At 58.1% G+C, this 69,456-nt stretch overlaps 2 protein-coding genes and 1 long non-coding RNA gene across 6 annotated transcripts in view; 2 read left to right on the top strand and 1 right to left on the bottom strand.

Moving 5' to 3' along the window:
- Positions 1–17,374: 17,374 nt before the first annotated feature.
- Positions 17,375–47,542, bottom strand: Ctbp1 (C-terminal binding protein 1). 4 transcript variants are annotated; one of them, XM_048364006.1, is made up of 10 exons: positions 47,344–47,539; positions 38,047–38,239; positions 30,655–30,809; positions 26,920–27,064; positions 25,113–25,319; positions 19,942–20,156; positions 19,513–19,643; positions 19,005–19,132; positions 18,662–18,779; positions 17,375–18,289 (listed from the first exon to the last, which is right to left on the bottom strand). In XM_048364006.1, the coding sequence occupies exons 2-10, from the start codon at positions 38,051–38,053 to the stop codon at positions 18,103–18,105; spliced, it is 1,293 nt and encodes a 430-aa protein (XP_048219963.1). In that variant the 5' UTR covers positions 38,054–38,239; positions 47,344–47,539; the 3' UTR covers positions 17,375–18,102. The 4 variants fall into 4 exon arrangements, with proteins under 4 accessions (XP_048219963.1, XP_048219960.1, XP_048219961.1 ...); XM_048364003.1 differs by lacking the exon at positions 38,047–38,239 and having other exon boundaries at positions 47,344–47,542; XM_048364004.1 differs by lacking the exon at positions 38,047–38,239 and having other exon boundaries at positions 17,375–18,286; positions 47,344–47,542.
- Positions 32,420–34,321, top strand: LOC125364440. Its single transcript, XR_007213523.1, has 3 exons — positions 32,420–32,496; positions 33,484–33,513; positions 33,894–34,321. It is a non-coding gene; the product is annotated as an uncharacterized LOC125364440 (long non-coding RNA).
- Positions 47,543–63,923: 16,381 nt separating the features above from the next.
- The window catches only part of Maea (macrophage erythroblast attacher, E3 ubiquitin ligase), a 22,764-nt gene continuing 17,231 nt past the window's right edge, over positions 63,924–69,456 (top strand). The window contains exon 1 of the mRNA XM_048364821.1: positions 63,924–64,034. Coding sequence (XP_048220778.1) covers positions 63,966–64,034 — 69 coding nt within the window. The 5' untranslated portion in view covers positions 63,924–63,965. The remainder of the gene's footprint in view (positions 64,035–69,456) is intronic.

The following is a 69,456-nucleotide window of genomic DNA, read 5'->3' as shown; positions in this document are numbered from 1 at the left end:
CTGGCTGTGTTTGACCCTGGGTAGCTTGGGTGATGCTGGCCAAGCTGAGGCTCCTCCAGAGCAGAGACCAGGCTTCTCTTTGTAATCTTCTGCAACAGATTAACAGCCAGACTACAGCAGAGCCCAGCAGCACAGAACCCAACTGGAAGTTGCTGCTCCCTCCGTCACAGTGCCTGGCTTGTTGTGTCTAGCACGCGCTGGGCTGTACTTCACCAGCAGCATGGGTTGCGAGGCTGGACAAGGCCATGGCCCAGGTCCTCCCAGCACCCAGGACAAGTACAGGGAGAGGGAGGCTCCAGGCCAGGTACCTGTGTCCAAGTGCAGAGGTTGTGGTACCTACACAGGAAGATACCCAGCTTGGTTCTAGTGACCGACACACATGTACACATACTCAACATGTATGTATTTACCCACGTGGGTGTATACACCTAGGCCCTGTGCACAGGGCCGTGCATAAGTCCCCTCCCTGGTCTACATCTGAGGCTTACCCTACCACTATTCTTGGGTCACTTAGTCATGAAGGCTCTGGGTTCTGTTGAAGGTGCATTTCCTGTGGGCTCTGAGAATCTAGTACCCCTGCCTGCCCAGTTGCTGCCCAGTTGCATCCTGGACCTCCACTCCACGTGTCCACTGCACCCATCATCTCCACTCTGCATGTTCCACTCTACTGATCACCTCTACTCCATGTGTCCACTTCACCAGTCACTTCTGCTTCACGCATCCATTCCACTGATTGTCTCCACTCCATGCATCTACTCCACTGACTGCCTCCATGTCACATGTCCACTCCACTGGTCGCCTCCACTCCATGTGTCCACTTCACCCATCTCTCCACTCCACCAATTGTTTCTACTCCACACATCCACTCCACCATCTCCCTCCTCTCTACATGTCCACTCCACCGGTCGCCTCCACTCCATGTGTCCACTTCACTCGTCACCCCCACTCTATGTGTCTGCTCCACCAATCTTCTCCACTCCACATGTCCACTCCACCAATTGTCTGTACACCACGTGTCCACTCCACTGATCACCTCCACTCCATGCAGTCCACTTCACGGATCAGTTTGTCCCCAGTAGCTCTTCTGAGGGAGAGGGGCCTCCCCTGCAGGCTGAGGGCTTAGAGCCTCCTGAGAGCCCTCCACAGCCCGAGTGACCCCCATTTGGAGAAGGACCTAAAGGGGAGGCTGGCCCTAAATGGTAGGAGAATCTGGGAGGCTGAGCCCTCCCAAGGAGAAAGAGCTGTGTGTCCCTCCCAGCCCTCGTGACCCTCCAGAGCAGTGGAGACTCCTGGGACCTGCTCCACTCAGGGTAAGCAGAAGGAAGGGGTGTCCAGTGTGGGTCACATCTCCTCCTTCAGGGAGTGGTAGAGCCAGGCAGCACCTTGAGTCCCTATAGCTGTGCCCACATCTCAGTCACGTTCTAAGCCCTCCTGCAAGCTTTGAGAGTGAGGAATAGCCAGAGCAGTCATGGGGGCCTCAAGTGGGAAGACAAAACCCTGGCTTTGAGCACAGCAGCAGGATGTGTGAGGGCAAAGAACCCTACCACTGGCCATTACCCCCTTCACCCCAGCTGGGCCGATGGCCCCTCCTGGATTCATCAGGGTGGGGAGGTGGAGGACAGTCGTATGGAGCCACAGCCTCTATGCTCAGCCCCTCTGGCTCTCTGCCCCTGCACCCTCCCTCCCCTTCCTGACCCACTTCCCAGCCTGGAAAGTTTGAAGGGCCTGTGGCGCGCCTCCTGGACGCCCTGGCTCCCACCTCACTGGTGGATGACTTCCCGCCCTCCACAGTGGAAATGTGGGTCAGCATTTGTTCACCCTGCCTGGGGCCAGAGCCAGTGGAAAGACAAACACCAGGCCTAGACTGCTTGGCCTGGCCCCAGCCCCACAGCTGCAGCCCTGCCCAGCTCCACAGCTTAAGGCTGTAGGGAGCCCCCCACGCACCCCAACTCCTGCCCTGAATGCCTGCAAGGAAGCCCTGAACACAGTGCTGCTTCCCGAGCCCATTGTGGCCTTCTGTGAGGTTGTGTGGACCTCTGTGGTGTGGGCCTCTGTGGTGTGGATCTCTGTGGTGTGGATCTCTGTGGTGTGGATCTCTGTGGTGTGGGCCTCTGTGGTGTGGACCTCTGTGGTGTGGATCTCTGTGATGTGGATCTCTGTGGTGTGGATCTCTGGATCTCTGTGGTGTGGATCTCTGTGGTGTGGATCTCTGTGGTGTGGATCTCTGTGGTGTGGGCCTCTGTGGTGTGGATCTCTGTGGTGTGGGCCTCTGTGGTGTGGGCCTCTGTGGTGTGGGCCTCTGTGGTGTGGATCTCTGTGGTGTGGATCTCTGTGGTGTGGATCTCTGTGGTGTGGGCCTCTGTGGTGTGGGCCTCTGTGGTGTGGATCTCTGTGGTGTGGATCTCTGTGGTGTGGATCTCTGTGGTGTGGATCTCTGGATCTCTGTGGTGTGGATCTCTGTGGTGTGGATCTCTGTGGTGTGGGCCTCTGTGGTGTGGATCTCTGTGGTGTGGCCTCTGTGGTGTGGATCTCTGTGGTGTGGATCTCTGTGGTGTGGGCCTCTGTGGTGTGGATCTCTGTGGTGTGGGCCTCTGTGGTGTGGATCTCTGTGGTGTGGATCTCTGTGGTGTGGGCCTCTGTGGTGTGGACCTCTGTGGTGTGGATCTCTGTGGTGTGGATCTCTGTGGTGTGGATCTCTGTGGTGTGGATCTCTGTGGTGTGGATCTCTGTGGTGTGGATCTCTGTGGTGTGGGCCTCTGTGATGTGGGCCTCTGTGAGGTCACTGGTTCCTGCTGCAGTGTCCAGAGCAGGTCTTCCCTAGGAAGCCAATGTACCCATGTCCAGTTCTCTCCAGAGGCTAGCCATAGGAGGCCCCTGACAGCAGATACCTGGCTGTCTGCCTGCCAACCTCCAGGCAGCGGGTGAGGGGACTCTGTCTTCAACTCCTTGTATCTGTTGCGGTTTGAACCCCTCCAGCCTCAAGATAGCCCGGATAGAGGCCTTATCCCAGTTGGAGATGGCAACCCTGGAGCCAAAGCCAAGGCAGCACCCACTGCAAGCCTCTCCTGATTATCCAGCAGGGTGGAGTTGGGCAGAGCTGTCCCACAGCTGCTGGTGGCCAAGGAGTCAGGGCCAGGATATGATCCCAGCCCAGGGACTGTGTGGGAAGCTGCTGGCGCCCACTATAGGACTTTCCTGATTATCCAGGGGGTGGTTTGGGTTTGCTGCCTTCTCATGACTGGAACATGGTGCAAGTTTGCCCCTCCTGGGTGTCTGGGGAAACAGCCTAAAGGCTGGGTGCCTGGGCCCAGGGCCCAGTGAGCAATGCCTCGCTTCCATGGCTCCTTCACAAAGTGATTGTCCCTGTCCTTGTCTCACTCCTCCAGGGGAGAAGTGACACCAGGACTGCCAATTCCCCTACATCCAGAATGTGGGCCACACTAGCATTGTCCCTACCTCTCTGAAGGCCACTTTCTGCAACAGTGCTGTGTCCTGCTGGGCCTGGCCCTGGTGCTGCCCTACTCTTGAGGCAAAAATCAGTAACACTCCCTCTTGCTGTGATGGTCTGAGTGGGAACCTGTGACTAACACAAAAGTAAGTGAATGTTGGGAAGTCCAGAGTTCCCGAGAAGGGCCATGGAGACTGGAGGCTGATGCCTTCCACTGCCCACCCCATGACCGGCAGGAGGTGAGAGGAGCGGGACTCCCAAGTTAGACCCAAAGCCAGGTGGCCAGGTGGGGCCCCGGAGCAGCGCAGCTCACGCTGAGCCACCCTGACTGTGCCTGGCGAAGGCAGAAACACCACAGGACCACACGAGTGGCGGCCACTCCCTCCTCACAGAGAAGACAGGGTGCTTTGTCTGCCATACATTTGGCAGCAAAGAAAATCTCCATGAACCAAAAGTAAATTGATGTAAGTGATCTTACAGCAAAATTGAAAATAAACAGCGCAAGTGTCATTTCTCTCTCAAAACTTAAACCACTCCGAATGTGAGCCTATCAGTGGAAATGCAGCGTCTTTGTAGCGCAGAGAGCTCTGCTGTGTTCTCTGGAGGAAGGAACTCACACCAAAACAGATTTGTGTCCATTTTACGAATATCGAGTAGAAACGAACAACATTATGGAAAGTAGACAGATGGATTTCCAAAGATAAACCAAGAAATTTATGAAGTACAAAAACAAGTGAAAAGGAGAAATGATTGTTTCTTCCTGAAATAACCCATTGTCCTGCCTAAAAGCCTGATAGAGGAATGACTGTCTCTATTTAGAACACATGTCCCTTGAAATTTAGGAAGGGAATATGTATGGGAGAAATGGGAAGATGACACAAACCACGGCTCTTAAATCTGGGGCAGTTGTTGGAAGCTGATTGTCAATGGACATAAACGGCCAAAGTGAGTCTGAGTCGGGGAAAAGCATGACGAAGTGAACACAGGAAGCGGGGAAGGGGATTACAATGACAGCCCAGGAAAGCTCTGGGAGAGCACAGATGCTCACTGCGGTCTAACCTGGAGTCGGAGGGTCAGTCCAGTGTCACTTCAGCCCTTCCAAGCCATGGAATGATGGAAAATCTGTAATTCATTTCATGAAAACACTATAATACGAAAACCTGATGTAGGACCAAAAGGATACAAAAACAAGTCTAGAAGAATACAGAGCCCAATAAAATACCTGTAGAATTGGGTGTTGTGACCCTGTAGACCAGGCCAGGCTTCTGAGGGCTCTGTGATTGTTCCTTTTTTTTTTTTTTTTTTAAGTTTTGTTGCATTATAAGGAGAGGTACGGAGAGTTTACAGTTTCATAAGTCAGGTAACAAGTACATTTCTTTCTAGCAACGTCACCTCTTGCCCAGCTCTCTTCCAGTTTCCCCCTCCTATCCCTACCTAATTATATAGTTCATTTTCAACATAGTGATCTATTCTTCTTTTAAACTGTTTCTCTCAGATGTTTTTACTGTATTTGTGCAGTGGCCAGATTCCTTCTATGTGGAAAACCCAGCCTATTTCAGAAAACACAGCATGACCAGTGGTGCCCGTGCTACCCTTACTGGTCAACATTTTCTTGGAGGTGCCACAAAAGGCAAGAACATAAAAAAAAAAAGTATCATAAACACCAAAAAAAAAAACGTGAAGTGACTTACGTTTCATTAATAGCATGATTATTAGCCTAGGGTCGCCCCCAAACTTTGGTTGAAAATGTAAAACTCAAGAAGAAAAGTGAATACAGAAGGTGGGACACTGCCCTGACCCCTAAGCCTCTCTGCCTGAGACGGCAGGACTCGGCCGTGGTGCGCGCGCAGTGCTGAGGGAGACTGAGGCGAGATGCAGGGACAGGCAAGGCTGGCGCTGCCCTCCCCGCAGATGGGGCCCCAATCTCCTCAGAGGCGGGCGGGCCTCGGGGCCCACCGGCTTCGGTGGCGTCCCGCCCAGGTGCTCCGCCTGCCTGGAACCTCCGAGTCCAGTCCCTGCGTGGTGGCCCATCGCCTCACGCTCGCAAAAGCCCGGTCTCACGAGAAGCTTGTGGGTGAGGAGGGTGAAGTTAAATCCCTGGAGAAAGGGCTGATGGGACCATACATACTTTGCAGCTTAGGGGATGGAGCAAGGGGGAGCCACGGGGAGGTTTCTTGGCTGCAGGCCCAGAAGGGCGGGGGGTAAAGTGGGAAGCCCTCCACCGGGAGGACAGGCCATGCGGCACAGCGGGAGGCCGCCCCAGAGTCCAGGGCTGGGCGACCCCACGGGCCCGTGTGGGTGGGGTTGGCTCTGCAGAGCAGCCATCAGCTCCAAGCTCTCTCCTTTCGTGACCTTATCAGTCCACTGGGCTGAGTAAACCATGAGCTAACTGTGTGGGAATGTGCCTCCCACTGGCTCCGCTCACCACGGTTGTTCCCCCTCGACGCAGTGCAGTTGGAAGCCAGGGGGCCCGGCTGCTTCCTGCCACGCTCTGCCCTGCGTCTGTGGCACCCTCCCCACAGGCCCCGGGCTCCTCCTCGGGCCATCCCTGAGCCCCACCCCCACCCCAGGCAGGATAGAGCCGGTGCCCCATGCCTGCAGCCATGGCCATGGCCAGGGTCAGCTTGTCCAGTGCCACCCTGTGTGCTCCGCGCAGGCTCCCGCCCCCTGGCTCTCTTACACATGGCCACGGATCTGTAGGTGGAACATGCTGGGCAGTCCCCATCTCTGTAGGGCTTACTCAGCCCTGCTGGGTCCTGGGCTGGGCTTCTTGTCTTTTATAGTCCCGTGAGGGTCTACCTGGAACAGAGTTCCCAGCCCACACCTCTCAGGATAAGGCAGTGACTAAGGACAGCACCTACCTAGCTGGGACCCACCGGGTAGACACCTTCTACCCCAGCCAGGCCTGTATCCTTTGTCTGTGGGGCACTCGGCTCTGCGGCCCACAGTGAGACCCACCCTTTCCTGCCCAGAGTAGGATAGTCTGAGGGCAAGGCCTGGCGGCTCCCACCCCTAAACCATCCTGAACAGGTCAATCTGTGCGCAGCATTGGGGCCGGCACTCAAGGCCAAGGTCATTGGGACAACCCTCAAACCGCACAGGAAGGGAGGTGGTGGCCCTAAAAGAGAAAAGGTGCTGTTGAGGAAGGCAGGGCTACCACAGAGGCCACACAACGTGTCTTTCACTTGGACACTAAACAGGGTTTTTGGAAAATCCATTGTTCTGAGGCGTAATTCTGCGAAACAGCAGTACTGATGTGTAATTCACAGATGTGACGCTGACCACCACACTGAGCAGTACAGAGCCAATTTCCACACGCAGCGTGGACAGCAATCAAAACATTTGCTTTGCCCAGAAGTTGCCCCAGAGCCCCTGCAGCCTGCCGGGGTCTGCTGTGTGCTTCAGCCCATTGGTGCTGTTACAGCACCAGAGTGGGAAACATAGAAGCAGAAATCTGTTTCTCACAGTGCTGGAGGCTTGGGAGTCCTGGTCAAGGCACCAGCAGGTGCTGGGTCTGGTGATGACACCGTAAAGCTGTGCCTTCAAACAGCAGGAGGTCCAGTACAGCCCTATATGTGCATCTGTGTACTTAGGGTGTGTGTGTGTGTGCGTGTGTGTGTGCATGCGCGTGCCCCAAATCTCATGTCCTTTCCACATTCAAATAAATTGCACCTGGAAGTCATGATTCGGCCCAGCACCAACCCAAAAGCTCAGTGTCTCTGCACCAGCTGTGAGACTCAGAGCTGGGTTCATCTCAAGGCAGATACTTTTCTTTTCACCTGCTGTCTGTAAGGTTCAGATATGCTCTCCTTCCAAGAGAAGACAAGCAAGAGAGAAGGTACAGGGGCCCAAGGTCAGTCCAGAACTCCACAGCTCCAAGGCTGGAAGTTTTCTCCATTGGTTCCAGATGCTGAGTCCTGCCCGCACCCCTGGGGTGCCTGGGGCATGGGATGCAGAGCGCTGGGCCAGGCTCGGTAGCACCCCTCAGCGGACACGGGCCTGTGGCTCTCCCAGCTGGGGCTGCACACAACGGCTCTGTGGCGGTCGCCAACGGCTTCACAAGGCCCTATTCCTGTGACGAGTCTCCACCCCCGGCCCACTCTCTGGAACCTGGGTGGGTGGAGGCCACCAGGACCAGCAGCTTGTGTTTTTGTGGGACTTGGGGTTGGCACCTGGGGAGGCCCACCCCAGCGTGCAGCAGCTGGAGAACGCAGTGCAGAACTTGGAACCAAGTCCTGAGGAACCCAGGCTTGTCCCTTGGGGCACAGGGCTCTCAAGGTCCTCATGAAAGCACCAGAGGAAACTAGCGAGACCGAGCACCCTGCCATTTGAGCACAAAGAAAGGCCATCCGTGAAGAGCCTCCCAGCTAAGAGGCAGATTTCTGTAGTTCTAGCATCTTCTGTTATAGCAGCCCAGAACGAAGGAGACACCAGCTCCTACAAATGCTGGCCCCCCTTCCCCCAAGCCCCACAGATCTGCTGTGTCTTGGTGGTGGATCTGCCCATTCTGGACATTTGATACAAGTGGAGTCACACAGCACGTGGTCCTCAGGGCCCGACTTCTGAGGTGTGTGAGGTTTATCTGCCTTGTGGAATGAGCTAGGACTTCGTTCTTTTTATGGTTGAATACTGTTCCACAGTACAGCTAGACCACAGTGGTTCATCTGTCCAGCAGCCGATGTTATTCCTACTCTTTTTTCTCAGTTATTCCTACTTTTTGGCCACTGGGTAATGCTCCTGCAAACATTTGTGATAAGCCTTGGTGCAGATTTTCCACGCTTGGGCAGAGACCTGGTGGATTTGCTGGGAAACGTGGTGATTCTTCCACGTTGAAGGGTCGGGTGCCGTTCGCTCCAGCGGCGTGCTCGGGGGGGTCCGAGTTCTCCTGGCTTCCGTCCACTCCTCCCGCGTGCCTGCAGTAGGGAATCTTGCCTGCAAGCTCGGTGCTCTGCTCTTTGGGATTCCTGGAAATTGTCCATCCAAGTCCTTGGCCCATTTAGTCGTTCGTTTCGTTGGTGTTTACAGCTGGGTTTTCAGCAGTGCTCATCACTCACCGGGGCCAGAGGCAGACCCCCCGCCCTTGCACCCCAGGGAGCCTGACCAGCTGATGGTACAGATGAAAACGCACCAGCAGACAGCCTGGCTCTACTCAGCTACCTGCCGAGCACCCTCCTACCCGCGGGCCGGAGCCACGGCTCATCACAGGTCGAGTTGGAGTCCCTCACGGCGCCTTTATTTCAGAATCTCCATAGCTTTTCCAACGGTATTTCCACACTAACCTGAGAATCCGTTTGTCTAGTTGTAGAGGACGTCTGGGTTGTTTTTTGTTTGGGTTGTCTTGTGTCGGAGCCCTGGGCTCCCTCAGGGTGGGGTGATGCCCGCGACCTCCGTTTCCACCTGCACGGTCAGTCGGCCTTTCCACCCCGCCCCGCGTCCCCGCTCAGGGCACCGTGGAGCGCTGAGCCTGCTCAGAGTCACGCCTGGTGCTCATGGCTCAGTCGCGGCCTTCTCGTCACGGCCTTGCCTCCTCCGCCTGGCGGCATGCTCTGCCCACGCGAGGTCTCCTGAGCTTCGTGGGCCGTGGCTGAGCCTGCTTCGGCGTGTGCTGAGCCCTGCGGCACTCGAGTCAGGTGAGGCGGGGAGCCCGGCCCCTCCTCGGCATTCCTGTTCCCCCAGGACCATCCCCGCTGGGATCCAGCTGTCCCTTGGGGTCTGTAGAGAATGTACCAGAGGTGGGAGGCCCGGGGAAGAGGCCTTGCGCCCATCTCCTGGACAGAGGGTCCCCTGGAGGACACTTTGGCCTGCTGAGCCCTGTGGGTCCCCTCAGCCGCTGGACCTGAGCCTACACTCCTGTCTCAATGGCCCACGTCACTGGGCCACCAAAGGACAGTGTCCCGTACCGGGCGCGCACAGTGGGGGCTAGGGCTTGTCCAGCCTTGTGTGCGCACAGTGGTGTTGGGGATTCAGCTTGGCATGGAGGGGGAGAGGGCGGTCCTGAGACGCTGCCTTCCCTCCCACCCTGGGGCAGTGTGAGAGCTAGCCACTCCCATCTTCCGGGTTCTGCCGGAAGAGAAGCAAACCAGCCCCACCTTCCGTCTCAGCCACGTGTGTAATGGCACCGGAGACCCCAGAGACCCGGTCCTTGGGGGGGCTGTGGTCTCCGCCCATAGAGGAAGTGCTGTGACATCACCGTGATGGACAGTTCACTAGCCAATCATTAATACCCAGTTAGTCCCTCCTCTTCCTGCCGCCATTACTGTTATATAAACCCCTCCCTTGAATAAAACCCTTTGGAAGCCGGTAGGCCATCGGACGGCTCCCCGGGATCTCCGTGTGAGTGTCGTCTCTGGAGCTTGAGGGAGGCTGGGGACGCGCGGGGATTTTCGGCAGCCCTAACTCAGCTCGGCTTAGCCCGACAGGAGCACGCTCTGCCCTCCCGCCGGCGGGAGAAGCCCACAGAGCCCAGTGCTCCTTTCACAATTTGGGGCTGGGCGTCTCCCCGGGGAAAAGGGGGGGGACATGGAATTTAGGCCCCACACAGTGGGGCTAGGACTTGTCCAGCCTTGTGTGCGCACAGTGGGGGGGGGGACTTGGGGTCCTAAGCACAAGCCCAGCCCTCAGCGCCCACCGTCTGGTACCACTGTCCTCCCACAGCCTGGCCCGGCGTCCCAAGGTGTTTGCCAGGAGTGCAGCTGGGGATGGTGGCCTCAGACAGGCAGGCTGGCAGGGAGGGTCCTCACGTCATCTGGTGTTGATTGCGGGGAATGCCGGTGCCTCTGCTAGCACAGGCCCTCCCCGTGAGCCTGTCCTCAATCACCCGATGCCTCGCCCACTAGCAGGGACCCGGGCCCTGCCCAGCCCCCGCCAGGGGTGCCTCCCAGCCCCCGTGGGGACAACTGGAAAGCCTCAGCTCGGACAGGAGGGGCGGCTTGGGCTTGGTGGGCCGTGCCCATTGGCATCTGCCCCCCAGGCCCCGCCCCTGCTGGGAGGTGGCCAGGGTGAAGGGGAGAGCCATGGCCTGTGGGTGCAGAGCCAGGCCAGCATGTGGTTCTCGTTTAGGGCATGGCAGCTTCTCCCGTCTGAACTGCTCCTCCACCCTGCGCGATGGGCCTCCCAGGCGACCTGGCCCCATGGGGCCAGCACGGGCAGTGAGCGGGAAGCCAGTCACCCCTTACTTTCCCCACCAGGCCTTGGCCGCTTCACAGCTGAGACTGTCCTGGTCCAGTCTCCAGGACTCTCCATGGAAAGCCCCCCCTCCCCGGGCTGACCCCTGAGCGGATCCCTCCGCCTGCAGAGCTCATGGGGCAGGGAGGAGAGATGCCAGCCCTTGGCCTTGCCCTGCTCACAGCTCTGCCCAAAGCCAAGGTCATGGTGACCTTGGTGGGTGACCCTGGAACTGGTGAACCAAGCACAGCGATGTCCGTCACTGCTGGCACCCAGGTGGGTAGCATAGTGGGCACACCGCTACGAGCATAGAAATAAGGGCACCTTCCTGTAGGGAGCGGGTCCTGGGGGATGGGTCAGAGTCCTGTAGAGAAGGGACAAGGAGGAGAAATGAGGGAGAGGTGGCCAGTCCCAAGGGCAGAGACCCACAGAGATAGCCACAAAAAAAAAACATGTTTTGATACGCTGGGGACGCCAGGGGCTGGTGGCTCACACCTGTCATCCTAGCTACTCCGAGGATCTTGGTTTGAAGCCAGTCTAGGCAGGAAAGTCCCTGAGACTCTTGTCTCCAATAAACTACTCAGGAAAAGCTGGAAGTGGCGCTGTGGTACAGCCTCACCTTGAGAAGAAGAATCAGGGACAGCGCGGATCCCAAGTCCGAGCCCCAGGGTCAGCACACGCACACACACACACACACACACGCACACACACGCACGCACGCGCGCGCGCACACACACACACACACACTCCTGTGGAGAACAGGTGTGCCCTGCAGAGGCAGCCTGCTCCCTCCCTCCCGCCGCGGGCAGGCTGGGTTCCCTGCGTGGGCCCTGCCTCACCAGGAGCCAGAGAACCAGGTGCACCCAAGGGGCTGTAGCCGGTGCTCAGAGGGCAGACACGGGGCCGGGCTAGACCCCGACAAGGGGTGGCTGTGTGGGCAGGGGACCAGGCCTGGGGGACACACGGGTGGGAGTGAGGGGCAGGGGGCTGGTGGTGGGCGTCTGGAAAGAGGTTCAAGCAGCATGCACGGGGGGAGCAGAGTGGGGAACAGAGGCCCGGCCCGGCAAGGTGTCGCTGAGCTCTTCCTGGGCCGTGTTCGGCCAGCAGCCACTGTTCCTCTACTTCAGGATCCAGCTGCTGCTGCTCCCCTGTGTCATTCTTGGCCAAGCTCATGAACTTCTTTTTTTCCTGAGCAATTTCCAGGATTCTGCATTTGCTGAAACACTCACCACTTTTATTGGAAAGCTGGCTCTCGGACCTGGGCCTTAGCCACCCTGGTCCCTGGCTCCCACCCCCTACACTACACAGACGGCCATGAGACTGGAAGCCCAGCTACCAGGAAGAGTTGGGCAGGGATGTGGCTGGCCTGGTTCCTTGAGGCCTTCTGTGTCCCAGCAGGATGGACATGGCCACCTCCTGGCCTTGGCCTTCCCAGCCTCTTGTGCCACCAGGCTAGACCCTGGCTCACGAGCACGGGCCTTCCCTGTGCATGCCCACTCCCCGGCCCGGCCTCCGGTCCTGCACATTCTGAGCCGGGAGCCAGCGCCTGTGACCGCCCTTCCCTTCCCCTGGCCATGTCCCTGGGCCTGTGGGGCCAGCTCCAGCTTGCCTCATCACTGAGAAGCACCCAGAGGTCAGAAGCCCAGCTCACCCACGTCAGAACCAGGGCGAGGGGGAACACAGTCCCCCCCCCCGGTGTGGCCATGAAGACACTCCGCCCCAGGGGTGCACAGAGCCAAGGAGAGCGAGCCCTGGGGAGAGCCAGGGCTTCCCAGATGCAGGGGCAGGTTGCACAGATGAGGGGGTGCTGCCAGGAGGCCCCAGTGTCTCCCAGCAGGGGTAGCAGGGAACAAATCAGGCACGACCTGTTCTTGGTTCAGATCATCCTGGTTCCTGGGGGGCAAGGAGCAGGGTTGTTGGGACTCCCCCAGCCCCTCCAAGACCGGGGTCTCCGAGCCTGGCAGGCTGGGTGTGGACCGGCGTCCAGGGCCACGCTTGCCCTTCCCGGGCCTCCCCGGTGTGTGGGATCGACGTCGAGGGCCCGGAGGCAGAAGTCTGCCTGCCAAGCCGACCCCAGGAAGCAGGGCAAGGGGGGTCTGCCTGGCGCAGTGTCACAGGCAGCCACAGAGGGCCCCGGGAGGGGAGGGCCCCGGGCTGGGTGCGGAGGGCGCAAAGCACTTCACCAAGGATGGGAACCGGTGGGCCCCAGGCCCTCGCAACCCCGCCGCACCCTCTGCTGCCCGTGGCCCGGTGGGCAGGCTGTCCCACGTCCCCAGGGCCTGGCTGCCCTGCCCCCGCCCCCGCCCCGGGAACATCGGCCCTCCTTCAGCTGCCACCACCTCCTGAGCTGGGACGGGGGCTTGGAGTAGCACTGGGACGGGGCCCCTAGAGGGGTTGAGGGCCCCACCCAGGGGAGGGAGCTTTTTTCTCTGCCAGCCTCGCGCTCTGCCTGCCATCCGTGGAGCCATGTAAGAGAGGCCCTTCTGGACAATGGGTCCCTCTCCTGCCTTGCCTTAGGGTTGGTGGGAGGCTGCGCGGCCCCCATCAAGCGAGGGATCGGGGCCACCTTGGGTAGAGCTTCCCGGGGGAGGACCTGGCATTAGTCCTCTGTGCTGAGGCTGTGGGGAGCGGGGTGGCTTCTGGAGGGGGGTCTATCTGGCTGAATAGGGGGAGCCACTGGGCCCCTTTGGGTGCTGACCAGCCTCAGGCCTTCATGAACAGAGCCAGTGCTGCCCCAGCAGAGCTGCCCTGGTGCCTCTGGGCTCTGGGCACCGCACGTGTGCCAGGTGCCCGGCCCTTAGTAGACACCAGCCCTGCTGCGTTTGCAGTGTTCTGTGGGAAATCTTAACCTCTGGGCAGTCATCTCGGTCTGGACATTACCTCCCTTGGGCCAAAGCTCCTTGTCACTCAACAAAGCAAGCAGGAAGCAAGCTGCCTGCCTGGTTGTGGTCATTGCCACTGCTCCCTGCTCCCAGACAGACATCACAGACATCCTGGTCTCTTCCTGTGATCCCCTCCCCGCCTCGCTCCCCGGTTCTGAGTAGTGGTTCCTCTTAGGGAAAGAGGCACTCTTATGCCTGCACAATGCAGGGGCAGGCCCCGCGTCTGAGACCTGTGCGGTAGCATCTACTTTGCCCCTCTCCTGGGGACGGGGCTGGTCACCCAAGCCACCAGCCTGACTGAGAGCTCGCCGACTCGATGGTCTCAAAATTTTGGAACACCCACTGTGAATGAGGAGCAGAGACCCCTGACTGGCACTCGAGTGGCAGAGATAGATGATCAACTACCACAGGTACAACGGCAAAGGATGACTGAGTCTGTAACTCCTAAGATGGGTAAACGTCTGATTGCTTTAATACAAAGGGCTCTCAAGTCAACAGGAAAAGGGACCAGCTAGAATTCTCCATATACAAAATGAGCAGAGATTGAACAATGAGTTAGTTGGGACAGAAGAGTGGTGTGTGATTACACTGGCAATTGGAGACAAGCAAGCCCAGTGCCATGTCAGGTCCTGGGCAGTGAAGGCTCAGAATCCCAGGGACGGCGGTGCTGCTGGGAGCCTGAGCCCGTCGTGCGGGGCTGTCTCTGCAGACCACACGTGCACACACGCACACGCGCACGCGCACGCACGCACACACGCGCACACGCGCCCTCCTCACAGGCCTGGCCGGAACAGTCTCTTCACCAGGGGCAAGCTACCCATTGGGGAGTGGTTGGGTGAGCACAGCTCCTCCGCAGTGGAGACCCACAGACAGCCCAGGGCCGGTAACACCGAGGTGACGCGTTAAACGCTGGAATGGCATATGCAGAGAGGAGCAAACCAGGATGCTTCCACACTCACTTGTAACCTTTCCCAGGCCTGGGCGGGGCCGTGTGACCTTCTGTCCTTTTGTTCTCCGTCTCCCACATGTGACCTGTTAGAGACATTTCCGGATCCTGAGCGTGAAGCCCCTCTGGCCACTGATGAAGGGTGGACCGAGGGGGTAGGCGGTGGATCCCGCCCCCCAGAGGAGCTGGAGGCGTAGGCCTACATGGTGTCCAGAAGTGGGGATAGCAGAGATGGACTCTCCAGATGGGGAGGCTTGGATGGGTCGGGGTCCCTGACTCGGGCCAGGCCATCCCTGCCTGGGCCACTGCCAAGATGGCCGGGGCTCCGGGCCAGCAGGAGCAGGCCAGGCAGGAAGAGGCCTTTGGGGCCAGCTGGACAGTGGAGCTGGTCGGAGGGCCAGAGGCGCTCCTCGGGTCCTGGGCTCCAGCCCAGGGGCCCAGATGGTTTTGCTCACAGTGGGGCGTAGGGTGTCTGGGGGAGGGCTGGCAGCTGGTCCCTGCTGCCTCCTCCACTTTGATGCAATTGTTGTTCTTTGCTGGAAAAGCAATTTTCAAGTCCTGCTGGGCTCCGGCTGGGAGCAGCAAGGGACAGAGGGCCCTTCCTGGCCTCCTTGCTGCTGCCCAGGGCAGAGGCTAGGCCCGGAGAGGGGGTGAGAGAAGGTGGGCCCCGTCCTGCCCAGGCAGGCTGCTCTGAGCACGTACCCCCGCGCCAGGCCCTTCAAAGGCCCAGGCCGCTCGGCAGGCCTGGAGTGGCTACGCCGCTGCTCCAGGGACCTCAGCTCTGCTCCTGCGAACGTGGACCCTTCACGTCCTAGCGCTCGTGACATGCTTCTCCCGCCAGCCATCTCCGGAATAGGAGCCACCACGGGCCCACACACACGTCACCCAAATCCCTGCTTCATGGTTTGTGCGTTGGCTGTTCTGTTTAAAAAACACTCCTCATCTCTTCCAGCCGCCCAGGTCTACACTTTTACCCACTAAACTATACACTTTTCTGATCGAGACTCCAGTTGTGGGCATGGGCACACACATGTACAAGGACTCACGTGTGTAAGCACTCTTGCACACACGCATGTACACTTGTGGTGTACAATCACCCATGTGCACATGAATGCATGTACACTTGCCTCTGCACACACACATGTCCAAGCAAATTGGGCATTTATACTACGGAATAATGGAGGCCTGTAAGTTTGGGGTTCTAGAAAGCAAGCAGTACTAAGAATCTGATTCTGACACGGATGAAATGGAGCAAGTTGGAGGAGTGCGCACAGGCGAGTGCTTGTGTGTGTGTGTGTGTGTGTGTGTGTGCCCAGGTGAGTACAAATCCGGCAGTGCACTTTGGAGTTCACTACAGACAGACATCCTGAACGGGGCGCGTCTGGGGCCACGGGAGGGAGCGTGTGCGGCCGCTTGGCTCTTCTTCACTTGACGTCCGCGTGGCGAGCTCACCGCGGAGCCCCGGAGGGTCGTGGCAGGCGAAGCGCGGAGCAGCGGCTCCGTGTCGCACGGGGTGGGGTCCCCTGCGCTTCCAGTGGCGCAGCTGACAGACGCGCAGAGCAGAAGCCACTTCCACTCAGGACACCGAGTGGGGCACGGGGCGGCGGTGCTTGGTTCATTCTTTTCCTCGCAGCACTATCCGACGTCCATTGTATTCAGGCTGCCTCTCAGCATAGCTGAAAGTTTCTCTTTATCATCACTTAGGTCACATTTATCTTGCTTTGGGAGCACTGTGTGCTTTGAGGGAGGCAGACTTTCATACAAGAGCAAGGAAACAGCAAATCACACGGGGATTTACACACTACTACTACTAATGATAGTAATAATACAGAGCCCAGCTTCCGTGGATCCACTGAACTGAGGAATGTGTGCTGGAGTTTAAACTTTCTGTCTTTGACATTTCTTTTGGTTTTTAAAAATTATTTTAAACCATCTTGGTCAAACCTGTATGCACTGAGCCCACAAATAAATGTACCGGGCTTTGTTTCCACTGGCGTCTCTTTCACTCCGTTGAAAAAGGCAGAGAGCTGCCCGCCTGGGGCTTGTGGGAACAACCCCGCCAACCCCCGGTCTTCAGGGCTCGGGCCTGGGTCCCCTCAGCCCTCCGGGGCACCTCGGCACCCCAAGGCCCACCTGCAGACCCGTGCTGGGAAGCCTCATGTCCACTCGGGACTTTTTCCTCAGGCTGTGCCCGAAGCGACCTCCATCGGCTGACCGGGCTGCAGCCCAGGCCTGGCCCTGTGCTGCGGGCCAGAGCTGTTTCTAACGGTAACTCTTGTTTCGCTCGCGTGCATTCCTTTTTGAGGGCAGTGGGGACTGAAGCCATGTCCTGAGGTTGCCTTCTCCCTTTCGTCTGCGCGGCGTCCAAGACGCGGTATCCCTGACGGAGCCAGGTTGGTCTCTAACTCGGGGTCCTCCAGGGTCCTCCTCGAGTGGCCGGGATGGTAAGCGTGTGTCGTGCCCAGTCGGGAGCTCCAGGACCTCGCCACGCGTAGGCGCCTTGGAGCAGACGGTCTTCTTTCCCGTGGATCTCATTTTGCTGACCACGGGCAGGTGGACTTCCTCCTCTTCACCCCGGCCTTGCTGCTTCCCATCCGCCAGGACAGAGTCTGAGCGATTTTACGTTTTTCAAAGAACTAAATGTTATTTTTCTTAATCCTGCGTAGTTCTTGATTTACATTTTTAGTTTTGCTTAACAGGTACCCAGATCTGCCTTCCTCTCGCCCTTCAGTACTCTAACATCTGCACATGGGCCTACGCTGAGGGCTGTGGAGCTAATCCCAGGGCCGCACCCACAGCGATTGCCCCCGGGGCGCAGAGGGGGGTGCGGGGGTGGGGGGGTGGGGGTGGGGGAACGGGGGGGGGGGGGCCCGCAGGTCCTCCGAGGCTGTGCCCAAATGGTGAACACAGGACGACAGACGTGGACATGCCGGCTCTTTCTGGGATTTTTATTTCTTTAAAATAATTCATACAAATGGTTACAGTCACAAACATGATTTTAACCAAAATATTGCTAGCCTACCACATGAGCAGGACGGCACCGGCGTGGCGGGCGGCGGCAGGGCTGGGCGGCGGGCGCGCACCACGCGCCTCCCAGCCCGTCGAGATGCCGTCTTCGTTCGGAACAAGGGGGTTCATGCCAAAATTAGGAAAACAGCCTTTGTTTTGTCTGTCTAAATTATTCTAAAAATAAGAGAAGCGGGTAGAAAAACAATGCACGTGTGGCGTAAAGGAAAGCGGGAAGGATTCGTTGTCCTGAGAAGTTCGCCAGCGGCCTCGTTCCGGGGCTCGCTCCAACGTAGAAAGGAAAAATAATCTCAAACTGACTTGCTGAATATGCTCCCTCAGGTTTTCTTTTTGTTGACAGCTAAGCAAACAAATCCTCTGTAATGTTCTAAGGACTGTACACAGACAAGAACATTCATGATAGAATTAACTACTAACTTCTTCTGCTTAACGAGGAACGCAAAGGACACGGGACAGGAGGCAGCCCTCGGGACGGGACAGGGCCACGGCGCCGGGGCCCCGCGGCCTCCTGCCCCTCGCGCGCGCGCGGGGCAGTCTCTGGAGTGCTGGGCTGCTGCGGGCACCACCACTGCGAGCTGCGCCGAGGGCACGGGGCGCCCACCACGGGGCGCTGAGCCTGCAAAGCCCCTCCTGGGCTACAACTGGTCGCTCGTGTGGTCTCTGTCTGCCTCGGGCTTGACAGCTTGGCCAGGAGACGGGGCGTGGGGCGGGTGGGCCACGGGGGGCAGGCCGTGGGACAGGGACATGGCGCTGGGGACGATGCCTTCCACGGCGGCCGGGATGCCCGTGGGGGCCACGCCCACCACGCCCGGGGGGTACCTGCTGGAAGAGGAGGGGGACATGAGGTCACGGCCCAGGGCGCCCTTGGCCCTTGGCCGGGCCGCCCCCGGCCTTCCCCGGGGCCCCAGACGCCGCCGGCCTCGGCAGGGAGGTGGGGCGCCGCCCTTCCCCGGGTGGCTGCCCGGGCTCTGCTCCCCACAGCCCCTGCCCACACCCCACTGTGAGGACGGCCGCGGCCCACCTCCGGTCCCAGAGGCCGGGGCTGGCCCCCACGACCCCTGCCGACGCTCAGGAAGCGGGCTGAGTCGTGTAGGTCCGTCGGGGCCCCGGCCCCCCGGGGGGCCGCCCGGCAGGACACGCGCCTGCTGGCCTGGGGCTGCGCTGGGGTCCTCGCCCTCCGTCCTGCCCGCTCACCTGTACGCGGCCCCGTTGAGCTCGGGGTGCACCACCGCGGGGTCCATGCTGGCCCAGTGGGTGGCGGCCGTCAGGTGGTCCTTATTGACACAGTTCTTCAGGCTGTCGGGAATCCTGCCTGAGAGGAGCAGCAGCACCCAGTCGGACGCGGCGTTTAACCGGGCCGGGGCGCCGGGGCGGGCGGCAGGGGTGCCCTCGTGGGCACCTCGCCTCCGGGGGACCCCCAGCCACGGCCCCCTCCCCCGCCCACGGGAGAAGCGGACGCAGGTGTTCCACGCGATCCTGCCCGAGGTCTGTGCCGCGTCAGCACCCAGCGGGCTTTGGGGTGCACCGGGGGGCCCACCTGTGATGGCCCGCCGGATCTCCCGGGCCGCCTCCTCACGCATCTCGATGGACGCCTGTTCGCTGTACCACGCGGCGTGGGGTGTGCAGATGAGGTTGGGGGCGTCCTTCAGAGGGCCCTGGCTGAAGCTGAGGACGGGCGGGAGAGGCCTGGAGCCCGCGCCGGCTGCTCCCCACGCGGGGCCATCAAGATCACCCCCAGCCCCGAGGGCCTCCGGGAGGGCCTCACGCCGACGCCCCCCGCCCCGCCCCCCGCCCCCCGGACGGGTGGGAGCGCAGGCAATGCGGGCACCCCAGGCAGTGGACTTGGGGGGCCTGGGCCACAGGCTGAGGGCCGGGGCAGGGCAGGCGGGCGGGCTCCCTTCCGCTGGCCCCGAGGGGTGGGCAGCCGGGCCAGTCCCCCGGAGACGGGGCCTGGGGACTCTGCCCTCTCCGGGCGGTAGACGGCGGGCCCGAGGACGGCGGGGGCGGGCGCCCGGTGCGGGGGGAGCGGGGTGGGGGCGCGGTACCTGAAGGGCTCGGACTCGTGCACGTCCAGGGCCGCGCCGCGGATCCGCCCCTCCTTGAGCGCCTGGGCCAGCGCCTTCTCGTCCACCAGCCCGCCACGTGCCGTGTTCACCAGGAAGGCCCCTTGTCTCATCTGCAAGACAGCACACAGGGCGCCATGCGCACGCCCGCTCCGCCCCGAGGGGGGGCCCGACGGCGGGCGCGCGGTCCCGGGCCCGGCCCGTGTGAGCGGCGGGGGCCTGCGGGCCCCGGGGCCCCCCCCCCCTTCGCAGAGGCGCAGAGCCGTCGGGGCCCCCCCCTTCGCAGAGGCGCAGAGCCGTCGGGGCCCCCCCCTTCGCAGAGGCGCAGAGCCGTCGGGGCCCCCCCCCCTTCGCGGAGGCGCAGAGCCGTCGGGGTCTCAATGGGGCCCACGCGCACCCCCCCCCCCGCACCTGCTTGACGGTGAAGTCGTTGATGAGGTGGTGGTTGTGCTCGTTGAGGCCGCAGTGCAGCGTCACGCAGTCGCTGTGGAAGAGCAGGTCCTGCAGCGTGCTCACCCGCTGCAGCCCCAGCGCCCGCTCGATGCCGTCCGACAGGTACGGGTCGTAGAAGAGGACGTTGAAGCCGAAGGCCTTCGCCCGCAGCGCCACCGCCTGCCCCACGCGACCTGGGAGACGGGGGCGAGAGCCGCGCCCCGGGGTGAGCGGCCGCCCCCCGCTCCACGAGGGCCCCGCGGCGCGCCCGCTCGCCGAGCCCCCGGGCCGAGCGTCCACCGGGGCGGGCGAGCGCGCCCCGCGCCCCCTCCCGGCCCTCGCCGCACGCGCGCACGCGCGCCAGCCTCCACGGCGGAGCCGCCGCCAGCGGCCATGTGTGAGCCCCCCCCCCCCCCAGGCTCGTGGAAGGGACACAGGCCGGCGAGGGGCCGGGGACACTCGTGGGGAGTGAAAACAACGTTAAAGATGTCAGAGCAGCCACCGGAAAGGCGGTTTGTGGGAGACAACGAACGTGGCCTAGGGAGCCAGGCAGGCGGTCAGCGCGCACAGCTGGGCCGGGCAGTGGGGCGACGCGCATGCGCAGAGGGATAGCGCACAACTGTGCAGGACAGTGGGACAGCACGCATGTGCAGAGCTGAGGCACGGACAACGCGCATGCGCAGCGGAACAGCGCACAACTGAGTAGGACAGAGACAACTGCGTATTCGAAAAGCTGAGGCACAGCGCGCGCGCAACTGCAGTGGGACAACACACATGCACAGTGCTGAGGGCCAGCGCACAACTGTGCGGGGCAGGACAGAATGCACACACACTATGCAGGGTTTAGGGACAGCGTGGACACATGCAGCGCAGGGCGGAGGGGCAGCGGCGCACACAGTGTGCAGGCTGAGGGGCAGTGATGCACATGCAGTGCAAGGCACTGGGGCAGAATGTACATGCAGTGCAGGGGAGTGGAACCGAATGTGCCACACCACGCGGGACACTGAGATGGAGCAGAGTGCACACACCCCCAACAGGGCAGCAGGGCCACAGCCAGCACAGCAGGACGGGAGGCAGGACCCCAGGAACCCCAGTGACTCTGCAGGGAGCAGGTCCAGAGGGCAGGAGGCCTCCACCTACACAACGGGGCCAACACCAGGGACTGGAGCAGACCCGCCGTGGAGCCACAGACTGAGGTCTGCAGTGGGGCAGAGTCCCAGGGCTGCCTGCGGGGGCTGCCGTTGCTGGAGTACAGGAGACGCCACGAGTAGCTCTCCTGGCCGACCGCCGAGGGCCAAGCCCAAGGTGGAAGGGAACCTCAGGGACACCTGAAGCCAAGAACTCTTAAGTCTGAGCATTTGCACATGGCGAAGCCTGATGCTTCCTGAAATACTGTATGTGTGGAAAGTAACTACAGCTGCCTAGAGCTGGTCAGCAATCCCCCCACCCTGCTCACCCCTCACCTGGGCTGCCCATGCCAATTGCTTACGTCTCCACTGTTTTTTCTTCTACACAAGGTCTTGCACACCACAAAAAAATGGAAGACGCATGCAAAGTAGGAAAATAGTAGTAGTTTCTGATTAAAAGAAAAACACAGAAGCCGACAGGGTGGTGGAAGTAGCTGACAAGAGTGGGAAGGAGGCCTGACCTCTGCAGAGACAGGAGCAGGCCCAAGTGGTGAAGCAGGGGTGAGACTCCTGAGGAGGAGCAAGGGGGGACCCGGGCCTGGAAAAGGCTGTAGGAGGCCTCAACCACAGCAGGAGGCCTAGCAGCAGAAGAGGCTCAGAGAACAAAGACACAAGTTCAGATCCCCAGAAAAGACCCACACTAAAGCAGAAAGAAAAAAGGATAAAAATCTTTTGAAAGAACAAACGACAAGCTGAGCCTGAAAGGATAAGGAACAATACAGGCGGGAGGGATGGTCACAGTGCAGGCCACAGCACACCAAATGCTACAGTTAGCAGTGAAATCCAGGTGCCGGCTCCCAGGTCAGCACTAAGACACGTGCAGCTTCTGCACAACATGGTTCTGGCTACCACAAAACTATAGGCACAAAAAGAAGCATAATGTAAAAGAAGCTAGGGACTGGAGCAGGAAAAGTGCATCACCCACACTTGCAGGTGGTGGAGCAGTGTGCGTGGAAAACCTGGGGAACCAACACTAAAGCTTCACGAGGCGTCTCCACTAGCATGGGCAAGTAAGTCCTCGGTTCCATCCTCAGCATTGGGAAAAAACAAAACGAAAACCTAACACCCTCTCAAAGAGCAAAGTAGCATATTTCTAAACACTAATACCCAATAGCCAGCTATTAGAAAATAAGATTATTTGTAACCACTATGAAATATACAAGCTACCTGTTTGGTTGAGGTGTGGTTCAGTGGTAGAGTGCTTGAACAGATTGGGAGGGGGGGGAAACCTCACAGTAAATTTAACCAACTGTGGTTCCTGAACTATTTTTCTTTGGTAATTATAAAACCTGGAGTAGAGGCATGGCTCAAATGGTGGAGCACCAGCCATGAGCAAGAAAGCCAAGCAAGAGAACCAGGATGTAAATTGAAGCCCTAGTTACAACACAAACCAGCCACTGCTATGTGAAATGAAAATATGAAAGGGCTCTATACATAAGCCTGGAGATGCTGCCCTCAGAAGCCGCCTTCCCAGACCCCAAAGGGCTCTGCAGAACACAGGGCGAGTCCACGCCAAGACGGAGCAGCTGGGATCACGGAAGGGAGCTGGAAAAGGGAGCAGCCAGTGGGCAGGGCTCTAGGACAGACCCTCAGACGTGGCAGCCGGTTTCCAGAGGCTACCATGCCAGACAGGGAGGGCTCCAAAGGGTGCAGGCAGTGGCCCCAGCCTCAGGGGAAGTGGAGGCTTCTAGAAAGAAGCATTGTCTTTATGACTCTGGGATAGGCAGACTCCTGAGGACACAAAAGGCACCGTGCTAGACATGAGGGAGCAGCTGGACTTGGATTTAAGGGTGTCTCACCACCACCAGGAGACACACACACACAGAACAGGGCCCACGGAACACACGGCTCGAGGGAACCAGAGCCCCCTGGAACAGCATTCCTGACAGGTGTGGATAGGCGGAGCACACACCGCCCCCCCCCCCCCCGCCTGTGTGCTGTGACTCATTCCACACAGAAGCTTGCAGGGAAGGTGACTCCGTGGGCACTCTCGAGGTCGGAGCTCCCAGGACAGGCCGGGGAGCCAGGCCTCTGCTTCAAGCACAGCTTGGCAGCTCCCTTCCTGTTCTGCCTTGGCACTGCCCTACGAGACATGTGTGCCAGGGGCCACAGGCATGTCCGTCCGAGTTACCTAGCAAGGCTCGCTAAATGGTCCCTGCTTTACTCCTACACCACGGCTAAGGCAGACAAGGACACATCCACCGGCCCACGCACGCAGGACTCCTGCTCTGAGCTCCCTCTCCCCGGGTCCCGGAACCTCACCTGTGCTTCAAACTGAGTGCTGGGAACCAGCGGGCAGGGCGGGGCTGTGGCCCATGGGGGAGCACTGTGGGGGCCTGGGGCTGACAGGGCACGGGGGATGATGCTTTCCTGTGTGTACTTAGTGTAGGGGAAAAACAAGGCAGACAGGAACAAGGGGTAAGCTATGCGCGCTGGAGGTCAACACCAACGCCAACAGGGCTCAGCCACAGTACACCTTACCAAAGCAGGGTGCGGAGCATGACAGGAAGCAGGGGCAAGCAAGGGCCACTCTCAGGGCCCTGGTGGCTGGCCCCCAGCCCACCCAGTCCTCCTCCGCAAGCCAGAGCACGTGCACCGGCCTCACGGGGGAGGGGGGACAGGAAGTCCCACGAGCAGCTGGGACATGGGGGACGGGGAGTCCCGCGGGCAGGGAGGGCGCGGGGGACGGGGAGTCCTGCAGACAGGGGGGGTAGAAGCTGGGACATGGGGGACGGGGAGTCCCGTGGGCAGGGAGGGCGCGGGGGGCGGGGAGTCCCACAGGGGTGACTGTGCCATACAAGGTAGAAGGTGCTCTCAACCCCCCCCCCCCAGTGGAGCTCTGAGCAGAGTAGCAGGGCTACAGCTGGTGTGATAAAGCAGTGACCCCCACCTGGCAGGCTTGGAGGTGAGGAAGGGCACCCGAGGGGGCACACTGCACCCATCCTCGGGGGGATGAAGCGCAGAGACAGGGAGGGCCGGAAATGTACCGAGACGGCCTTGGGAGGAAGGCTGGGTCCTCTGCCAGAGGCAAGGGCCCACGCCAGCCCCGACTTCAGCCACACACCTGCCCTCCTACTCTGGAACAAAAGCTTGGGCCGGGATGCTACGGTGAGCGATGGAGGCCCAGCCTGCAGAGTGCGCGGGGAAGGGGCATCCGTGCCCCGGTGTCCAGTGTGCATGCCCAAGGAGCCACTTCCATCTCCACTCGGCCAACCCAGCCTGGGCGCAGTATATACCAGGCAGTGCCCATCCCCACACAGCCCGCGTGAACGGCTGTGCCGCCCACTGCATCCACCCACGAGGGCTACGTGTCACGTGTCATTCATGGGATGTCTGTGCATGTCCCCGTGTGCTCGCCGCCCCATGTAACATGTCCATGCCAGGTGTGCCATCTATATGTGACACGCGTGAAGTATCTCTATGTATACGTGCGCCACCTGCCTGTGATAGATGTACACACGCCCACGTGAGCCAGCCACGCCGTCAGTATGACGTCTGTGTGCACGCCTCTGTGCACGCCACCCTGTGTCATCCCCGATGTCTGCGTGCACATCCACGAGGACCGTCCTCTGCGTGGAGGGCTGTGTATGTCCCTGTGTCTTTGTACATGCCCCCCATGCGACATCTCTGTGTGAGGTGCACGTGTCCCTGTGTGCTGTCAAGTGACACCTGTCTGCTCTGGTGTGTATATGTGCCCGTGTGTGTCCTGTGTGCCATCCATGTGCCAGCTATGTGCGATGTCTGTGTACGCTACCCGTGTGTGCCACTCGCTGGTGCAGGCGTGACGCTCGTGGACCACATCCGCAGGTGGAAGGCGCTCGTCTGCGCCCCGGCCCCGCCCCCAGGCCGTCCGTCCTCGGCCCCTTCCTGGGCCGCCTCACATCCCAGGCAGGAGCCCCGGGTTGGCAGCGGCGCAGAGGTGGGCTGGGCCGTGCGTGCTGAGCCGTCTGACCAGCCACGCACCTAGTCCGATGATGCCCAACGTCTCCCCACGGATCCGGGCCGCGCCTGAGGCCACTTCGCGAATCTGCTCCACACTCTGGACCCGCGTGCCTTCCCGCAGAGCCTGGTGCAGCCAAGTGGTTCGTCGGTACAGGTTCAGGATGTGGCACATGGTGGAGTCTGCGGTTTCCTCCACAGATGCTGCAGGCACGTTGCAGACAGCAATACCTGGAGGGCACAACACAGGCGTGGTGACCACCAAACACATGTGGGGACCACATGTACTGCCCCCTGGCCCCGGGACAGCCCCCAAGAGCTGCCACTGCCACACTACATCCTTACCCTGGTGACTCACACTCCCCTCCGTAGGGGAGAGCGGACCACCCAGCCCCCAGGGCGTAGGCCTGGGCCCATCTCTATCCCAGTTCACTGCACGCTGTACCTGCAGGACTATGTCAAGGGCCAGGCAGAGCTACCCTAGCCCTCCTGGTTGCCTGGGTCCATCAGGCATGCAGGCAGCTGAGCAGAAGGCAACACTGCCAAGCTGGCTTCCCTGGGCTGGGCCAGCGGCTGCTCAACCTTCCCGAGCAGCCGCAGCTCTGTGGGGGCAGGGCTGCAGCAGGGTGCATTAGCATACACAAGCATTCTAGCTTCCTGCTCCCCAGACCAAGGAGGCCTGGCAAAGGACTCTGAGACCCCTAGAACCCCTGCATCCCTCTTACCACTCCCACGCCAGGAAACAAGAGCAAGCCAGCTAGCACGGGTCCACCCCCCTCAAGCCATAGTGCTCAATGTCCCCCTCCCTGCCAATGGAACAAAATGACTCACCTCCTTCCCTGCAGCTCCCTCACACAAGAAGAACGAGGGTGCCCCTCCCTCCCCCAGCCTGGAAGGAGTAGAGAAACTGAGCAAGGTCTCAGGCAACAGAGCCACCTACAGACAGGTGCAAGCTGCTGCCACCTGCGCGCATGTGGACACACACACCAAGCAGAAACAGTATCAACAGGCGCCCTACTGGGCAGGGCTGAGTGCACTGGAGAACGTGCGAGAGCGTGCCTGTGCACAGACACGCCTGTGCACACATGTTGGCATATGCCTTAGTGAACGCATGTGCAGTGGGCACATGTGCCTCGATGTACGTGCACACGTGTGTATGCAGCATACTGTGAGTCTACATGCCTGTGGGCATGTGTGCAAGCATGTACAGGGGTATCGCGTATGCAATGAGCATGTGCACACATGTATGCAGTGAGCGCACATGCCCGTGTGTTTGTGTGTAAATATTATGGATAGCATACCTGTTTGTAAGCGTTGAGGCCATAGGTGTCCTGGCATGTCTAGGTACACGTGTGGGCATACGGCATGTGTACCCATGTATGTAGGCTCGCACGACACGTGTGTGGGCACAGTACCCGTGTGTGCATGCATGTCTGTACTACTTCTTGGGGTGAGTCAGAAGCGGCCTCCCTCACAAGCAGTCTACCACTGAGCCACAGCTCCGCTGCTGACTCTGATAGTTCAGTGGAGAGCAGAGTCTCACCGACTTCACTGCCCAGGCTGGCTGCAAGCCACCATTTTCATCTCAGCATCCGCCTCATCTTTTGCTGCCCAAGACCACCAAAGGGAGGCTGAGGAAAGCTCCTGCTACCTTCCCCCATCCTGGGGAAAGCTCCAGAACCACCACCTCGTCCTCCCCGCCCCCCGTCCCCCCCCCCCCCCCCCGCGTCCACACTAAGACCTCAGATCACCTCCCAGAAGACTGGGACAAGGCAGACTCCAGGAAGACACCCGTGGTCAGCACCAAACAACAGGGATGGAGGACTCCTACCTAAGTCCCCAGCTGACTTGATGTCGATGTTGTCAAAGCCGCTGCCGATTCTTACAATGATCCGGAGGGCCTTGAACTTCTCCAGGTCTTCTCTGGTCAGTGTGATGGTGTGGTACATCAGGGCACCCACGGCCTCGTTCAGCACCTGCGGAGGGAGGGCAGTGCTGGCTTCCGAGACACAGAGGGGGGCCGGGGGGGGGGGGCTCTGCAGGAAGCACGCACTCTCCCTACTGGGAGAGAGGCTCTGGCGGGGAACAGGGCCCGGGGGCAGCCACTGACCCCAAGGCCCTCGCGTTCGACCAGACCAGGAAATGGGCTGCCTGCAGCTAGGAACCCTGGGTGGGAACTGTGCCCAGGGCAGATGTGCGCGCCATGCCTGCTGTGGGCCTAAGGGCGACCCGCCCCTCTCTCTGGCCACGCCCACAGGCGCAGAGTCTCTCCCCCTCCCCCCGCAGGCACATCCTGGGATACGGCACTGGCTGGGGCAGATGCAGCTGCCTCTGGCGACACTCCAGTCCAGCCACCTGGTCTTCTGGAGAGGGACTCGGGGAGGTCAGGGCACTGGGAGTGTGGGGAACGTGAGGAAGACCTGGGGTAGCTCAGGCTGAGGACCGAGGGACCAGGAAGGTGGAAGCCTGAGGTGGTGGGGCTGCACCCAGAAGGCTACTGAACTGTGGGGCCAGGAGAGCAGGGGTCTGCAGGTCCTGACCTCATTCGCCAAACATGACCTAACATGCAGATGCCTCCCTTTAAGAAGGCTGGGCCTCCTCTCCTCCATGAACTGGGGGACCCCATGGCCAGCGCTGGGGTCAAGGAGGCCTGTGCACACCAGGCTAATCTTCGTCATGAGGGAGAGAGCCACTGCTTCAGGAAGATCCCTAATTCGGAGGCCCTTCATGCAGACACCATGTGCAGGGGGCACCCAAGTACTGGTGGGGCTGACTGTTGGCCTGGCATTGGAGAGGACACGAGGACAGCACAAACTGCGTGGACCAGCGTGGCAGTGAACTGGCATCAAGGCCCATGGTGTGTGGGGAGGGGACACTGGGCCAGGAATGCCCCTCTGGCCGCCCAGTGCCGCCTGAACTGCAGATGGGCGGCTAGGAGCCAGCCCCATGCAGGTGCAGATGTGCTGATGCACACAGCGGGCCAGGCACTCTAGCAAGGTTCTCAGGAAGCATCGGGGCAGGCCCTGGACGTGAACTACGTGTGTGGCTTGGGTACCGGGACATACGCAGGCCCCTCCCCGAGATACGTGAGCAGAGGGAGGCTGCACACAGCCAGACCCACCCGTGCCTGGGAGGGGTGTGCACTGGCATGCCTGCTTCGGGGTCCCGGGCATGCTGGAGCCAGGGGGCGACTCCCCGGCAGAGGCCCTGGGAGCTCCAAAACCCCACAGTGCAGGCTGGCCCCCGAGCTGAAGCTTCAGCTCTCACTTGGGTGTCTTGTTGACCCACCTTTCTTGAGCTTTTCCACCAAGAACTTCTGGTGCTGAGTACACGCTTCACTAAGTGCTAGCTAGCAGTGTTCTGAGAACAGGAATCTGAATATGAGTCAGACTCTGTCCTGCATGAACCAGTCTGTCTGTACTCGGCCAACAGGGCCAAAGCCCACCTCCGAGGTGGCAAGCACCAGCTCTGCCATGCCTGGGGGTGTTTGTGGCCCCTCTGACTTTCCCCCTAGGCTCATGGGAGAAGAGCTCCGGAAGGTTTTCCTCAGCAGGCTCTTGCGACTATACTCACATTCTTTGCTCAGAGACAAGGAAACCATGACGCCCAACTAGCTGAAGAGGCTTTTTATTCCCTTCCCATGCCCAAAGCCTGGAGACCAGTGGCATGTAAGCCCTGTCCACCACTCCTGACTTAAGGCCAAGATGCATCTGTTTTGCAACCAGCAAAAGAGGTAAGGAGATGTGCACCACAACTTCCCTCGCTGGAACTTCTGCACTTGGCCACACCCAGCAGCTAGGACACAGTAAGCGGTCCCGTCCTTGGCAAGGACCTCGCACCTCCTGTGGAGGGCCAGACCTGCCCTTCTCATCTTCTCACCCTGCCTGCAGACTCCCTTGATGCTGTGGCAACCCCTTCCACTAGGACTTTCCATTTGTCCTGTTCATGTCCAGGAGTGTGCTCTAGTTCTCGACCCTCCCCTGTGGTCTGGCTCCTGTGTCCCTGCTGGACCCCATCTCAGCTCCTGGAGGGCACAGCCACAGCACTGAGCCCTGGAACGTCCTTCTGCGCCTCCGCCTCTCTTGTCTGATGGGCTCAGCCCCACCCAGGGCCCTGGCTGGCTGTTCCTGACCTGGTGCTGTCAGGCAGGGGAGGGAGCCATCTACCGCCACGCTGAAGTCCCAGGTCCTGTTCTCGCCTGTCTAGCTACCTATTTGTTTACATTGTTCATTCATTTGTTGAGAACATTTGTTTACTGGTAAAAGTGGATTTAGTGGCTTACGAGTTTGGAAGTTTCCTTTTTTCATTTGACATAGTTGTTTTTCACTTTTTTTTTTTTTTTTAACCAGTCCTGGAGTTTGGGACTCAGGGCCTGAGCACTGTCCCTGGCTTCTTAATGCTCAAGGCTAGCACTCTGCCACTTGAGCCACAGCGCCACTTCTGGCTTTTTCTGTGTATGTGGTGCTGAGGAATCGAACCCAGGGCTTCATGCATGCAAGGCAAGCCCTCGTGCCACTAGGCCACATTCCAAGCCCCAGCGTTTGCTATTTTCTAGCTCTGCATTTATTTAATTTTATTTTTTTATTTATTTTTTACTTTCTCCAGATCTGCAGGTTCACCTTCAAGTGTTTCCAGGTCTGGCTCTTCTCTCTTGCTCTGGTGACAGTGCCAGGTCCCGCTGCCGGCTGGGTCTCCCAGCAGCCAGGCCTCAGTTCTTTGTGTACCTGGCTGTTGTGCACAGCACGGACATGCACCAAAGAACAGCCAGTGAGCACACACTGAGCCCAGGCTGGCTGGCGTGCGTCCCTCTCCCTCTGCAGAGGATGACACGTCTGATACTTGTGTTAGCTGGCTGGTGGCAGCCAGTGTGATTCCATGTATCACTCACTACCTTTCAGGTCTCAGCCCAACCCTCACTGGGCAGCAAACACACCCAAAGCCGAACTTTGCTACTTTCCAGCTCTGCAAACTAGACCTTTCTCCTCTAGCCCTGTCATTCCTCCCAAAGGAGCGAATACAAGGCCCAGTAGCCAGATCTGGCCCCAAGGCAGATGCGGGGTTTCCTGTGGGCGTAGCCTAGCCCTGTTCTCACTCTTTTGACTCCCGGAGCTTTCCCATGATTGCAGAGAGTGCCCTGCAGTTCTCCCACTATCCTTAGTAGTCTGTAACACAGGTGGAGACAAGGTGAAAAGCTGCACATCACCCGTGGATCTGAGGGAGCACCCATTGTGGGAGCTTACCAGGAGCTGCCCACTGCTCCAGGGAGAGGAGTGGGGGGGGGGCAGCGTCCCCTGCCCTCCAGCACCTGGGCAGGTCCTGCATCACCACCAGCACTCCAGGGCCCCACTTCTGGGAAGAGCTTGTTACGGACACAATCGAGAAGCCACAGGTCAACCTAACTTGACCTCCAGACAGGGACAGGGGCAAGGGCAGCAGTCATTCCCAAGCTCAGGTGGGCTTAGACCAGCCATGGCCAGAGGCTGAGGTGCTGGGCCAAGGCTGTGGCCAAGGGTAGGAAAGCCCATGCTCCAGACCCCCTCTGCAACGCAGGGGTGCAGGGCATTACCTTCTCGTGGATCTCCTGTGTGGACTGTGCATCACAGAAAGCCACCGTAGCCACGTCCTTGAGGATGGGCATCTCCACCGTGCAGTCCCGGCCGTCCAGCAGAGCCACCAGGGGCCGAGGGTGCATGGGCCCATTCATGATGGGAGGTCGGACGCCTGCAGGAGAGGAGTGGACCACTTAGACCCTTCCCAGTGAGAGCTGGACCCTTGTACATCACCACCCACAGGAGTTAAAGAGATTGAACCAGAAGACCGCTACGCTCCTGTGGGCCTTTGAAATGGCAAGTTAAAATTAGCAAGGAAGACAGGCTAGTATTTGCTAAAGCTCACTGACAGCAGCGTAGACATGGGTTACCAGCAGTCACCATCTCCCATCTGGGCATGAGCCCTCAAGGAACTCTAGACTAGCTGTGAAATGGACTACGAGGGAGGCTGCAGGCCCCTCAGCTCTGGTTCTGCTGGGCCACCAGTCACCCTGTCAACAGGAATGTGCAGTCGCACATGATGGGCTTTAGGGAGGGGACCCCCCAGCAATCCTCGGTCTATCTGAAAGCATCTCCTCCCAGTGAGACAGGATGGAGGTGCTCCCCTCCCAGTGAGACAGAATGGAGGCGCTCTCCTCCCAGTGAGACAGGATGGAGGTGCTCCCCTCCCAGTGAGACAGGATGGAGGTGCTCCCCTCCCAGTGAGACAGAATGGAGGCGCTCCCCTCCCAGTGAGACCGGATGGAGGTGTTCCCCTCCCGGTGAGACAGGATGGAGGTGCTCCCCTCCCAGTGAGACAGGATGGAGGTGCTCCCCTCCCAGTGAGACAGGATGGAGGTGCTCCCCTCCCAGTGAGACAGGATGGAGGTGCTCCCCTCCCAGTGAGACCGGATGGAGGTGTTCCCCTCCCGGTGAGACAGGATGGAGGTGCTCCCCTCCCGGTGAGACAGAATGGAGGCGCTCCCCTCCCGGTGAGACAGGATGGAGGTGCTCCCCTCCCAAGGAGACAGGATGGAGGTGCTCCCCTCCCAGTGAGACAGGATGGAGGCGCTCCCCTCCCGGTGAGACAGGATGGAGGTGCTCCCCTCCCAAGGAGACAGGATGGAGGCGCTCCCATCCCAAGGAGACAGGATGGAGGTGTTCCCCTCCCGGTGAGACAGGATGGAGGTGCTCCCCTCCCAAGGAGACAGGATGGAGGTGCTCCCCTCCCAAGGAGACAGGATGGAGGCGCTCCCCTGTTGGGGACAGCTGTGCCTTTAAGAGGGCACAGCTGGCTTTAGCCCGTCCCCTCTCCTTCCGCTTTCAACAGGAAGAGAAGCCCCCGCCCCTGGGGGCGAGCACGTGTCTAATGGCGGGGACCTAGAACCCAGTCCTTGGGGGCTGTGGTCTCCCCCCATAGAGGAAGTCCCATGACATCACCTGAGGAACAGTCCTTGTAGCCAACCAGTAGTCCTTCTCCTGTGCCCGCCTTTGGGGGTACATCTGTCGGCTCCTCATTTGAATAAGCCAGAACACCCCAGAGGCTTTCTCTGGGACTCCCACGCTCCCGTGTCTTCCTTGGGCTGGCGGGCATGGGGTCTCGCAACCACACGCGAACTGAGGCTACCTTGGGTCCCCGCTTCCGCAACTAATCCCTACTGGCCAGCGGGACGTGAGAGAGCGAGAAAGGATCCCACACGGAAGGGGCAGACAAGCCCAGGACCCCCCACATAGATGGGGAGGGGGTAGAGCGAAGCCCGGCACTCCCCTCCCGAGGAGACAGGATGGAGGTGCTCCCCTCCCAAGGAGACAGGATGGAGGTGTTCCCCTCCCAAGGAGACAGGATGGAGGTGCTCCCCTCCCAAGGAGACACGATGGAGGTGCTCCCCTCCCAGTGAGACAGGATGGAGATGCTCTCCTCTCAGTGAGACACCGTGAAGGTGCTCCCCTCCTAGTGAGACACCATGGAGATGCTCCCCTCCAGTGAGACACGATGGAGGTGCTCCCCTCCCGGTGAGACAGGATGGAAGTGCTCCCCTCCCAGTGAGACAGGATGGAGGTGCTCCCCTCCCAAGGAGACAGGATGGAGGTGCTCCCCTCCCGGTGAGACAGGATGGAGGTGCTCCCCTCCCAAGGAGACAGGATGGAGGTGCTCCCCTCCTAGTGAGACAGGATGGAGGTGCTCCCCTCCCAGTGAGACAGGATGGAGGTGCTCCCCTCCCAAGGAGACAGGATGGAGGTGCTCCCCTCCCGGTGAGACAGGATGGAGGTGCTCCCCTCCCAAGGAGACAGGATGGAGGTGCTCCCCTCCCGGTGAGACAGGATGGAAGTGCTCCCCTCCCAGTGAGACAGGATGGAGGTGCTCCCCTCCCAAGGAGACAGGATGGAGGTGCTCCCCTCCCGGTGAGACAGGATGGAGGTGCTCCCCTCCCAAGGAGACAGGATGGAGGTGCTCCCCTCCTAGTGAGACAGGATGGAGGTACTCCTCTCCCAGTGAGACAGGATGGAGGTGCTCCCCTCCCAGTGAGACAGGATGGAGGTGCTCTCCTCTCAGTGAGACACCATAAAGGTGCTCCCCTCCTATTGAGACAGGATGGAGGTGCTCCCCTCCCAGTGAGACAGAATGGAGGCGCACCCCGCCCAAGGAGACAGGATGGAGGCGCTCCCCTCCCAAGGAGACAGGATGGAGGTGCTCCCCTCCCAGTGAGACAGGATGGAGGTGCTCTCCTCCAGTGAGACAGGATGGAGGTGCTCCCCTCCCAAGGAGACAGGATGGAGGTGCACCTCTCCCAGTGAGACAGGATGGAGGTGCTCTCCTCCAGTGAGACACGATGGAGGTGCTCTCCTCCCAAGGAGACAGGATGGAGGCGCTCCCCTCCCAGTGAGACAGGATGGAGGTGCTCCCCTCCCAGTGAGACACCATAAAGGTGCTCCCCTCCTAGTGAGACAGGATGGAGGTGCTCCCCTCCCAGTGAGACAGGATGGAGGTGCTCCCCTCCCAGTGAGACAGGATGGAGGTGCTCCCTTCGCAGTAAGACAGGATGGAGGTGCTCCCCTCCCTCCCAAGGAGACAGGATGGAAGTGCTCCCCTCCCTCCCAAGGAGACAGAATGGAAGCGCTCCCCTCCCAAGGAGACAGGATGGAGGTGCTCCCCTCCCTCCCAAGGAGACAGGATGGAGGCGCTCCCCTCCCAAGGAGACAGGATGGAGGTGCTCCCCTCCCTCCCAAGGAGACAGGATGGAGGTGCTCCCCTCCCTCCCAAGGAGACAGGATGGAGGCACTCTCCCACACAGGTGAAGAAACGCGTTTCTCAGGCACACAGCTCCTATGGCCCCCAAACATACTGCCTTACCGCACTGTGCTGGACAGAAGGCCCCACTGGAGCCTCCGCAGCCCTCCTGCCACAGGCAGCCCCTCAACCGTACAGGATCCTGCCCAGGAGAGCTGGCCATGGACAGGCACAGAAGTGTACCCGTGGGGTCCCCCACTGAGCACATGGCGGCTCCAGAGCAGTTGCTGGACAGGATCCAGTCCTGTGCTGTCCCTCCACACTTCTGCTGTAGGCACAAAGAAGCTCCAGAGGCACAGTGGAAGAAAGCAGGGAGTACCTCACAGAACTCACCCCCTGCCAGAAAGGCTGAGGGGCAGCCAGCTGATGCCCAGAGAACGCCATGCCATACACAGCAGGACCACAGGATGCTCCTGGGCCTGGAGTTAGACACCTGCTGGGCTAGGGCAGGGGTCTCACTGACCACCCAGAAGCGAGGCAGGTCTCACTGACCACCTGGAGCTAGGCAGGTGTCACTGACCACCCCAAAGTGAAGCGGGTCTCACTGACCACCTAGGAGCTAGACAGGTCTCACTGACCACCCGGGAGCTAGATGGGTTTCACTGACCACCGCGGAGCTGGGCAGGTCTCACTGACCACCGTGGGTCTCACTAACCACCGCGAAGCCGGGCGGGTCTCACTGACCACCACAGAGCTGGGCGGGTCTCAGTGATCACCCGGGAGCTAGACAGGTTTCACTGACCACTGCGGAGCTGGGCGGGTCTCACTGACCACCCGAGCTGGGCGGGTCTCACTGACCACTGCGGAGCTGGGTGGGTCTCACTGACCACCGTAGGTCTCACTGACCACTGCGGAGCTGGGCGGGTCTCACTGACCACCGGAGCTGGGCGGGTCTCATTGACCACCCGAGCTGGGCGGGTCTCACTGACCACCGCGGAGCTGGGCGGGTCTCACTGACCACCGTAGGTCTTACTGACCACTGCGGAGCTGGGCGGGTCTCACTGACCACCGCGGAGCTGGGTGGGTCTCACTGACCACCCGAGCTGGGCGGGTCTCATTGACCACCACGGAGCTGGGCGGGTCTCACTGACCACCGTAGGTCTCACTGACCACCGCGGAGCCGGGCGGGTCTCACTGACCACCGTGGAGCTGGGTGGGTCTCACTGACCACCCGAGCTGGGCGGGTCTCATTGACCACCGCGGAGCTGGGCGGGTTTCACTGACCACCGTAGGTCTCACTGACCACCGCGGAGCCGGGCGGGTCTCACTGACCACCGTGGGTCCCACTGACCACCGCGGAGCCAGGCGGGTTTCACTGACCACCGTGGGTTTCACTGACCACCGTAGGTCTCACTGACCACTGTGGAGCCGGGCGGGTCTCACTGACCATGGCGGAGCCAGGCGGGTCTCAATGACCACCGCGGAGCCAGGCGGGTCTCACTGACCACCGTGGGTCTCACTGACCACCGCGGAGCCGGGCAGGTCTCACTGATCACCGCGGAGCTAGACGGGTCTCACTGACCACTATGGAGCTAGGCGGGTCTCACTGACTACTGCAGCGTTAGACGGGTCTCACTGACCACCCGGGAGCGGGTTGGGTCCTACTGACCAACTTGGAGCTGGGCGGGTCTCACCGATCACCCCAGAGCTAGGCGGGTCCCACCAATCACTCCAGAGGGAATAGAACTGGGTTCCAGGCAATGCCAGGCCCAAGGGCTCGGTCTGCAGGCTGGGGTACCACCACTCACATGCCCCTTTCCAGGTCTACAGGCTCCTCGGGAGAAGACACTGCCCACCGACCTTCACACACAGCACAGGTTCAAGATCTACCCAGGAGGGGCTGGGGATATAGCCTAGTGGCAAGAGTGCCTGCCTCGGATACATGAGGCCCTAGGTTCGATTCCCCAGCACCACATATACAGAAAACGGCCAGAAGCTGCGCTGTGGCTCAAGTGGCAGAGTGCTAGCCTTGAGCGGGAAGAAGCCAGGGACAGTGCTCAGGCCCTGAGTCCAAGCCCCAGGACTGGCCAAAAAAAAAAAAGATCTACCCAGGAGGCCACACCCAGGCTTTGCAGTTTGCTCTCCCTTGGGTTCTCTCTTAAGGCAGTCCTGCTATGGTACAACACCCATCAACTGTCTCTGTCATCACCAGGCGGCAGCAGCAAGACAACAGGCACCTCCTTCAGCCTGGACTTGGACCACGGTCACCTCTCACACAACAGTGCTACTTAAAAAGTACTGAGTAAGGGATTTCTTTTTTTCTATTTTTTTTTTTTTTTGCCAGCCCTGGGCCTTGAACTTTCACCGGCCTGGGCACTATCCCTGAGCTTCTTTTGATCAAGGATAACACTCTATCACTTGAGCCACAGCACCAATTCTGGCCTTTTCTGTTTATGAGGTGCAGAATCGAACCCAGGGCTTCATGCATGCTAGGCAAAGACTCTACCACTAAGCCACATTCCCAGCCCTGAGTAAGGGATTTATGACTGCGTTTTAGGAGAGCTGATGATACCGTTTAGCATTCCTCAGCTTTAATACCTGTAAGAACATGGACAGTGATAACCCTTATCCAAAAAAGCTCCTCCAAGGCCACAAAGCAAGTCCTCACAAGAGTCTGAACCCAGTGTACATGAGATGGGGACACCGCATTGAAGCACCTGCCTCGCTGACCAGCAGACTCTCCTCAGGGCCCCCAGGCACTGGTGTGGCCAGGCCGAGTCTAAGCCCATGTTCTCATCTGAAGGACAAGGAGGGCACCGCACGAGAGGCCCAGCCTTGTCCTCTTTCACCGTCACACAGCTCAGTGGTCTCCTGGTGACATTTCCCAGTCACTGGCGGAGCTGCCCCAGCATCAGGCCGTCCACAGATGACAGTCCTTCCTCGGTCAGTGGAGGTGGCCAGGGTTGGGACAAGAGGCCTGCCCCATGCCGTGGTAGGTCTCAGCAGGAGAACTATGGGCTGTGCTAGGCTTACTCAGAGCATTTCCCTGACTAGGACACCAGTGACAACGAGCCCCTGCCGGCACATGCTAGGACTGGTTGGCTGAGATTTCAGGTCTCCATGGGGCCAACACGAGGCCTCGGGACCCTGTGGCTATCATGGGAGAAGACCTGGCCTGAGCTCCTACACCCCAGCCTCTTGGGACACTTTTGGATAGAAACAAAATCCAAGCGCAAAGGCTGTAAAAGGCCAACAGGAGCAGCCCGCTTCTACACAGGTGACCCAAGGACGCCTGTGGAGTGGACCTGGGCAGCACCACCTGCTCGGGACAGCGCAGCCAGCAGCACGCGGGCTCTGTGCATGTGCAGATGGGACAGCGCAGTTGTTAACATGCTGCCTCCGAGCACCACCTGCTCGGGACAGCGCAGCCAGAGCACGCGGCCTCTGCATGTGCAGGGCCAGCACTCCTATGAGCATGCCTCATCTGCAGATGGGACAGCGCAGTGAGGAGCAGGCTCGGGACAGCGCAGCCAGAGCACGCGGGCTCTGCATGTGCAGGGCCAGCACTCCTATGAGCATGCCTCATCTGCAGATGGGACAGCGCAGTGAGGAGCAGGCTCGGGACAGCGCAGCCAGAGCACGCGGGCTCTGCATGTGCAGGGCCAGCACTCCTATGAGCATGCCTCATCTGCAGATGGGACAGCGCAGTGAGGAGCAGGCTCGGGACAGCGCAGCCAGGAGCACGCGGCCTCTGCATGTGCAGGGCCAGCACTCCTATGAGCATGCCTCATCTGCAGATGGGACAGCGCAGTGAGGAGCAGGCTCGGGACAGCGCAGCCAGGAGCACGCGGCCTCTGCATGTGCAGGGCCAGCACTCCTATGAGCATGCCTCATCTGCAGATGGGACAGCGCAGTGAGGAGCAGGCTCGGGACAGCGCAGCCAGAGCACGCGGGCTCTGCATGTGCAGGGCCAGCACTCCTATGAGCATGCCTCATCTGCAGATGGGACAGCGCAGTGAGGAGCAGGCTCGGGACAGCGCAGCCAGGAGCACGCGGCCTCTGCGTGTGCAGGTGGGACAGCGCGGTTGTTAACATGCTGCCTCCGAGCACCGCCTGCTCGGGACAGCGCAGCCAGGAGCACGCGGCCTCTGTGCATCTGCAGAGCAGCTTTGCATGCTGTACTCCAGGAGCCCCTACCAACCTGACATTGCTTAAATGGGGCTGGGTTTCCACGACCATGAATTCGCCTGTCCAGAGCTTTTGGTCTTCAGAATCCCCAGGCAGAACCGCGTCCTGTCACGGAGCCTCATCCCACGTCTTATTGTCTCCAACCAAAGCTCTCAGGCTTCGACTTCACAGCAGCCACTGAAGCCTGCATCAGGTTCAAAGTCTTACTAAAAATCAAGCACAAGAGACAAGTTAAAGTGCCGTCAAGGGCCAGCTCAAACTCAAGACTCCAAGAGGCCCCGGGAAGCGCTGCTTCAGCTGCGTCCTCAGCCCTGACAGGTGCCGCCTCCACACACCCACCTGCAACGCAAGGCTCACCGCTGGCCACAGCCCCAAAGCTTCTGCCCCAGACGCAGCGGGCTCCCGGCTCCTCTAATGCATGGCTCCAGGCCAAGGCCAGCCCCAAAGCCAACTACTCACACCCGGAACAGGCCTCTGGCTGTGGCCACCTATGGGCCTCTGGCCCAGCCAAGGACTGTGTGTGAGGATGAGTGCAGAGTGGCCCTGTCTCCTCCCAGGGAGGGGCTAGAGCCCATGGGCTCTGGGAAAGTGATGTGTCCACAAATTATGATGGGAATGCATAGAGGGTATGGAGGTACTGGGTGAGACAAAAACTGCAGAAAGAGGTCTATGTGCTGGTTCTGGATCTTTCTATCGCATGTTGACAATCACTGGCCTGTCGGGCTGGGAAGAGGTCTCTAGCAAGGCCACCAGGGGAAAGGGCTTTCAGCATCCCTCACAGCTCCCCTTCTAGCTCCCAGAACTGCTGCTCAGGAATTTTGCCCAGCTGCAGCCAAGGCCTGGCATGGGATTGAGAGTGAGCACCACGAAGCAATGGTGCTCAACACACCTCAGCAGGGCCTTCCAACCTGCAGGCTGGGGCTGTGTAGAGATGCCACCCAGGCCCCTGCTCTCAGCACAGGGGCCAGCACCAATGCTGGGAGGGACGTCCGGCCGGTGGGGTGGAGCCTGGTCTCAGGAGCCCTGTACTGACTCAGGGAAACAAAACTACCTGTCTGGCCATGCTTCTGATGACTCAGCAAGGAGGACATAGGTGGCCAGAAGTCCGAGACACTGGCCTAGGCCCAGCATACCCTGTGTGGGGGGCCACCTCCTTCCAGAAGGCTGAGTCTTCTCAGACTCCTCATGCCTCAAGCATAAGCCTCCACTGCTTCCAGGACACAAACAACCTTGGCTCACTGCAGACAATAGAGGCTCAGCCATCGAGGTGGCAAGGTGACCCTAAGGAACCCCCCTCTCCCAACACACACACCTATGCTATGCATCTGCCACAGGCCCCAGCCCTACCTCATGGTAGCTCCATACTGGGCTTCCCCAGACAGTAGGAGGAAGAACCTGGAAGCATGGGCCAGGCTGCCTGACCAGCTCCAACACATCCATACCGCCCAGCGCTCAGCTCCTCAACACTTGTCAGAACTTACATATAAGTCATATTCAAAGCTAATCAATGTCAGTCGATACTGGCTAACACTTGTGAATATCTGCTGCCCCAAGGAGAAAGGCAACGTTGGAAATGCCGCCTGAACCACTCAGACAACAGACCTGCAACAACCTGGCACCTCTGGAGCCCTTGTAGAGGGCTTGCCCTGAACCACAGGGGCCTAGAGACGTTTGCTCTTCCCCCAAGGTCAGGGCAGACACCAGGAAGCAGCCAACAGGGTGAGCAGGCAAATGGGGACAGCACCCTCCAACTCACTTGAGTCAGATCTAGGCCCCCACCTCATCCTCAGGTCACATTTCCCCCAGCAGGGCCCCGAAAGGCTCAAGCACGGCCATATAAACCTTCCAGCCCCCAGCACCATCCTCCAGCGGGGGAGAGCCGAGACACACTTCACCAGTGACTGGTTCTACTGACTCACATGTGTCACACCAACAGGCAAGGGACAGGAAGAGGAAGTGATCAGGAATGGCAGCAAGGTCACTGGACCCAGGGTACCGCTCCATGCACAGGCTGTAGAGACCCAGCCAGCCTTGGGCACCACTCTACCTCTAAGGCTACAACAGGTGTTAGGAAGGGCAGTCAAGTGCCAGGCCCGAGGCTCCACCTCCCAAGACCCAGAGAAGATAGGGGTAACATGAGTGTCCTCGCCAGGCATTCCCGGGCCGAACCTGCTCTCCGGTCTGCAGTGATCCCGGATGGCCGTTCTGTGCCTGGTGGCTGACAAAGGCCTCTGACAGGAGGTCTGGCTGGCTCCTACCTCACATAGAGGAAGACCAACCGTCAGCCATGCCATGTTCTTGAAAGCAAACAGCAGAGAGCAGAGCGGAACCCCCGGGGCCCAGGACCCAGCCTCCCTCCCTGTCTGTCACTTAAAAGTAGGCATCTATCTATGCTGCAGGAGAGAGGAGCCAGGGAGGAGGCTTGGCATCTGCGTGGACTTACACAGAGGGGGCCTGACACCAGACCTGACACCAAAGAGGCGATTTAATTGATGCTGTGGACAAACAAAGCCCACTCTCCCTTCAGGTGGTCACCGCGACCTGCCAGAGCCATGGCCACTGTCCAGCAGGGCTGCGGGGCTCAGAAGCCACATCCCAGCAGCAGTGGATGACAAGATGGTTCCAAAAAGCGGTGAGACCAAGAAATCAGAGGCTGAGCGACACATCTGTCTATAGAAAAAGAAGACAGACTGAAGTCCTGAGAAGTGACCCTGTGACGGGCAGAGGGCCAAACACAGGCCCAAGGTCCCCCTGGGCCACTGCCTGCCCACCTGCCCACCTTAACAGCTGCCCCAAGCCCAGGGCTTCCTTGCCTCACCCAAGCCCGGCACTCCATCCAAGATGACACTGGAGCGCCTAGCAGGCAACCATTTGGCCCACTCTCCAGACAGGCTCCAGCCACAGGGTTCCAGAAGTGGAGCAGGTGGCCCCAGCCATCAGCACAGGCCTCGCTCGGCATGCATGGTGAGCATCTCGACGGCCACTGAAGGACACGCAGCACAGGGCTGTGGCTCAACCATGGGGGGCTCTGAGTGCATCCCCCACGGGGGGCTCTGAGTGCGTGCACATGGGGGGGCTCTGAGTGCGTGCACATGGGGGGCTCTGAGTGCGTGCACACGGGGGGGTTCTGAGTGCGTGCACACGGGGGGCTCTGAGTGCGTGCACACGGGGGGCTCTGAGTGCGTGCACATGGGGGGGTTCAGAGTGCGTGCACATGGGGGGGCTCTGAGTGCGTGCACATGGGGGGGCTCTGAGTGCGTGCACATGGGGGGGCTCTGAGTGCGTGCACACGGGGGGCTCTGAGTGCGTGCACATGGGGGGGTTCAGAGTGCGTGCACACGGGGGGCTCTGAGTGCGTGCACATGGGGGGCTCTGAGTGCGTGCACATGGGGGGGTTCAGAGTGCGTGCACACGGGGGGGCTCTGAGTGCGTGCACATGGGGGGGCTCTGAGTGCGTGCACATGGGGGGGTTCAGAGTGCGTGCACACGGGGGGGCTCTGAGTGCGTGCACACGGGGGGCTCTGAGTGCGTGCACACGGGGGGCTCTGAGTGCGTGCACATGGGGGGGCTCTGAGTGCATGCACATGGGGAGACTCTCAGTATGTACAAGGGGCTTCTGAGTGTATGCACATGGGGGACTGAGTGTGCACATAGGGGACCAAGTATGTGCACATGGGGGACTGAGTGTGTGCACATGGGGGACACTCAGTGTGCACAAGGGGGTTCTGAGTGTGTGCACAAGGGGGGACACTCAGTGTGCACAAGGGGGTTCTGAGTGTGTGCACATGGGGGGACGCTCCGTGTGCACAAAGGGAGGCTCTGAGTGTGTGCACATGGGGGGACGCTCCGTGTGCACAGGGGGATTCCGAGTACGTGCACATGAGGGGAGTCTAAGGTACACAGGGGGCCCCTGAGTGTGCAGAGGCAGCTGTTTGCCCCTTATGTGCAGGGAGTCGCCTGCCCCTGCCCTCAATGGTCTTCTTCTGCCACAGGCCCTTGAACCCACCTGAGTCCCAGAGCTGGCAGGCGACAGCACCTGGAGCCCCGGAGCCAGGACGGCTGACGGGAAAGGCCCCACAGGCACAGGTGCAGGCATAGCTGAGCCCTGTGCCTTACACGTGGGCCACAAGACGCCACCACTGAGCTTCAGGGACCAAGCTGGAGCCACAGAGAAGCTCCGAGTATGTGCTGGAGAGCAGAGAGGTCGGTGGGTGCACGTGCCATCCAATACCTCAAGGCACAGGCCACAGGGGGGCCACAGGAAAGCAAAGTGGCAGGGATACGGAAGCTATCAAAAACCTCCTGAGACCTGGACCACATCCACACAGGCCACCAGCCATGACACCCATTCAGGTGGAGGCAGGATGCTGGCACATGGGAAAAGGTACAGGTGCTCAGAAACCCTCAGGACCATCTCTACAATTGTCTGTCAAGTCTAGAGCTGCTCCAAAATAAAAATCTTATTGTATAAAACAAATGGCAAGACAAGGGACAGCACAAGTCGCGGGGTCTGCCAGATGCCACAGCCCGCACTGTGGATAACCACCCTTGAGGGAGGGCATCAAAGCGCCCGGGACCAAGAGCGCTCCGCTGCCGTCTCAGCAGGCCTGACGCGGCTCCCGGCACAGCTCAGGCACCCCGGCCTCACAGCCCTGATCGCTTCCGACTCAACGGTTTAGAACGTGTCCCTGCCGCCCCACCGCCCCCCAGCTGCAGTGACTGTCCCACCCTGGTCTCACCTGCCGAGGGCCATTCACTCTCTATGCCCACATCCACCCCAAAGCTGGCAGTTACCTCACAAAGAACGTTTGCCTCTCACCTGGGAACGGCCATCGGTCCTCAACCCGGACCAAGTCCTCCCACCCTTCAGCTACCTGCACCTCCCTTAAGGCTCACCAGGAAGGGGCTCTCGTAACACTGGTGGGGTTCCAGCCTTCTGGCCAGCGGTGCCACTGGTTCTCCTCTCACCTGCCTTCACTCCTCCTTTTGTGTGTGTGTGTTCGTGTGCACATGTCATGTATGTCATGTATGTCAGTCCTGGGGTTTGAACTCAGGGCCTGGGCACTGTTCCTGAGCTTTTTTGCTCAAGGCTAACACGTTACTACTTACTTGAGACACAGTGCTTTGACCTCACTCCCTCTTAAGCACAAGTCACTCTGGACTAAAGATCACTCTGGTTGCACGCTAGCCTGAGCAACCCTCTCCAGTCAACTGAGCTACCCCTGCTGGCTGGTCCCCAGCACCGCCCTCTGGGTGTCACCGAGACCTCCTGACCCTTTTCCTGCCTAGTCCTGGAGGCCTAAGGAAAGGGCCTGGCCATGTTGCTCAGGTGGCGATTGACGAGTGAGTGGGTGCTAAGCATGGCCCAAGATGGAGCCAGGGAATGCCCTCTGCTCTTTCCAGCAGCAGGCTTCAGGGCCAGGCTCCCTGGGTAAGGTCAGCTATGAAGCCCACCAGAAGAGAGGCTGCCAGAGGCCTGGGCTGGGCAGGAGGCTCTCAAGCCGCAAGTGCTTGCCTTGTGTTGCGTGCCAGGGCAGACACAAGATAGAAACACAATAAGGGTTTGGATTCACCAGATCTCATCCAACAGATGTCGGAGGACTTCACCTATCCCAATGCAAGTGGAGCAAAGGCACACGTCCCAGTATGCACACGCAGGGAGCTCAAGGCTGGACACAGGAGAACATGCCCATCCCAAAGTAAGTGGGAGCATGCTCCTGCCAGAGAAGAGGGGCTGTCCTCTGCCAGACTGCATGGGACGCCTTGTAGAGGCAAAGGAAGCCCGACCCTACACAGGACAGAAAGGCCACAGCTTGTCAGAGACTGTCCTCTGAAGATCCTGCCTCCAGTACCGCACTGCGGGTCTTCCTACAGCGAATGATGCGGGAGACCACACGGCAAGCCGATTGGGCCTGTGGAGGAGACAGCAGTGCCCAGGAGGGGTGCAGAAAGGGCCAGAGTCCCCTGCCCTCATGCCTGAGTTGGAGCACCGTTCCTACAGAGGACCCTAGCCAGCCCAAGCCCGCAAGCCACCCCAGGCCAAGAGTCTTAGAGGCAGGGCTGAGCCCAAGCCTGTCTCCTACATCACCCATGAGAGCTGGCCCTATCACCCTACCAACAGCACAGGTGTGAGGCTGGCTGGGGGACACGTGGAGCCCAGAAAGAGGACTCACGGCAGCTAAAACCATCATGCTTGATGCTTAGCTGGACTAGTGGTTTCTCCACAGGTTTTGGCTTTGTACAAAGGAACCAAGAGATCACTCTCCAGACACCACACCAGACCACGGCACACCGCCCAGGCTCGATGAGGTGGTAAGTGCCATGGACAGCACCTCATAGGTTGTCCCCGAGGGGAGGGAGGGAGGGAGAGGGTACTGCGGGGACACAGAGACTTGCGAGCTGGACACCCACACCCACACGGCTCTCACCACGGGAGCTGGACACACTCACACACGGCTCTCACCACGGGAGCTGGACACACTCACACACCCACACGGCTCTCACCAGCAGAGCTGGACACACTCACACAGCTCTCACTATAGGAGCTGGATACACTCACACACCCACACAGGGCTCTCACCACGGGAGATGATGTATCTACACACACAGCTCTCATCCACAAACGTCACGGCCAATACCTGGGAGTCACTGGGAGTGCTGACCACTTTCAGGAGAAATGGCTGAACAGCAAAACCAACTCAACCCATGCTGTGTCTTTCCTCGCTCAGCACCCGACATCCAGGCACTCTGAATCTGAAGCCAGGACATCTACCCACCACTATCCAGGCCACACACACCTCACATCTCAGGTCACACACGCCTCTTTTGTTTTTCTGCGGGCCGCATGGAGAAGCTATTGAGACAGGGGTCACCTGAGCAGGGTTCTCCCTTCAGAGTTCTCAGGGCACTAGACTCCCCAGCACCTTGATGCCTCAGACCAGGTCATGCCCTGCAGGGCACTGACCACAGGAAGCCCAAAGGGCGGGTGGAAGATTGCAGAGAACTGCTGGCTGGAAAGGGAAAGGGGAGGCAGGATCCCACCCTGGAATCTTGAGGCACTTACTGGACTTCTCTGAACCCTAGTGCCTTCTGAAGAGGGGCGGCTACTATCACCCCCAGCAAAGCCAAGAGTCAAGTGACAGCTGGCCAGATACTCAAACTCTGTACTGAAGGGGAGTGGCTCACAGGCCAGAAAGAGGCAGACAGGCCTCGGCAGGACCCACACCATCGGCCCCAACCTGGACACTCACAGGACCAAGCCCACAGACCTCAACACCCCAGCCACATTTTACTGCCCCCCCCCCGCACTGCAGTATCTTTAGGCCAAAAAAGGGCAGCTGCAGCAGGTAAAAGGTCCCATTTCACTGGCCAGAACTGAGTAGATGTCCAGTCATGTGCCCACCTCACAGGGTTCAAGAGACCAAAGAATGCTGGCTACAGCTGAACAGGATGAGGCTGCAGGGGCTCGTGGGGCACCCTAGGAGGTCTGTGGAGATTCCTCCAAAACCTCTGCAGTCAGATGCAGAGCCACAGCTTGTGCTTGAGGATGGAGGATACAACAGAAAGGAAGAGGCTGTCAGAGCTGTCATGGGCAGGTGCCCCAGGGCAACTGATGAGCACAGGGCTGAGCCAGCTGCAGGCCTGTTGGCAAGAAGATGGGGAGGAGAGACCAAAGAGGCTGCGGGCAAGGACAGGAGTCTACAGACCTCTTTCCACAGTACCCACGACCAACACTGCATGGTACGGATGGACACACAAGGCAGCTAAGTCTCAGAGCACAGAAAGAGTAGACCTAAATCACAGCAAGGCCCTAAGTGATTAAAAAAAAAAACAAACAGAGCACAGTCCTACCCCACACTCCCACAAAGCTGTACCTAGGCTTGGCACAGCCTTCAGCTGTCACCTCATGTAGCAGATGGAGACACAGCTACACATGGCCTGGGCCACCAGTCACTGCTCGGAGGAACGCTCCACCCTGGGGAGCAGATGAGAGGAACAGCAGCCTGGAGGTCGGAGTGCCCGCCCACTGGGGACATCCTTTCTGCTCTTGTTTATGATGGACCTGTGCCTTGTGTGTGCCCGTGATAAAGGAGGAATACTGGGAGGCAGACTACTCTGCAACTGCCTACCTGTCCTGGCCTCGGGTCCCACCTACAGCCTAACCAGGACACGTGGAAGAAAACCCATCTCCCCGCTTCCTTCCTAGAAGGCAAATCTGTCCTCCAGACAGACGGGGACGGGGTTGCCGCTGGGCCAGGCAGAGCTGAGCCCGTAAACAGGGCCGGCAGGAAGGCCATCCTCCCAGGCCTGCCCAGAGGCGGGTGCCCGGATTCCCCACCGGCAAGTCCGGCCTGCAACTCCGCGGGCTCAGGTGTGGGCCCCGAGTGCACTCCCAGCCTCGGGCCTCACTGGGTGGCAGGTGCAGCCCGTGGGGGAGGGGGCCAGGCCCGCCCGGCCACACCCAGGCCCCGCCCGCCCGGGAGGAGGCCCCGGCCCGGCCCGGCCCGGCCCGATAAGCGTCCGGGCTCCGCGCGGCCACCGCGGGTTATCTACCGCCAGGGCGACGCCCGCCCTCGGCCCCGGGCCGCGGGCCGCCCGGGCCCCGAGGGCGGAAGAGGGGCGCCCCGGCGAGGGGGGGCGGCGGCCAAACCCCTGAATCACGACGCGGAGCAGGCCGCCGGCGGGCACGGGGTGGCCGCCCCAGCCCCCCCCCGTCCCCCCCCCCGGCCTCCGTGGAGGCGGGGCCCGGCCCCCTCCGCCGGGACGCCCCGGGCGTGACCACCCCTCCCGGACGGAGGAGAGTAGATACCAGCGAGGGCCGCCGCCCGGACGGCCGGGGCTGAGGCGGCGCGCGGGAGGCCGCCGGCCCCGAGGCCGCTCCGCCCCGGGCCTCGCGCAGGGCGAAGCCCCGGGCCGCCCCGGGCGGTCCTCCGGGAGGCCTCGGGGCCGCGCCCGGGAGGCCGCGCGGCTCTGACAGCGGACGGCCCGCGCCGGGCCTGAGGCTGGCAGCCAAGGTCCGGCGGGGTCGCGGCCGGACCTCGGGCCCCGAGAGGCCGCGCCGGGCCCGGCCGGGCCCGCGAGCCCCTTTGTCACCTGAGCGGGCCGCGTGGGGCGGGGGGGGGGGGGGCCGAGCGGGTGAACGAGGGAAGGTGAGCACCCCCGCGCCTGCGCAGTGCCCCGCGGCCGCTCCGCCCCCCGGCGCGCGCTCCTCGCGCGCACGCGCACTCGCATACAAAGCCGACGCCGCGCGCGCCCGGCCGCCCCGCCCCCGCCCCCGCCCGCGGCCGGAAATGCGCGCGCGCGGCCTTACCGAGAGGCAGGCCCTTGTTGAGCAAGTGCGAACTGCCCATTGAAAGGCGCGGGCGGCCGCCGGCCCCGACGAGTCCAGCGCGCTCCGCCGCCGCGAGCCCCGCACCTGGGGCGGCCTCGGCGCCGTCCGCCGCTCCGCCCGCCCGCCTGCGCCCGGGCACCGCCGTGCCGAGCCGCCGCCGCGCCGCGCCGCCAGCCGCGCTCCGACCGACGAGCGGGCGGGGACGCGGGCGCGCGCGCGGGCGGGGCCTCGGTTGGTCTCGTGTTTGCCGGCGCGGCGGCGCGGCGGGCGCGGGCGGGCGGCTCCGAGGCCGCGCGGCCCGCCCGCCCGCCCGCCCGCCCGCCCGCCCGCCCTGCGCCGCCGCGCCGCGGGGCGAGTCCGAGGGCGGCCCCGGGGCCCGGGCCGCGCAGGCCGGGCCGCGGCGCGCGGGGGGCGGGGCGGGGGTCAGTGGTCCCGTTAGCTCCGAAAAACCGGGACAGCGGCCCGAGTCCGTGGGAGGAACGGAGCCCGCGTGCCCACCGGGAGGGAGAAGGTTCCCGAGCGCCCGAGGCCGCGCCCTGAGCCCTCCCGAGAACGCTCGGGAACACGGGAGGGCGGGAGGGGAGGCCAGGCCGGCCGCCCGCGGGGGGGGGGGGAGCCCGGCCCCGGGGAGCCCCGGACCCCGGCCCCGCGGAGGTGACCCGAGGCCACTGACTGGTGTCAAAGGTGAATTGAGCTGGGGTGGCGCTGCGGCTCGGGTGGCAGAGCGCTGGCCTGGAGCCCAAGAGGGTCAGGGGCAGCGCCCGGGCCCTGAGTTCAAGCCCCGGGACCGGCACCGGCACCGGGAAAAAACCACCCGCAAGCAAAACCTAGATTAGGCTCTGCGAGGCTCTCTGCGGTGAGACGGGCCCCGGGGGGTGGAGCGGCCGCCAGGGGGGCTCTGCCTCCGCCTCGCCGCCGCCCACCCCCTCTAGAAGCGGGCCCCACGTCTGCCGTGTGCCTGGCCAGAGGGGACCGGGGAGGCCCCGTGGGAGTGGAGCCCTGAGACAGGAGAAGCGGCCTCACAGAGAGCTGAGCCAAAGGGTTCTCATCAGGTGATGGGAGGCAGGCGTGGGGGAGCATGTGGGTAATCTCAGCACTTGGGAGGTCAACCTGGGCTCTATAGTGCAGTCCACCCCTCCACCCCCCAAAAAACAATTCCAGCTGGATGAGAAAAATCTACGATGAAGTATACTCGCCCTCTGTTAACTACAACAAGAATGAGCAGAGAACTTGAAGACAGATACCGTACAGGAGACAAAAAGCCACAGCTGGAGGCCAGTAGCAGCTGGGCTAATAGGTCAGGGCCACAGGAGAGGACCCCCCTAGGCCTTCCTGTCTGATCTACATAGGTAAGTGGTGCAGGACTGGGTGGAGTGGGAGTCCTGCGTGGGCAGCAGGGAGACAGGGCACTGGGCTGAGGAAAGTGGGAGGCAGAGCCCTCAGGCCCTCCAACGCCCACAGCTGGTGACCTTGACCTGAGAAGTGGGGTAAACAAGCGCGTGTGTGGGAAGAAATCCAATTAGCATGTGTGGATGGCACATGCACAGCAAACTTAAAACGTGAGGGCCACGGCGGCCTAGCAAGTGGGCCTCCTGATGCACAGCCATTCTCCTTCCGGAAATAAACTTTCTCTAGGGCCTATTTTATTTTGAGATGCAGGTTGAGCAGAGCCTCCTACAATTGCAGCACACAGCAGAGAATGAGGCAGAGGAAAGAGGCTCTGCTCCTCCGCCAGCCCCCCACGCCACAGCCTCCCCAGACAGGCCATGCAAGTGCTTCCAGCCGGCTTTGGCTTGCCCCCTTCCCTCTTCGCCGGTCTGCCTTCTGGATGCTTCCTTCTTAAGCTGAGGTTGCAGCTACCACACTGATCTGTTCCCCACACCTATGCCTGGAGTGGAGAGTTGCACCCAGGAAGCCAGGTGCCCGGCTGGCCACAGCGACCACAGGCCCTGTCTTCCTCTCCACATCAGCCCACCTGGGTAAGCTGCCAGTGCCCAGGAGTCTACCCCCATCACACACCGGTTAGTTATGTAAGTACAGGTCTACCTCTGGACGCTCTGTTCTGAGACATTGATCAAGATGCCTGACACCACCAAGTCTTCTTGCTGATTTTTTTCGTTTGCTTTTGGCATTACTAGAATTTGAATTCAGGGTCTTGTGCTTACTAGGCAGGCAGTCTACCACTTGAGCCACACCTACAGCCCCTTTTGGCCTGGTTAGTTTTGAGACAGTCTTGGTTTTTGCCCAGATTGGCATGACATGAACCACCAAGCCCCACGTTTTAGAGATTGAGATGGGGTCTTGTGGGAACTTTGTGCCTCAGCTATTCTCGGGACTGTGACCCTCCGACCTCAGCCGCCTGAGCAGCTGGCTGGGGTTATAGGCTTGATTATAGCTTGTCAATGTCCATAAAATAAAACTTTCTGGGACTTTGGTGAGAGCTGCATTAAATCAGCACACCTTTACTAGAACGAACCTCCCAATACATGAGCATGGCATGTCTTTCCACATAGTCCTAGGACTGGCCAAATGCCATTCTCATACAGGCTTGTTAGTGCTTAATATTACAATGATTATAAACAGTATGGTTTTTATTTCATTTTCCCATGTACTTGTTGCTATCACACAAAAAATATAACTGATTCATGTTTGTCTCATATCCAGCAACCTTGCCAGACTCGGTTGTTAGCTCCAGGTTCTCTGTGTGTATTCCTGGGAATTGTTTTTGTATAGAAAGCCATACTATCTACACATATGGATAGCTTGACTCCTCCCTTTCAAGTCTCTACTGCTTTGCCACACTTTTGTGTCTGCGCTTTGAGTCAAGGTGGTGAGCAGGGATATTTGTGCTGTGTCTGATCTTCAGGGAAAAGCATTCCATTTATTACCACGGAGTGTCAGGTTGGCTCTAGGTTTTGTTCTTCATCAACTTGCATCCTTCCCTGAGTCTTAAATCATGAACAGATGTTGAATTTTCTCAAATGCCTCGATGCATCAATAGACGCACCCTTGTGTTTTTTTCTTTTCTACCTGTCTCTGTGGCTGATGGCCTTGGGTGATTTTCACATGTGCAGAGAGCCAGGCTTGAAGCGTCCTTGAAGCGTCCTTGGAGTGAGCACACCTGGTCATGCAGGAGGGGGACTCTTACAGACATGTCGGTGTCTATTAATGCGAGATTTTGGCTCTAGTTTTTCATGTTCTTTGTTATCATTCTGAGGTCAAAGCATGGTACTGAATTCACAAAATAGCTTGAGACGTGTTATCTTCTGCTTTCTGGGGGAGATTATGTAGAATTGATATTAATTCTTCCTTGAGTTTTTGAAGAATTCTTTGTTGGAACAATGTAGGCCTGCAGATCTCCTTTTGGAAGGCATTAAAATGACAGATTCACTCTTTTTTTTTTTTTTTTTGCCAGTCCTGGGGCTTGGACTCAGGACCTGAGCACTGTCCCTGGCTTCTTTTTGCTCAAGGCTGGCACTCTACCACTTGAGCCACTGTGCCACGTCCAGCTTTTTCTGTTTATGTGGTGCTGAGGAATCGAACCCAGGGCTTCATGCATGCATGCAAGCACCTACCACTGAGCCACATTCCCAGCCCAGATTCACTCTTTTTTAAGTTATATGTACCTACATGGTTTGATTCATAAACTGTGTAAGGTTTGCCAATAGAAAACTGCCACACGGAATTCAGGCGGAAAAAGAAATGTTTATTCTAAACTACCTGATGGCTCCACAGGTGATGAAGGTGCACAGAACAGGGGCTGACACCTGGCGGGATTGGGGTTCATGTAGAGAGGGCGGGGAAGGAGGTGTGACCTCACAGTCTGGAACCTCCCATAGTCAAAGGTGAGACTGGGCAGCTCAGGATGTGACCTCAGAGACTCGGAGGAAGGGGAGGTAACCACCCCCAGGTGTGTGGGTCACCCTGGGTAACTGTGCTGGGCCTAGGGGTGGGGAGTGGCTTCTGTGGAAGCTTGTGGTCCTGCGTGGGAAGTATATGGGGTGGGGGAAGTCTAGGTGTAGACTTGCTTGGAGAAAAGCAGTCCTCCCCTTCTCCTGCAGACCTAACAAGCAGAATAGTTCTACCCCTCCCCCCCAAGAAATTGGCCCATTTGATCAAGGTCATCACATTTGTGTGTACAAAGCCAGTATTCATTAGGGGTAGGAGGCAGAGATGTCTGGTTTGGTCTGAGAGAATGCAGCAGTGACTGTTCCTTGGTGGTGAACATGTGTCTGTGTCTTTGGATGAAATCTGAAAGAATTCTTACAAAGCAGGGGCTGAGCAATAAGGAAAAATATTAGAGAGCTCACAGACAGCAGAAAAAGGGGTTCAGGGCAGAAAATTAAAAGTTGGATGACTTGGTTGTTTCGGCTAGTTCCTATCTTCTATGTTCCAGGCGGTCCTGGAGTTGGTGGGGAAAGCCCCTAGCTACTTTTTTTTTTTTTTTTTTGGCCAGTCCTGGGCCTTGGACTCAGGGCCTGAGCACTGTCCCTGGCTTCTTCCCGCTCAAGGCTAGCACTCTGCCTCTTGAGCCACAGCGCCGCTTCTGGCTGTTTTCTGTATATGTGGTGCTGGGGAATCGAACCTAGGGCCTCGTGTATCCGAGGCAGGCACTCTTGCCACTAGGCTATATCCCCAGCCCCCCTAGCTACTTCTGACATCTGAGCATAGTAGACTGGTTGGGAATGAGCAGTCAGAAGCTGGGGCTGGACTGGATTGGTTAAGGGCCTGACAGGAAGGAGATTCTGCTTGTGTGTCCTCAGGGGAGACGTTGGGCATCTCACACCACAGCCTAGCGTGTGCCCTGCTGGTGATCTACCACCGAGTCACAATCCAGTGAGGCCGCGCTCCATTTTCTGATGAGAATTTCTTTTTTTTTTTTTTGCCAGTCCTGGGCCTTGGACTCAGGGCCTGAGCACTGTACCTGGCTTCTTTTTTGCTCAAGGCTAGCACTCTGCCACTTGAGCCACAGCGCCACTTCTGGCCATTTTCTTTATATGTGGTGCTGGGGAATCGAACCCAGGGCCTCATGTATATGAGGCAGGCATTCTTGCCACTAGGCCATATCCATAGCTCTGTGGCTGCTTTTAGGGCTTTACAAAATGTTATCTCCATATTAACTAGGCTGTGCATCTCACACTGGTCTTCCACCAGGCAGACACACGCACGCAGACACACACACAATCACCTAACTGATGCAGTAAATTCTAGGATGCCTCACTTAGTGTATTTAAGTAAATAAATGAAGATTTTCATTATCAAACCCACCTATTTTGAGCTGAATGATGAGAGTTGCTGTGCAGACTGCCTGCTGGCCCCTTCAGCCCTCTGGCTGCCCTCCTGGTGATGCTGGCAGAGCTGGACGCCCCACATACTGCCCACACACAGGCGGCGGTCCTTCCTGGTGCCTCACCCCCTCCTGGCCCACTGGAACTCAGCACTGCCCTGGCCCTCAGCAGGTGCCCACATGGCAAGCAGCCGTTCTGTTCCATTAAAGGCACTTGCTCAAGACAAATGTTCTGTTGCAGTGGTTTAACATCAAAACAGAGGTGATTATGCTGTGATTAACAGCTCGCAGTTCCAGTTGTAGTCCTATAGTTCAAGACACCTTCTCCGCCCCTCAGGAGGGAAGAGCTATGATGCAGTGTGAACAAACGCTGATGATTGGCCAAGAACTGTGACAAATGACACAACCAGCATCTGTAGTGATGGATGAAATGATGGGCCAGTGTAATAAAATAGAGACCACAAAGCATACATTTTATTAAAGAATAATTTTGTGATATCCAAGTAATGTGGAGGCCTCCAGGCATAAGATTGAATTACATGCCGAGCAAACCTGATGTTTGTGATAGACTGCAGATCTAGACTCTCCGGCTGGGGAGGGACCACACCACAGTATGAGCATGTTTTACAAAGCAGCCACCAAAACAAAAAGACAAATCAAGAGGGCCTTGGGATCTGTGCAGGGGCTGGACTTACAATGATTCATCTAAGGCCATGTCCTTGACGTCACTTTCACTAACACCTCAGATGCACATGTTAAAATCTCACTATTGTAGCTAGGCTGGTGGCTCCCGCCTATAATGCAAGCAACTCAGGAGGCTGAGATCTGAGGGTCATGGTTCAAAGCCAGTCCTGGCAGGAAAGTCCATTAGACTCTTATCTCCAATGAACTACCAGAAAACCAGAAGTGGTGCTGTGACTCAAGTGGTAGAGCACTAGCACAAAGAGGCTCAAGGACAGTGCCCAGGCCCTGAGTTCAAGCCCCACAACTGACAAAACAAAAACAATGCCCTTGGGGCTGGGAATATGGCCTAGTGGCATGAGTGCTTGCCTCATATACATGAAGCCCTGGGTTCGATTCCCCAGCACCACATATATAGAAAATGGCCAGAGGTGTCGCTGTGGCTCAAGTGGCAGAGTGCTAGCCTTGAGCAAGAAGAAGCCAAGGACTGGCAAAAAACAAACAAATGAAAACAATGCCCAAAGATGTGAGCATCCCATGCGGGAGGTCTTGGTGAGTTGAGCAGAATGAACTCTGCCCCCCCTCCCACTATCCCCGTGGGGCAGTGGGGACAGAGCTGGAGTGGAAATGGGAGGCATGCACAAAGCCACAAGCTAACAGAAATGACAAGTCTTTATACTCTTTTTCAAATGCTTGCAGTAATAGTGCGTTTTGATCCGGCTGTGGTTGAAAAAAGAATAAATGCCATACATAAGTTGTGCGCCAATACTGGTATTCTAGATGAAAGTTTCAGTACTGTAACTACTGCAGAAAATAGTAGTGAAAGTCATGTATTTTCAAGAAGTGAAAAGAGGCGTGTAATTTGTTGTGCAATAATTTCCCCTGCTAGGAATAATTTTTTTTTAAATTTTTGTGGTCATGGGTCTTGAACTCTGTGCCTAGGCAGTCTTCTGAGCTCTTCAGCTCAAAGCTAGTGCTCTACCACTTGAGCCACAGTGCCATATCCAATTTTCTGGTGGTTAATTGGAGATAAGAGTCTTATTTTCCTGCCCAGGCTGGCTTTGAACTGGGATCCTCAGATCTCAGCTTCCTGAGTAGCTAGGATTACAAGTGTAAGCCACCAGTACCCAGCTTGGGCATTTTTTTTTAATAGGTTTGATTTTGCCAGTCCTGGGTTTTGAACTCAGGCCTGAGCATTATCCCTGGCTTCTTTTTGCTCAAGGCTAGCACTCTACCACTTGAGCTACAGCGCCACTTCTGGGTTTTTCTGTATATGTGGTGCTGAGGAATCGTACCCAGGGCTTCATGTATAGGAGGCAAGCTCTCTACCACTAGGCCATATCCCCAGCCCCTTATGCGTTCATTTTTTTTTTTTTGCCATTCCTGGGGCTTGAACTCAGGGCCTGAGCACTGTCCCTGGCTTCTTTTTGCTCAAGGCTAGCACTCTGCCTCTTGAGCCACAGCGCTACTTCTGGCTTTTTCTGTGTATGTGGTACTGAGGAATCGAACCCCGGGCTTTATGAATGCTAGGAAAGCACTCTACCATGAAGCCACATTCCCAGCCCCTGCATTCATTTTTAAGAGACCAAGGCTGCTGTCCTCAGACTCCTGACCTCAAGCCATCCTTCTGCCTTAGCCTTCTAAGTGCTAGGACTGTGGAAGTGTCACCATGCCTGGCCTAATGCAACAGCTTTAGATATTAACAAGATGGTGCCAGCCCTCTGGGAGGCTGCAGGATGATGAGACGCTTCTCCCCAGCTGCCTGTCAGAAAAGCCTGGCTGTGAGGTGCATTCATGCAGATGCCACCAGCTCGCTTCCCTCACTGATTCGAGAATGCAAGGTAGTTCTTGAAGCTCACAGTGTGCTTCACCACATCGATGAGATCAGAGAGCGCAGAGATAACCTTAATTTGTGACAGCCTCTTCTTGGTCATTTAAGACTTTGCGTATTTGTAACATCTTAATCTAAAAATAATTAGGTTTCCTAGTGGAATTATCACATTTTCAATCACATTCCACAGTGTGTACATATATGTAGGCATATATATGCCTATATACATAACTATTATATATACACATAAATGTAACTGTTATATATACAATACCATGTTTGAAATGGCTCTACCATTTTAAAACTGTCTGACCTTGTAGTTTTTACTTTGTCTTTATTCCTCCTTCTTTATGATTGCTTTGTTTTGTGGGTGTTTTTATTTTTATTTTTGCCAGTCCTTGGCCTTGGACTCAGGGCCTGAGCACTGTCCCTGGCTTCTTTTTGCTCAAGGCTAGCACTCTGCCACTTGAGCCACAGCGCCACTTCTGGCCGTTTTCTGTATATGTGGTGCTGAGGAATCGAACCCAGGGCTTCATGTATAGGAGGCAAGCACTCCTGTCACTAGGCCATATTCCCAGTCCCTATGGGTTACTTTTTTATTTTCTTTTGTGGTGCTGGGGATTGAGCCTAGCTTGTGCCAGGTGAGCACTTCATGCTTGAGCTACAGCCTGGCCTCATTTGATTGAGCAGAGAAAAGCCTCCCTTTGTGACTAACCCAGCCCTGGTCCAGCCTAAGGATTCCAGGACCAGTGTAACACTTTGTTACTTCTTCCTCCTAGATACACTGCAGGTCTGAAACTGGCTCCTTTCTGGCTCAGAGACAGGCTTTTGCCTTTCTAGTGGGAGGGCCTTGATTTTCCTTAGCTCGTGGGAATTGCAGTCAGGGACAGGGAAATTTTTGTCTGCTTTTTGCAACATTCTCTTTGTGATCTTATATATAAGCTATGTTAGTGACTATTTTGTGAGAATCCTAATTTTATCTGCTGGACTCAGTTGCTAAGATAGGGAAAGTGAGTTATTCCAATTCCACTCGCATGGCCCCAAATAAGAAAATCTTTCTAATGATCTAGTCCCTCAGGCCAGATGTTTGGCTCCCACCTGGTCACAGTCTCTCCTTCCCAACGCTCATCCCCGACGTGAGAGCACAGAGGCAGGCATCTCCTGGCAGCCCTCATGCACCTTGCACGTCGGATGCTGACAGGCGTCCATATGCCCGCTGCACACGTGACCCTGGCCGGGCGGTGGGGTCTCACTGGGGCTCTCCTGGCCTCCGTCAGGGACTGGGCTGAACCTCTGCGAGTGACCATGTCTGCACGGCCCTGCCCACTGCACGGCCCGCTTTCCTGAACTTGAGACACTTAGCTTTGTCCTGCATGCCAGGCATTTCATTGTAGGGTTCCCACCTCCTTCTTGGTTACAGCATGATCAAGCGCAGAAAGCCCCCCCGTGGACCCCACTGGGGAGTGCTGAGTCACCCACCCTCAGGGTTTCCACCCCAGGAAGGGCCTCTGAGCCCCTCGCGGGTGCCAGCAGAAGCTGTTTCCTTGGAGACGTTTACAAGCAGATGTTGTGAAAATAACAATTATGTGGTTTGGGTAGATTCCATCTCTAGCTAATCATAGAAAATAATTATAGGTTGTATTACTAAATAATTTCAAGGGAAAATCAAATCGTGTTACTTTCTTGCCAATGAACTACTCAAGTATGTATGGTCTCAGCTTTTGATGCGAGATACCCATTCTATTCAAGAATTAAGGCTTAAACAATTGGCAGGTAGTAGCCACCTCCTATGCCAGGTACAGATCAAAATAACCACAAGGACAATTCTAGCCAGAAACTCAGTCTGGGCCAGGTAGGCAGGAACAAACCCGGCCTACAGATAGATCGGAGTCCGCTAGTCCAGGCCAAGTCCAGCCCTGATGAAATCTGCCAAGGCCAGGGCATACCCAGACACAAATTCCTGACATAGCTGAGAGCTTAAGTTGTTTTTGCAGAATTCTCTCAAGGATGGTCTGAAACCAGCTGCTCCAGAACCGACATGCCCAGAAGCAGCCCGTTTATCCCATCAATGACCTTTTGATATCACAGCCTCCAATCCTCTGAGCAGAGCACGGCTCCCCCTGGAAGGAAGCCTGTGACCGGAGACAGAGGCATGAGGACTCTGGATGCTGGCACAGAAGAACCCTAAAACTCCCCTCTGACCATCAGTGCATAGCTTCTGCCTCACCTCCTCTAAATCCCTGATACCAGCTTGGGGGAAGGGGCAGGTTTGAGTTGACCTCCTTGAAGGTCAACTCTATAATAAAGCTTTTTCCAGAGGGTATTGTGTTTAAGGCCATCCTGGGCAACACAGCCAGACCCTATCTCAAAATGAACAAACCAACAAACAAAACAACCACCACAACAAAGAAAACCAAGGAATAAATCCATTCTTTTTTTTTTTTTTTGTCAGTGGTGGGGCTCGAACTCTGGGCCTGTGCGCTGTTCCTGAGCTCTTCAGCTCAAGGGTAGCTTTCTACTACTTGAGCCACAGGCCCACTTCCGGTGGTTAATCGGAGATAAGAGTCTCATAGCCTTTCCCACCTAGGCTGGCTTTGAACCAAGAGCCTTAGATCTCAGCCTTCTGAGTAGCCTAGGATTACAGGTGCGAGCCACCTGCACCTGGCAATAAACCCTTTTCCTCCTGTACAAGTCTATGCTCCACTGACTTCAGATCCTAAGGTTTTGGAAGTTCGACCCAAGGACAGAAAGCCTGTGGTGCAGAGCTGTGGAAGGAAAACACATTTGGTCTTTGCCCAAACTCAGGCACTGGGCGCCTGAGCCCTGGAGCCAGGGTGGCTTTGCTGTACGTAGGGAGCCACAGAGGCCTCTTGGGGCTCGGTGTCCTGAGACTGACTCCAGGAGGGACCGGCCTCTCGGAGGACCAGGTTTGTGTCTATGCCACCCTCACCTCCATGGAGGCCATGGGGCGGGAAACTGAGGCCTAAACAGTCTGGAGTGGTGAGACTCACAGGAGCTCCTCCTGGTTGCATTCAGGAAGGGGAGCCCGCAGCCCACTAGCTGGTCCTGTGCACACCCCTCTCCATGCGGCTGCTGGGAGCTGGGTCTTCAGAATACACCGGTAATGTGGAAAGCCACAGGTGCGAGGGTGGCCACTATGCCCTGGGGGTCCTGTGGGGTGGGATCGCTGGCTGGCTGTGGAGTGCACCAGGTGCTGCACACCTGGGCTCTTCCAGCGGGCACCATCTCCTTTGCACCCGTTCATTACTTGACCAGGAGCACAGGCTGAGCAGCGCCCTCCCCGTACCCACCCTGTGCTCCTTCCTGGGGCAGGTGAGCGTGCCCAGAGGAGCGCAGACACCCAGGGGCCGGGGGAAGCCTGGGGCCGGGGGGCCATGGTGCTTGCAGGACGTGAACATGGAACCCCGCAGAGGATGCGGGGTGGGCGATGAGGCCACAGGACCAACCCCACCTGGCCGCACCTGCCCCGCACCCACTACATCCTGGAGCACCCTGGCCTGCCGTGTGAGCTGCGTCTCTGCAGTGGACGTGGAGGGGGATGCCACACCAGGAAGGGTTCCACACCCCTGCCGGCCCCCACGGTGCTACTGACCCCAGCACCTGGCTGGTAAGGCATGCGCTAGACACTCACGTCCACCAGAGCCTGCCCCGCCTCTCCCAGCCCGAGCTCAGGTCTGCAGCCACCCTGGCAGCCCTGTGGCTACTCTGAAGCCACCACCCTCACCTCTCCCTTTCCTTGGGTCCACACTGCGGTCAAGCCCCACAGGCAGACAAGTGGCTGGGGCCCTGGCTGCATCCAGAGCCATTCCTCCTGCGAGTGGCTCCAAGGAACGTGGCCCTCCCATGTACTTACTCCACAGTGCCTGCCTGGAGCCTCTCTCCTGGTCCTCACTGAAAATGGTATGAACCTAAGCAAGAAATCCTCAGTGCAGGGACAGCTACGTGATACCTGAAATCGTGCCCAGTCACTGGGCAGAACACCCAAGTGTCATACTGGGGGAGGGGGGCGAGGGGTGGACTAGATCCTGCGGACACTGGAATAGAGACTGGCCTGCTCGCCCTTGCAGGAGGTAGGTCAGTGGTAGAGCATTTCACAGCAAGGTCTTGGGTTTGATTCCCAGCACCGTATACATGGGCGAGCACACAAACACACCTATGCACACATGAAATACTTTTTGTCAGTTGTGGGGCTTGAATTCAGGGCCTGGGCACTGTCCCTAAGCTCTTTTGCTCAAGGCTAGTGCTCTACCACTTTTAGCCACAGCTCTACTTCCAGTTTTTGAGTGGTTAATTGGCAATCATGGGAACTTTTCTGCCCAGGCTGGCTTTGAACTGCGATCCTGAGATCTCAGCCTCCTGAGTAGCTAGGATTACAGGTGTGAGCCACCCGTGCCCTGCTGAAATACTTTTTGTAAGGTCCTTGTCCATGAGTCCGCAGAGGCCTGGCTCCAATACAGTGTGGCTAGCTCAGGAGCACAGGCAAGCTTCTATCCACTGTGGGCCCAGCGGCAATGCTCCACCTGGAGAAGGCCCACTGGTTCTGAAGGCAGTAAGACTCCAGTGATGCACACGGCTGCTTCACACCAGCCTTCAACTCTCAGCCCCAGCAGGCAGACGCCCCACACCTACCCCCACCCCAAGCCGGAGGCCAGGAAGGGGGAGACAGCCCAGTTCAGTGATGCATGTGCAGTAAAAGCTACAAGATGGAAGGGTGAACAGATGCAGGCATGGTACTCGGTACACACTATTTGGAAAACGAACTATGCAACTTGTGGGCATGGATTGGATGAGGGAACTGGGGAAAAGTGAAGGAAGGGGTGACATTGTCCAAAAAGATATCTACTCGATACCCAGTGTATGAATACAGTCACCCCTCTGCACATCACCTTAACAATAACAATAAAATTATATTTTCCATAAAAGGAACATGACTTTTCTCATTCAGTCCAGCTGTTTTAATTTTTGGCTTTGGAAGGGAGTATGCACTTGCCTCTCATTGTTTTTCCCAGGCTCCTTCTCTCAGACAATCAGATCCACTCTTGCAGGTACTATTTGTAGATACATTTGGGTCAGCAAAAAAGTATGGTTTTTCCTTTTCAGTTTTTTTTTTTTTTTAATGTCAGTGCACAGCCCTCCTCCTCTGTCAGGGCACAGCAACAATCTCTGAAGCTGAGGTGACAGCATACCAGGGCCACTCCCGCTCTGGAGGTTTGGCCCCACTTCTTCCGGCAGCCCCTTCTACCAGGCTCCTCCCAGCACATTAGCCTGCAGCCATTCACTTGGACTAGTGCTTCTAGGCAGATACTCTACCACTTGAGGCACATCCCCAGCCCTTTTTGCTCCTGTTACTTTCCTAGGAGTGTCTTCTGTTATTGCCAGGGAATGCCTCACCAAGATCCTCATACCTCTGCGTCCCACAAGCTGGGGTGACAGGTGCATGGCACCACACCCCGCTTATTCACTGAGAAGGTATGTCACTACCTTCTTTACTCAGGCTGTCCCGGAACGGCACCCTCTCAATCTCTGCTTCTCAGGTAGCTGGTATTATAGATGTGCATCTCTAAAGCCCACCCGAGTTTACTGCTCCTCAAAGAGCAAGGCGCAAGGGCAAGTCAGGCGCATCCTCTGATGCCTGCCAAACACACTTTCCCCCACCTGGATGCTAGAGTGGAGACAGCCATTGGAGCATCCTACTGCACAGGGTTGTCTGCCAGACCGGAGGAAATGGTCGGCTACCACTTTCCTAAGAACTCCATAGAGTGCCATGTGGGGGACACAGAGATGTGGTCACATGACATGGATGATGGGACTTAATGATCTCTTCTTGTCAACACAGAACACAATGAAGGAAACTCTCTGGACACTAGGAAAAGCAGTAGCCATTTCACGATTGGCAAGAAGCCTTTCCCTCCTTTCAGCTGGCCATCGAAATCCCTACCTGTGCTAGTGGTGGGCCCAGATACAAAGAGGGAATTACGGGAGGGCTGAAAATTGCTTTGGCCCTACCTCAAGTATACCCTTCCACATGCTGCAGCTCTCCGCCTAAAAGGTCCTTCAAGGTTGAGCCTTCTCTTCAAGTGCTGGAGCTGAGCTGGGCCCTGTGGGTTGCCAGGGCTCTGGCATCTGCCTGTCAGAGCTAAGGCGCCAGTGTCTATCTTTTTCTGCCAGGGCACTGAGTGCTGCTGAAATGTGGCAACTCTTTCAGCCCATGGTCACAGGGGGAAGAAAGCTTCCTGGAAATGCTATGTCCAAAATATAGCACAAGGGGCTGGGAATACGACCTAGTGGTAAAGTGCTGCCACATATACATGAAGCCCTGGGTTCAATTCCTCAGCACCACATATACAGAAAATGGCCAGAAGTGGTGCTGTGGCTCAAGTGGCAGAGTGCTAGCCTTGAGCAAAAAGAAGCCAGGGACAGCACTCAGGTCCTGAGTTCAAGCTCCAGGACTGGCATAAAAACAAACAAAAAAAGCAAAATATTGGGGCTGGGGATATGGCCTAGTGGCAAGAGTGCTTGCCTCGTATACATGAGGCCCTGGGTTCAATTCCCCAGCACCACATATACAGAAAATGGCCAGAAGTGGCGCTGTGGCTCAAGTGGCAGAGTGCTAGCCTTGAGCACAAAGAAGCCAGGGACAGTGCTCAGGCCCTGAGTCCAAGCCCCAGGACTGGCCAAAAAAAAAAAAAAAAGCAAAATATAGCACAATCATGTGACTGTGGATTAAGGCAAGATCAGGGCACATGGGGTAGAGAATGGGAAACTTTGGGTCCTTTACATTTGGTGGCTGTTGCATGGAAATCATACGTTAGGGATGAAAGGCTCTGTGGCTTCCTGCTCATGCCTAGGCAATGCTCCTTCAGGTCATAGAGAAGACAACTTAAAACTTGAAGAAGCAGGGCACTGGAGACACAGACACTGACACACACAGACACACACAGTTTAAGAGGGATCAATTTAGTTCTCTCGAAGAACGGAACTGTCCGGCCATGGAACTGCAAGCTCTCTCAGGGTTTAGGGCCAGCAGGTGCCAAGTCACAAAGCCTGGTCTGCATTCATATACCCAAGTTCCAAGAAGGATGTTTCTCTGTGCCCCACAGGACAGCACCGAGTGGTACTGAAGTACAATCCATTTTTATGGTTGGGAATGAAAAGCAAGCAACTTCTCTGCACTAATGAAGACCCCTTGCAAGGAACTATGATGATTTGGGCAGGAAGTGTCTGAAAGGCTCAGGGCTGTGGGCTGGGTTCCTGGGTGCTGGCACTACCGGAGGCTACTGGATTATCAGCACTAACCTGAGTTTGTACTGACTGACCACGAGGAGGTAGGGCTTTGTTGGAGGAAGAGGTCACTAGCCAGTGGCCTTGATGGGTTTATCTGATCTTGACTTTGATTCTCCTAGAGCCCTGTCTGTCAGGAGGTGAACCATTTTGCTTCCTCCCTGATGTTCTTCCCACCAGATCTTGTGTGAGCCTTCCAGCGATGGGGATGGGAACCTCAAACTGTGAGCCAAAATAAATCCTTCTTAACATTTTTGCCCCTCAGGTCTTTTGTCACAGCAACAAAAACGAACTCCAAAGGATCAAATGATCCCAGTGCAATTTTAACCCAAAACACCAGAAAGCCTGGAATGAATGGTGTGGGAAGTCTCCACATCTTCTTCAGCTACCTGGTCACCCTGAGCGTCCCTGACCACCATGGCACAGATAAAATCTGTGTTCTCACTGGGTTTGGTTTTACAGTGCGCCGAGTCTTGAACCCGGAGCCTCAAGTGTGCTAGCAAGGCCACCTGAGGTATGCTTTCAGCCCTCTGAGTTAGTACCGAGTAGTTCTGAGAGCAGAGTCTCTAGGGCGAAAGTGGTCCATCAAAGGCTGCAACATGATTGCATGAGGCTGTGACTTTCGGACGGGAGGCGGGCGGGGTGGGGGCGCGAGGACAGTGTATGTCACCAAAGACTTGCCGAGTGGAGAGGTGCTTCGGCACGTTCGGGGCCACTGGCAGCTGGCTGCCGACTCGCGCACCATCTACCGTCGGTGCCCGCCGAGGCCAGTTCTAACCCCGAAGGCTGGCCCGCGGAGAGAGGGCGGGCAGGGTGAGCGGTGGTGTCCCGGGGTGCCCGTGAAGGCCAGCGCCTCACCTTCCCGCTCGGGTGAGTCCGCCCGGAACTCCGGCTGGGTTCCCCTCGGCCGCCCCGGCTCCTCCTCCGCCGCGCACCGGGCCGGCTCGGGTGGGCTTCCCGGCTCGACACGGCCCACGGTCTGCTCGGCGGGCGGGTTCTGTGAGGCACGAGGGGCGGTCAGAGCTGCTCAGTGAACGGGAGCGCTTTCCATTTCTCGCGGGAAGGGAGAGCCGGGCGCGCCGGGGAAGGCGCGGCGCCGAGGGCGTCCGGTGGGCCGAGCGGGCGCCGGCCCGCGGCCCACAGCCCCGCCCCCTCGGGCTGACTTCGGCGCGTCGGCTCCGCGCGCGGACTGCACGGCCGGCCGTTCGCAGCCGGGCCCCGGGGGCGGGTGCCGGACGCGCGGCGCCGCCGGCGGGAGCTCGAGCGGCGGCAGCGGGGCCCCGCGCAGGCCGGGCGGGACGGGGGACCGGGGCCGCAGCCCGGCCCGGCCAGGTACGCCGGGGGCCGAACCCGGGAAGCCCGCGGCGATTGGCCCGCGCCCTCTTCCGCCGACGGAGGGCGGAGCTTCGCGATTGGTGAAGACGCCGGGCCCCGCCCGCTACGCACTACGTCTCTACCCGGCGTGCCGCGCGCCGGCCTTCTCCGCTCGGCCGGCCCAAGATGGCGGTGCAGGAGTCAGCGGCCCAGCTGTCCATGACCCTGAAGGTTCAGGAGTACCCGACCCTGAAGGTTCGAGCCGCGGCTCGGCCTGGCTCTCCCCCGCGCCTTCGAGGGGCCGCGGGGCCGCTGGGGGCGGAGGGGGGCGGGCGGGCCCCGGGCGCGGGGGACTCGGGGGCGGGGCCCGGGGGTTGCGGGCCCGCGGCTCGGGGGAGCCGGGGGCGGGATCCGCCGTTTTCCGGGAGCCGGCGGGGAGCCGGGCCGGTGGGTCTGCGGGACCGGGAGGGGGGCGGCGGGGAGCCGGGCCGGTGGGTCTGCGGGGGTCTCCGGGGGACGGTCAGAACCCGGGCCGGTGGGTCTGCGGGGCCCGGGGACGGTGCCCGCGGCTTCCCGCCCACTGGTCCTCGGAGAACCCCGCGGCGGCCGCAGCCCGGGGCGGAGCAGGCGCCCGGGGAGTCGAGGTTGGCGTCGCAGGCCGGCGTCGCGGGCGTGGGGCGGCCGGCGGCCTCCCGGAAGCTCGCATGGGGCGTGGCAGGTTTGGCCCCGGGTACTCTTAGGGGGCGCGAGGCCCAGCTCCGGCGACCCGGTGACCCCCGCCCCCAGCCTACGGGTCTGCCGGGCCTCGACCTTGAGGTCGTAGTTCTCTCGGGACTCGGGATGGACGTCCTCCCGGCAGAAGGCCGGAACCGGCCCCCGGTTGCTGGAGGTTGGACTGGAGCTGGCACTGGGGAGCTTGACCCCCAGAGACCAAGTTCTGACGCTCCTGTCAGAGCTGCTGGAGCTTCGCCTGCGTTCTGGGGGTCAGGTAGCTTTTCTTGTCCCAAGCACGCGGTGACACCGTCCATCCTAATGGTGACAGGTGGTCGCTGTGTGGCCGGGTGTTGAGAATGTCCCAGCGCTAAGGCATTTTAGCCTTGGGCCAAGAGCGCAGACTCGGAGCTGGCCTTTGGGGGGGGGGGATCCCCACCCGTGTTTCTTGGAGCCCCTTGGCTCCAGATGACAGTGTACCCGTGAGGGTGCAATCCCTGGTAGCACCTGTGTCTGTCTCCTGGGTGAAGCAGTGATCGGATCCTGCTGGGACATCTTTGCTCCGCCTTGAAAATTCCTGCGGTGGTGTCACTGCCGATGTCTGGCTGCCCTAGTGTAGCTGGTCTTCATAGAAAAGCAGAAACAGATCCCTGTCCTCCCCTCCTTAGTGGAAGAGCAACGGTGTTTATCACTGCTTTGTATCCCACACTTGATTGGACCAAGGAAGGGGAAGGGCATTGCTGGCATCGCCCATTTGAGGCAGGGTCTTGTGTAGCTGGTCTCAAATGTACAATCTTTCTGCCTCCACCTCCTGATTTCTGGGTGTGTGCCACACTTGGCTTGTGTTTGACTTTCATACTAAGCTCCATGACATTGGTGAATTTCTTGTGCTTGGCAGCTCACAGTGATCTGTACAGAGGGGCTGTGCTGCTTTTAGTTGGGGACTGAACTTAGTTACATTCAGCACTTCCAGATTGTTGTAAGGAAGTTTATCAACCACACCTATGGTGCTGCATCATTTTTGGTCTGACTGGTGAACACAGGAACCACCAGGCAGGAAAGGTTTTCAGAAATCCTTCCATTGCTCATTGAATGTACTGGGAAAATGGCCGATCAGCAAAGGGTTTCTCAAGTCCTCTATCTTCCAGTGACTGTGAATGTTCGTTGCATTCCAAAACTGCTGCATAGTCTGACTAAAGTGATCGCGTAGATATGCATGCCCAAACAGAAAGGATAGTGGTATCATTTCACCCTAGTTTGCCATGTTTTTTTCAAGTTTTTAAAAGGATGTTATTAAAATAGATTTTTACAAGTAGAGATGATGCTTTCTAGAGGAAGTAGAGGCATCTCCCTTCTAGGCTCTTTTGGTCCCATCCAAATAATGATCGCACTGTTCTGCTGCCAGTGTACCACTGCTGAATTAAGGATTCCCCCCCCCCCCCCAGGAAGTTTTCAGGAATAATTATTGGTGGATAATAGGGAGGCTTTACTGGAAAAGTAGTAATCTCTGATTTAGAACCACTTGTTTACAAAGAATTAAGCAGGATGTCAGCAGAATTAACAGCTCCAGAGCTGTGTTCATATTCATGAGCAGGCAAGGAGGCTGGCGCAGCAGTGTGGGGCTTACAGCACAGGTATCCAGAGGGAATGAGGCCTGCAGGCTGGGGGCTTGTGCCTCTCCAGTGGAAGGTCTGTCTTCCTGCGGGGTGGTGGGAACTGTCATGCATCAGGCTGAAGCGTAATCAGGCAGAAATTAACTGACTCTCCTGCCAATTAAGTCCTCAGGCATGTGGGGTTGGTAACCTCAGGTGGGCTCAAGCAGTAGACCTGAGGTGTTTACCTCTTGGGTCTGAGTTTGTGCTTGGTAGGCACTTTTTCTGGAATTATTTGTGTTGCCAGCATGTCCTGACCATGGCATGATTGGTTCTTCGCTGTGTTTCTATCTCTATCCTATGGTGGTGGTGGGCTGGTGAAGACTTCCCTGCTGGCCTGAGAACCTTTGGGCCGCCTTGTAGGGTGTGGGTGTTCAGCAGCATTCCTACCCACATCACCGGACGTCATGCTTAGACCTCAGAACGCCTCTAGACAAGGCCAGATGTCCCCCCGGGGGCAAGTCATTGTGTAAGTACTTCTGGATGCAACCTTGCTTTAGAAGACTTGTTTTTGTATTGTCCAAAGCCACAGAGGTGTGGTTCATGAGATGTGCTTTGTGTTCTGACTAGCACTAGCATCCTTTAATGCTGAACGCTGCCTAGTGCCAAGATAGGGATGGCCCTTTGGAACAAGTAGAAACTGGATTGCATAGACCATCACCTTAAAATTCTGCAGAGATTTTTTTCCATAAATATTTCTACTTTTTTTTTGCCCCCATCAGCCAGCTGAGGTAACCTAGTATCTTGTCAGCCATCTATCACCACCAAAATCAGGTGGGAGTCTGCATAGCCCAGAAGCAGGAGCCTGACCCTTGTCACTGGGAGACCTCACTCTGTGCCTCTTGCTCAGGCTTACCTCCATCCTCTGGTGGAACCCAGGCCAGGAATTCCCCCACTGTCTGGCTGAAAAGTTTCATAAAACTTTCAGTCTCAGTGTTGTCTACTTGCTGCACTCCAGAGAGCTTTCCATGGCAGGCACGAGTGTCTTCTCCTGTAGCCTACAAGCCCTTTCCTTGAAGCCTTGCCCTTTACCCATCATCTCTGCCACCCGTCCTGTGTCCCGCCCTGAATTCCAGCCTGTGGTCCGCATGGCACCTGTGCCTGCCCCAGAGGCCTCCCCCACTGCCCACACAGTGCCCTTTCTAACAGTCACAGGATCCCGATTCTTTAGCACCTGGCCTTGCACCCATAGGTTCTACTTGTGGCCTGGTTCCCACCTGCAGTGCCTGTGGTATTCAGTTATCCATGCCCTGCCTTAGGCCAAGCTCTCTGCTTGTGCCCTCCTATCCCACACATTTAGAAGGTATTCCTGTACTGCCCAACAGACAAAGCCCCTGGACCCCCATCTCCGAGCTGGCCTTGCTCATTGTCTCATTCTGCTCTTGTTCCCTTTGCCCATGGTAGTATGATGGCCAGGCAATCCCAAGGCACTTCTCAGACCTGCAGAGGTGATGTGCTCCTCCTCACCTCAAGAAGCACTGTGCCTGGCCACTTCCTCCCCTGGAGGCACCCTCCTGCTTGGCCTCCAGGGTGTCCACATGCCTGGCTTCCCAGCTCTCAACTGTCGGACAGCCCAGCCTGGCTGCTTCTCCTCACCCCACTCAAATATTACAGCACCCAGCCTTTGTCTTTGACCCAGGTCATCACTGTGTTGGTGACTGCATGGATCTGGTGCCCCTGTCTACACTGCTGATCCCAGACCCAGAGCCCTGCTCCAGGAGCCTGGGCCATCCTTACTCACCTCTGTAAGGTGCCTGGCATGGTAAAGAGTGAGCGTTATTATTGCTATTATTAGTTTTAGACAAGGTTGTAATTATGTAGTCCAGGTTGGCTGGCCTTGAATTCACAATCCTCCTTCCACAAGCCTCCTGAGTGCTGGGATTACGAGCTTGTGCCAGCACTGCCAGCACTGCGGCTGAAGCTGAATGTCCACACATGCCCTTCCTTGAGCTACACTCTAGTCCTTTTTTGTTTTTGAAATGATAGCATGTAGTAGTACATCGTTGGTACCTGCTGGGGTAGGATGTTGGGACTGAGGAAAACCAGGAGTGCTCAGGATGCCTACAGTAGAGGGCTGTTCTGTGGGTGCTTGGTTCACTTCCCCATGATTTTTGGTAAAGATATGCTGCCTTCTACAAATCTAAATTTTTTTCTTTACCACTTAATTTAAGCACATTATTTCTCGTTGTGTGTGTGCATGTGTGCGTGTGTGCATGTGTGCGTGTGTGCGCGCGCTGGGGCTCGAACTAGGGGCCTGAGTGCTATCGCTGTTACTTTGTTCAAGGCTAATGCTCTGTCTCTTTGAGCCACAGCGCCACTTCTGGTTTTCTGGTGGTTAATTGTAGATAAGAGTCTCAGGGGCTTTCCTGCCAGGGCTGGCTTCAAACCACAATCCTCACATCTTAGCCTCTTGAGTGACTAAGATTACAGGCATGAGCCACTGGCGCCCAACCTAAGCATGTTACTTTTTACCTTATGTTTTAGTCACCATTTATTTGCTTTTTGGCCATCAGAGTTTTACAAAATTTAGAGGGACACATCAATCATCAATTTAAATACTTGAATTGAGGTCAGGAAAACAGAGCTACGTAATTATACATGGAAACTGAAAACTTTTGCTTTTGAAATTTCATTGATCTGTTTACTGACTATGCTTGATCAAAATGTGTAATAAATTTGCAATCCAATGGGCTTACTGTATTGACACTTTTTGGTAAGGCTTGGCTTGACTCTATTAGAGAACACCCCATAGTGCTAGTGCTAGCCAGGACCCATGAGTGTTGGTCGAGTACAGTCATACACATCAGCACTTGTTTTCAGGATAGATCCAGAGAGTGGCTGAGTTTATAGGTCAGTGGGTGTTGTGACCCCTGTGAGTTGCCATCGCTGTCCCCTGCCTGTCAGTACCACAGGAGGCCCAGGCTCTAGGCCTCTACCAGTCTCATGGAAGATGGCAGTGCATTGGTGCAGCTGGGAGCTTGTGTATCTGGGGGAGGGACACATTGGGTCATGTGTGCTTGTACATTCTAAAAGTCTAGTACCAAGGACAAAGACGTGGTAGTTGTGTGTTCAAAAGTGAATATTTGGGATATATTGAGTTAATATACTAAAACTTCATGTCTTTGTTGGTGTGTGTGTGTGTGTGTGTGTGTGTGTGTGTGTGTGTGTGTGTGTTTGCTGATACTGGGGTTTGAACTCGGGGCCTTCTCCTGAGTTCTCAGCTGGTACTCTACTACTTGAGCCATAGCTCCACTTCTGGCTTTTTGCTTGTTAATTGGAGCTAAGTCTATCGAATGTGTCTGCCTCAACTGGCT

The sequence above is a fragment of the Perognathus longimembris genome, chromosome 16, assembly GCF_023159225.1.
Source record: "Perognathus longimembris pacificus isolate PPM17 chromosome 16, ASM2315922v1, whole genome shotgun sequence".
Taxonomy (NCBI): Eukaryota; Metazoa; Chordata; class Mammalia; order Rodentia; family Heteromyidae; genus Perognathus; species Perognathus longimembris.
This window is presented reverse-complemented; position numbering and strand designations above follow the sequence as displayed.

Coding starts and splice junctions, on each gene's coding strand:
- Ctbp1 (XM_048364003.1), bottom strand. CDS start 47,383: ATGGGCAGTTCGCACTTGCTCAACAAGGGCCTGCCTCTCG. Junction 30,810..47,343: donor CAACAAGGGCCTGCCTCTCG/GTAAGGCCGCGC, acceptor CCTCTCCTGCAG/GCGTCCGACCTCCCATCATG. Junction 25,320..26,919: donor CAAGTCAGCTGGGGACTTAG/GTAGGAGTCCTC, acceptor TGTGCCCTCCAG/GTATTGCTGTCTGCAACGTG.